The sequence below is a fragment of the Lemur catta genome, chromosome 26 (genome assembly GCF_020740605.2).
Source record: "Lemur catta isolate mLemCat1 chromosome 26, mLemCat1.pri, whole genome shotgun sequence".
Taxonomy (NCBI): Eukaryota; Metazoa; Chordata; class Mammalia; order Primates; family Lemuridae; genus Lemur; species Lemur catta.
Genome location: NC_059153.1, coordinates 6,408,196 through 6,479,456, shown reverse-complemented (window position 1 = coordinate 6,479,456; position 71,261 = coordinate 6,408,196). Strand labels below are relative to the sequence as shown.

Below are 71,261 nucleotides of genomic sequence, written 5' to 3'. Positions count from 1 at the left end.
ATAGGAGGAGTGTTAGACTTAGCTATTAACTCATCCTTTAGCCTGATGAGCTCCCTTAGCTTAGGGTATTCTTCAAATCTGTCAGCTAAACCTGAGGAGAAACAATAGTAAATTCTAAATTGCAATTCAAGTAAACTCAGTATCAGTGAATTCAAAAGTTATGAGTTTTCTCAAGGAAATGAAACAATACAAATGCCACTTTGCTCTCATGTCTTTTTGTAAAAGTTAATGTATAGCATTTTTAAATAATTCGTACCCGATGACCCTAAGCCCACATACAGGTAAAACTCAGATGTCCTAAAGCCAAGATCAAGTCAACATACCATTTAATTTCTCATATTTATTAAGTAAACAATCTGCTTATGGCATCATGTTCAACCATTCAGGAAAAGAAAAAACACTACACCTTTCTTGTATGCTATCTTCCCTTTTCTTTTAGCTAAAAAAAAAATTCCTTCTCCTAGAAAATGTAGTAACTGTTAAGATTTTTACTTAGTTTCTTGGATAGGTACCCAAAGCAGAGAAAATTACTATTTTTTTCTATCTTTGTCACCACATAGGAAGCATATTCATAATAATAATAAATTGTGTAAACTTAACATAAAAACCAAAAGTACAAATACCAATGACTTTAATATCGAAGAGTAAAAGTGAAAGATTCTGTAAAGCTTTCTGAACCAGTGGTTGTAGATCACTCTTCCAATAAAACAAGTTTGAAGGTTTTATTACAGTGAGGTTTTAACAGGGTAGAGTCAGCTCTCAATCATATACAGAACAGAAGGTACAACTCTTCCTCAGTTTATTATAATAGTTTTCTAAGTACATTTTCTTTGCATTGGGAAAGTAAGTATCTTAAGAGCAGAAAGGTTTATATACAAATTTGGTTATAAAATTTATCATAATTTTTTACGTTACACCTAAATTTTGCTTATAAAAGCATTAAAATTAGTTTCTACTTCAAGAGTAATGTTGCTTATAAGAGATAAAAAAATAAATAAATTGGATTACATCAAAATTAAATTGTTTGTGCTGCAAAACACACTATGAAAAAAGTGACAGAACAACTTCCAGAATGGAAGAAAACTGCAAATCATCTATCTAATAAGAGATTTGTACCAAAAATATATAAAGACTATATACACACAAAAAAAATAAAGAACTCTTGCAATTTGATAATAAAAAGACAAAGAAAAATTTAAAGATAAACAAAGTATCAGGACATTTCTCCATAGAAGATATTCAAAAGGCCAATAAGCATATGAAAAGATGCTCAATATCACTAATCACTAGGAAAATGCAAATCAAAACCACAATGAAATACCACTTTACACACACTAGGATGTCTACAATAAAAAATACAGACAATAAGTGTCCAAGATGTGAAGAAATCAGAATGTAAAATAGTATAGTCACTTTGGAAACAGATGGGTAAGAAGCTAACAGAGGATTACCACAGAACCCAGCAATTCCACTCCTAGGTATATACCAAAGAGAAAAAAAAACATATCACATAAAAACTTTTACATGAATATTCATAACAGCACTGTTTGTAACAGCCAAAAAGTACAAACAATCCAGATGAATAGGTAAACAAAGTGCGAAACATATACACATTTATATACACACAATGGAGTATTATTTGGCAATAAAAAGAAACAAAGTACTGACACATGCTATAACATCAATGACCCTTAAAAATACTCGGCTAAATGAAAGAAGACCGTTGCCAGTCACCGAACACCACATGTTACATGATTTCATTTACATGAAATGTCTCAAATACGCAAGTTTATTGAAACAGAAAGTAGATTAGTGGTTACTTAATGCTGGGGGGCAAACGAGGGAGGGAACGGGGACCGACTGCTAATGGGTATGGGGCTTCCTTAGAGGAGATGCAGAAGTTAGAAAATAGATTGTGGCAATGGCTGCACAACTTCTGTGGATACACTTAAAAAACAATGAATTATATTCTTTAAGTGGATGAACTGCATGCTCTCAATAAAGCTATCTAAAATGCAGAACCAATGTGGAATTCGCCCCAAAAATGAAAAAACTAAGAAATAAAAAATAAATTGCTTATGGAAAAGGAAGGTGTACTAGAAGGAAGCACTGAGAACAGAAAGAGGAAGTCAAGCTAGGAAGAATAATTTTGTTAGAAATAACCCACAAATGGATAAATTACATGCATGTCATTGAGAGTCAGCCATAGCCTATTCCAAACAAATCTGACATACCTACATCCCTGATGAAATTCTGAGGCCTGTGTCCAGTGTCTACAAAATGTTGGCAGTAATCATTGTGAGGATTTAAACTCTGTGTTCCCTAAGGAAAAAGTCAAAATTAAATTAATAGCATGCACTCTGATGGCAGATACACCAAATTTGTACTTTGTTTTTTATCATGGGGTCAGACAAAATATAATCAATTGATAGATTAAAAAGTGATATTTGAAAACACGAGTAAAATGATAGCATTACTCTTCAGTAGCTACTGACATTAATATACTATTATTTCATACTAAATAGCCAAATATCAGAAAAAATTTCATGAATAATTTTAATTGATCTTTATTTTATAATAATAATCCCTGAACAATTGAAAAAAATCTTAAAGACAAACAGGTATTTAAAATCTTTTCAGGCACAGAGCTTAAATGTGGAAAGTTACAAGATTTGAAAATTCTCTATTTTACCTTAAGAAAAGTACTAGAATCTTTATAAATCTCTTCTTCATATGGCAAATTTTCTTCCTCCTGTTGCATTTCTAGTTCATCCTTGAAAAAGGAAGATTAAGTAAACATTTTATGCACCAAGACTATTTCTCTAATTATCACATCTTAACACTCAACATATTTTATGTCCTTGAGATATAATAAATGTTTCTAATTAGCATTAAAGTAAAACATTAAAGTTTTTGCTTTCTCGTCATTAGATCTAACTAGTTATCTTCAAAATAAAAAAAATAATTTCCTCATGATTATTATGAATACCAATTACCTACAATTACTAATGTTTTGTTGACTAAATATAGTATTATCTCATATATACTATAATATGAGAATTTAGCTTAAGTCCTGAAAGATATGACCACCAATGGGGCAATTTTATTTCTATCAGATTGAATCATATGAAAATGTTGTACTTATAGGTCAAAACCATTGTATATGGTTACACCCAAAATAATCACAAATATTTAAGTTACATATTAGCATACGTCAAAATGCAACACACAAAGACAGTATTCATGAGATTAGGTTATCACATCATTGAAATTCCTAGAGATTTACTGAAACTATGCATTCTCTTCACTATTAAATATAGTTATACAACAATTTACTTAAAAAAAGGAAAAAAGGTTTTTCATCCACAATACTTTTTTTCAACTAAATATTGCAATATAAGTTTAGATATTGGGTTTTCCTTGGGCCTCTTTCAAAAATGGTTCTATACTGCTGTCTAGCCCATGAGTTCTTAAGATATTTTAACTGTACCACCCCATGTTGTTAATACAGAATAATATAATTCAAAAAAGACTATTGTGGCTTCTTGAAATCTGATCCAATAATCTAAAGTTTCTGACACACACAATCTCCTCACACTTCTTTAAGAATATTATCGCCTAGTGCTTGCCAGGCTAAGTACTTTACATACATAACCTAATTTAATCCATACAACTCTCGCATTAAAACCAGGAAACTAATAAGAAAGGTCTTTATTTAACTGATGACAACATATGCCACTGACAATTATTTTAGCACATCTTAAAATTCAGTTTTCCATCAGATTTGTTTTCCTGGATATGAAACTATTATTATAAGGATTTATTTTTTCTTGACAGTAGAATTCTCTACTTGCCTTATATTCTTCCATTTTGTCTTCATCTGTCTCTCCTTCATCCAAATATTTACGCTTTGCATTTGGAGCAGAGGTATCATAGGAAGCCCTGAAAATTAAAAAGGAAATATCACACACATATATATAAGATGTATAAATGAATCTATGAACAATATTAAAAACACAAGTGATTAAAAACAGAACCAGGCAAATTTTTCCTGATTAAACATTATGTATTTACTCAGTTTATATGTCATCCAAATATTCCCACAATATGATTGATAATTCTTTAGTTTATTTTCAAGAGAAAGCAAGCAAATTAGAAAATAAAGTGTTATAAAGGAGGTATTGCAAAAAGAAACTTCTATATTATGCATCATTTTGATGTGTCTTGAGCAAGACTGATGTCAAAATTGATCAGATATTATGAAATGCTTTCTGAACTATCAAATAAATACCCCTTTTAATGTATATTTTCCTTTATAAAAATTTTAAAAATATAATTACTTATAGTATATATGTTAGTCTAAAAGTCCATTTCCTACTTTATAAATGAGAACTTACCATATTCAGAAAACATTTCATAATTCATGAACTGACAATAAAAACCAATGTTTCTAAAATCTTTATTTTGATGCTTTTCATAAAAACAGTCTGCATACCTAGAGTTGATTATTAAACGACGATCCTTTCACAATAATAACACGTCACTAAAAAAAAATTACTTGACTGACCTGCAGGTTTCTCGTGTTTCAGCGATTTCTCTCTGTTCATCTTTGCTATTTAACACGGCACCAATGCTGTCAGCACTTTCAGCTCCCAACTGGGAAAAGGCAAAAGCCAAAAATTAGATCACAATACATTGGACAGCCTTTCTAGGCATTTGTAGAAGCATTTGATATATCAAGTATTTAAAAAAAAAAACCCAAAATCATACAACAAACAAATGGGTTAATAGCTTATACGACAAACTGGAAAAAAACGTGAAACAAAATCATGTTAGTTAAGAATGATTCTGACAGCAGAAAAAGCGTTTTATACTTTCAGTCATATAGATACTCCTTGATTTATGACGGGGTTACGTGCCAATAAATCCATCATAAGTTGAAAATAAATGCATTTAAAATAAATGTTGAAAGTGTGGCTTCAACTTAAAATATTTTCAACTTATGATAGATTTATCGGGACATAACCCCATAGTAAGTTGAGGAGTGTACTGAATGCATGTGGTTTTTGCACCATTAGAAAGTCAAAAAATCATTAAGTTGAACCATTGTGAGTCCGGGGCCATCTGTATTTGAAAATAAAACACAACTTTAGCCAATTTCCTACTTTTCAAGTAAATAATAAAACACAACTTTACACAACTTTAGGTTGAGCATCCTAAATCTGAAAATCCAAAATTATCTGAGCACTGACATGACGCTCAAAGGAAATGCTCATTGGAGCATCTCAAATGTCAGACTCTTGGATTTGAATGCTCAACTAGTAAGCACAATGCAAACATTTCCAAACCTGAAAAAAACTGAAACCCGAAACCCCCAAGCATTCTGGAACAGAGATACTCAACCTGTAGTAGCAATAACCAAAAAAAGCAGCCAACACAGTTTTTATACAGGGTTCTAGGTACGACATTAAACACTTCATATGCACTGGCTCTTATACTGTACCTTATTTATTGCATGCTCTAATAAAAATCTATCCAGTTTTAGGCAAGCTAAGTGTTTACAATTATAGGCACAACACTGAACTTTATACCTTAAAAATGGCAATGTAAATTCTTTGAGCTTAATTTCTTCATCTGTAAAAATGCAGGCAGATAGCATCTGACTGTAGAACAAAGATAACTTATGTAAAAAGCTTAGCAAAGTCTGACACCTAATTATAAGGGACTTCCTAAGTGGCAGCTACTATTAAATTTTATGCACTTTGTAAGCTCTCTGAGGGTACGGACTACCTATTATCCCTTGTTCACCTGCCAACACCTACTGGAGCCTCTGGCATTTGTTGAGTGTAAAACCTTCAACAATTAACAGTATGCCACAAATCTGTTCATCAGATCATAAAGGAAGAGGGGCTTCAGAGTTCCATTCACTAAAACCAATTATTTATTACTGAAAAATAACATCAGAATGCCTCATTACAGCCTACCAGTACTTCCCCTATCACTTGTACTGATTTGAACAGGAGGATGGAAAACACAGCCTCTGATTTTTAAGAAGACCATGTGCAGTGTGTATTCTCTGCGTAGACTCTACTAATCGGCAAGTGTTAACTTACTCATACACAAAAAACAGTGAAGGAGGACGGTTTAGAAGACAAGCTTTGGGCGGGGCGCGGTGGCTCACGCCTGTAATCCCAGCACTCTGGGAGGCCGAGGCAGGAGGATTGCTAGAGGTCAGGAGTTCGAGACCAGCCTGAGCAAGAGCGAGACCCCGTCTCTACTAAAAATAGAAAGAAATTATCTGGACAGCTAAAAATATATAGAAAAAATTAGGCCTGGTGGTGCATGCCTGTAGTCCCAGCTACTTGGGAGGCTGAGGCAGGAGGATCGCTTGAGCCCAGGAGTTGGAGGTTGCAGCGAGCGAGGCTGACGTCACGGCACTCTGGCCCGGGTGACAGAGCGGGACTCTGCCTCCAAAAAATAAAAATAAAATAAAAACAGCGAAGGCAAACGCAGGGGCTAACGAGCCACTCATCGCAGCGGGACCGGCGGGGTTACCCACACAGACCGAGGCTCGGCCTCCCCGCCGGCCAGCACCGCGCCAGCCGGGCATCCCCGCCCGAGTCGCCGAAGACCAGTCGTGGGATTCGCTTCAGCATCGCAGCGAACCAGGCAGGGACCGGGGAACACTCGGGGACCGCAGGACGTGAGGCCGAGACGCAGAGACCCGAGGGCCGGGGTCGCGGGACCCGGAAGCGCCGGACCCGGCGGCCGCAGGCGACAGAGCGGAGAGGGAGGGGGAGGGGGAGGGGGGAGGGGGGAGGGGAGGGGGCCGCGCACGCGCATGCTCAGTCCCGCCCCGCAGGGGCCGCCGCCGACCTGCTGCGCCAGGAGCTGCCGCCGTAACTTCTGCCGCTCCCGGATCTCCTGCAGGCGGCTGTCCATGGCCCAGCTCCTCCTCCTCCTCCTCACGACCTCAAATACGTGTCAATCGCGAGTGACCCCCCGGCCCAACCTTCCTTCGGGGTCTGTGACACACACGCTGCCCCAGCAAATTCTGGAGGCGAGCGCGCCCCGCGCTTCCCTCGGCAGGGACTTCCGGCGCGGCCGGAAGGGGCTCGGCCCGGACCGGAAGTCCCGCCTCGTCCGGGGCGCCGCCATGTGGCACCGCTAGGAACGGCCGGAAGCAGGACGCTGCGGCGACGGTGGGTCGTCGGCCGCCCCCGGCCTTGTCACCCCTGCTTTTCGGGATGTCGGGCTCCCTTGGTGCCTCCCGGTGTCTCCAGAGTGTTGCTTCCCTTTTCCATCAATTCCGCGGTCGCCAGCCCTGACCTCTACCGAGACCCCAGACTGGGCTCGAACCCGGGCTCCCGCTCGCCGGCCGAGTGGCCTTGTCCGGTTAACCACGGAAGGGAGCCCCAGTTTCCGCATCTGTAAAATGGGTACAATAAGAGTGTCTGCCTCAGAGTTGTAAAAATTGAAAGAATAGGCAGCGCTGGCACATAGCGCCAAGCAAGTGTTTATTATTAAGATTTTTTATTACTAGTTTTTTTTTCCACCGGGGAACCACCACTGCACCTGCCCGGATCTTCTCCACGCCCCACGGGCCCTTCAGATGGCTCCTGTTTTAGCATAATGCATTTTGTGGATTCTTCCCTTCCCATTTCCCTAATGGGTGATAGTTAAGCGTGTCTTTACTGGGTTTGTGTCCTAGAGGGTAGAAGCCAGTGGACCCTTTTTTTTTTTCTGCTTGTACATTTGTCCCAGCTGAAACAAACAGCCTACTAAAATGGCCTGGGTTTGGAGAGTCGGGAGAATGGGGCGGCGGGGGTTCTTCATTTACTTTATGCTTTGCTTCTGGCTTCCAGGGGAACCGCTACCCTACAAAGTCCAGAGCTGGAGCAGCCTCTCCTCTCTCCTGCCTTGATGTCTCGCCCCCAACAGTGAGTTTGCTCCTGGGCTCTGATGATGCCACTTCCACCCCCTGCCCCACCAGCTGCAGGGCTGCTCCATCTGCAGTCAAGAATTTTGCATTTAATCTTACCCTACCCTTTCGCTCTTCTAACCTTGCACACCCGTGTAACCATTTCTCCTAGCAAATGGGGTCTGTTTAAAATACTTATTATTTCCGTTTTCCTGCTCAGAAGCTGGGCTGATAAAGATGCGGGTGTCTACTGCCTTGCAGTATGTACAAAGCCCCTGGAATCCAGCAGAGGGTTGTTGCAGTTTTTACAAAGAAGGGGATATCATTCTGAATTCTGTCTCCCTAAACTAATGAATTTTAAAGCACCAGACCACATCAGCACACCTGTAGGGTACTGTACCTACCCATCAGTAACATCTGTTCATCCTGGCAACATAAGGGCCACGAGGGAGTGTGTGTGGTAGCAAGAGAAGGAAAAACATATGGAAAGTCCTCCCATATATTTCATACTCTTTGAAGAAGCAATTTCACTTCTAGGCACTTTTTATAAGGAAGTAATTGAGAGATCAACATCATAAACTGCTTCTCAAGAGGAACGACTCCAAACCTATGCAGATGCTCTTCAAATTACGATACGTTACATCCTGAGAACCCATTGTAAGTCAAAAACGTCATAAGTTAAAAAATGAATATAATAACCTAATAAACCCATCTTAAGTTCAGAAAATTGTAGATGGAACCATTGTAAGTTGGGGACCATCTGTATATCCAACTGCCTATTGAACATCTTACTGGAATGTCCCCCACCATCTTGCCTGCAGTTTGAATGGTTTTTGTCTCCTCCAAAAGTTCATGTTGAAACTTAACTCCCAAGGCAACAGTATTGGGAGGTGATTGAGCTTAAGGGCTTTGCTCTTACGAATGGGATCAGGTGCTCTTATAAAAGGAATTGTAAGTTTGTGAAAAATGTTTATTACATTTTTAAAGCACTTAAACCATCAAAAAGAGAGAAAAGGGGCTGGGTGTGGCATTTCAAGCCTATAATCTGAGCACTTTTGGAGGCTGAAGTGGGAGTATCATTTGAAGCCAAGCGTTCAAGACCAGTCTGGGCAACATAGTGAGGCCCCATCTCTACAATAAATAAGAAAAGAAATTAGCTAGGCGTGGTGGCGTGCACCTGTAGTCCTCATTACTCAGGAGAAAGAGGTGGGAGGATCACTTGAGCCCAGGAGTTCAAGGCTGCAGTGAGCTATGAAGCTATGATTGTGCCACTGAACTCCAGCCTGGACAAAAGAGCAAGACTGACAAAAAATAAAAAAGAAAAAAAAGAGAGAAAAGTAACAGTCTTTAAGTATACTTATAACTAGGAGGACATGCATATAAATACTACTTTCTATAAAATTTTTTATTATATACAATTCCTGAAATTTTCCCTGTAAATTTATTCCTATTTTAAAAACACTAATAATGCAACAATCTTAAAGAATTGGGGGATAAAGGATTTAGTAAAATGAAATATACCTTTAAAATGAAAGTAATTTATCCCTAATTTGTTGGATTTATAATTTGTTTTCTTTAACTGGTCACTGTATCTCTATGCATTACAGAAAATGATGAGTTACTCTAGAGATTTGGATCAGAAAAATACTAAAAATTATTTTTGTTACTTTATACCAAACCACCATAAAAATGGATTTAGTTATATATATTCTTTACAATATATGGCACATTACTGTAGTCACCGCAAACACTATATTTTTTACCCCAAACAATAAAGTTACAACTGAATATAGAAGCCAATCTGTGTATATATGCTCAAAAGAAAGATAACAAAAGCAAACTGTGGCTATCGTACTAAATATGTTTCAGATTATGAACAAGTACATCCAAAAGAAATCTCTGGAGCTGTTGCTCACTTTGGGTTCCCAACATTCTCCTCTGGGGATTTATATCAGGTAACTTAGGAGTGATGCAAAATTAGGGTTCATTTGCCAGCCATGGGTTGTTCAGAATTCCCTCCGATCTGAATTTACATCTACTGTTTTTTCTCCCATCCATTTATGGATCAAATGTATAATAAACAAAAGCTTGTTGTTGATTCTGGTGAAATTTAGCTGAGGAAAACAGCTTTGGCTGGTGGGCACAGGAGCTTGGAAAGCTCAACTGAAAGGGAAAAACTGGACATCTCATCCTGGATAGGAACTGGATTCCAACTTAAATTCCAACTGTACTAGTTTTATTGTTTCTCTCATGTCTGTACGTTGCATATGGCAAGACTTATCTCAAGCCAAAGCTCAAGCCATGGTTTCACGTTTGTCGTGCTGTATTCAGGAAAACTGGAACTCGTATTATGAAGGAGCAATACCACATCCATTTCTAAGTCTAGATTGGGAGTTGTTGTATTAATACCAGTGGGAAAAAGCACATAGTGTACGTGTATGTACACGTGTGCACACACACATATATGTTAATGTATCACACAGAAAATTTGTGTTAAGCTGTATAGGAAGGTGACCTTTGTATTTAGAATACTGAACAAGCAGGACTCGTAGTAAAATCATAAAGCAAATTAATTTTTTTTCTTCTGCTACCCTTTCTGTGGGTCTGTCTCTTCCCCTGTCTCTGGATGAAAACTTGAGCAGTGTTCCATGCCTTTTCTGGCCGTTATTAAATTATTAAATTAGAAACAGTTATTTGGCTATTTAAGCTTTAGTCTCAGTTTGAGAATCAAAATATGAGGTCAAAATTTAGTTCTAGCTTTGGAGTTAAGGCTTCTCTCCCTGTCCCATTTCCAGATAGAGCAAAATACACCTCAGGCATATCTCCATTCTAACTGCAGGAGACGATGCCCGGCCTGCGTTGTCACAAACTCCAAAAACTGTGTCAGCTTCCACCCTCAGCTTCACCAGTAATTCTAAGACTTGCTCTAGGCAAGTCCGAACAGGTCTGGACAGCTTAGCTTCTTGTTCTGTTAAAAGGACATAATACAAGCTGACCTCACCCAGATGCTATGTAAAATGGTTTCTATTTATTACAAGTACTGTTTGATTGTTGTGTCTATATTGGTGTGGAACACCACCCTCATCACACGATGGCATCAGAAGATTTCATGCCACGCAGGATACCACATTCTTGGAGATACTAGGAGGATTATATCACACATGTCCAATTAATTTTTGGAATTGTGTGGCAGTGAAATCTAAAGATAAATTTGGAATTTAGTGAGGCTGAAGAATTGTCTCAAATTGTTTTTAATTATGTCTGCAGACTATGACTTTTAGATATCTCAGGATAGCCTCAAAATTTTAGTAAAAAATATAACTAATAAGCTTATAAATAGAGCATTACAGACACATTTCTTATTTTGAAATGAAAAAAGTTTCTGATATTATTGGTATTCATTTACTTAAGACCCCATGGAACTCAACAAAATAGTAGAACTGGAAAACGGATTGCTAATTTATCCAGGATATAGTAATAACTCTAATTCTGAAAGAATCCTATCTATCTTTCTCAAAGAAATTGGAACTTGCACTGCGTATAGTTTGATAAGATTAATTATGTAGCGTTTTTTAAGGGATTAAAAAATGTCAAAAGAGCCTTGTACTTACTTTATAACTAGCAGTAATACTTTATTTATTTTATTTTATTTATTTTATTTTTTTTGAGACAGAGTGTCACTCTGTTGCCCGGGCTAGAGTGCCATGGCGTCAGCCCAGCTCACAGCAACCTCAAACTCCTGGGCTCAAGCGATCCTCCTGCCTCAGCCTCCCGAGTGGCTGGGACTACAGGCATGCACCACTATGCCCGGCTACTTTTTTCTATATATATTTTTAGTTGTCCAGCTAATTTCTTTCTATTTTTTTAGTAGAGACGGGGTCTCGGTCTTGCTCAGGCTGGTGCTGAACTCCTGAGCTCAAACAGTCCGCCCGCCTCGGCCTCCCAGAGTGCTAGGATCACAGGCGTGAGCCACCACACCCGGCCTGAGATTAAATCTTGTTTTTGTACCATTTTGTCCTGTCAGCCATCACCCTTGACACTGGGCCGTGATTTTTGAACCTTGAACCATTTATACTCAAATTTTTTGCAATTGTTTTTACAATTGGCTCTCCTGTTTTTCAAAATACTGAGTTCTCCAAATAAATTTTGGGATCTTGAATATAACAACTGTGATATATTAGAAGAAATAGATCTTGGCAGGTAACATATCTTTACGTTCTCAACGTTGGACTTGTCGCACCCCTCTTGAGACACACACATGCACACACAGAAGTAAGAATATTTTTGCAAATTTAGAGTAAAAATTTTAGGAAGTCTATTAGGAAAATTGTTCTTGGGCTATCAAGAAAAAAACATTTCATGTCTTCAGAGATTGAAAGTAGGAAAACACTCACTACAAAAACCCAACAGGCAGCTCTGCTCGTTGAGAAAATGTGGGTTGTGACTACATAAGGTAAAAAATTTTGATTTCCACTTACGTTGCCATTTAGGAACACTTGCGTGACTGTAAAATGCCTTCTGTGGATGGGATGCATTTGATTTGTCACCATTTCTTTATAGGAATAGAGATAACGTAAAGGGAGTCTCTGAAGAGCTATTCAAGACTTTCATGCTGGCCAACCATTTGGCATCTAATTACCTTCTTTTCTCTGTGCTTAAGACCATTTAATTCATTTAGAAACTCCAGCGCATCCTCCACTGTGAGCCATTTGTGGGAAGACTTGCTCTATACGATGCATTTTGCATGAGGTAATGAGAGGCCTGAGCAGAAGGGATTTGTTAGGCATAATTTATATCTACCCCACAGTCAGACCGAAGCTGTTCAGTGGCTTGCTGTCCCGTCTGGGGCGTATGCCAGCGTTTTGCCTCTACGCTGTCTCACTGTGGCTGTTTAGCTGTTTCACTAATTACTAACACATCTGCCAAGAGTAGTTTGGAGATAGAATAAAGCAGGGAATCATCATTGTTCATCATTTTGCTATTTCTTAGATGATTTCTTGTCCTCCTAAACTTTCTTTAAAGCATCAATGGTTTCACCAGTCTTCCACCCCTGAATTCGATGTTTGTTCTTGCTTCTCTTTTAGCAGAATCCACGTTGCTCTGAGAGTGGCTTTTTTCCAACTGATGTCTTGTCCTTCCTAGTGCCTCAAACTGGATCCTGTTCAGACATGTTATCACAAGTTAGGATGAGTTTATTTTGGTGCAAAAAAATTGAAATCCATGTATAGTTTTTTCATTATATGCATTTTCCACGAACTTTTTGAAGTTCCCTTATATAACATATTAACTGCAGTCACACATTGTACAGTAGATTTCATGAACCTACTATATTACTGTCTACCCAAAATTTTGTGTCCTTTGACCAACATCTTCCCCAAGCCCTCATTCCCGACTCTGGTCACCACTATTCTACACTCTTCTCCTATGAGTCCAATTTTTATATTTCACATATGACAGCATATGATATTTGTCTGTCTGTGCCTGACTTATTTCACCTATCATCATGTTCTCCAGACTCATACATGTTGGCACAAATGACATATATGCTTATTTTCTAATATAAGTATTAAAAATTTTATAATTTCTTCCAACTATCATCATAGTTATACTCCACAAATTTGGAATTTTTAAAATTCCAAAAAGTAAATTCATTTTCATTTGGTCCTAAATATCAACTTCCATTGTGGTTGTTTTTTTTTAATTATAAAATACATGGTTATGTGTTTTGACATTTCAAATAAAATTTTCCCCTCTGCCTTTTTTTTTTTTTTTTTTTTGAGACAGAGTCTCACTTTGTTGCCCGGACTAGAGTGAGTGCCATGGCGTCAGCCTAGCTCATAGCAACCTCAAACTCCTGGGCTTAAGGGATCCTACTGCCTCAGCCTCCCGAGTAGCTGGGACTACAGGCATGCGCCACCATGCCCGGCTAATTTTTTCTATATGTATTTTTAGTTGTCCAGATAATTTATTTCTATTTTTAGTAGAGACGGGGTCTCACTCAGGCTGGTCTCAAACTCCTGAGCTCGAGCGATCCACCCGCCTCGGCCTCCCAGAGTGCTAGGATTACAGGCGTGAGCCACCACGCCCGGCCACTTTTACTGTTTTTAAACTTAGCATTTTGGAATAATTGTAGTCATTGGAAATTTGCTTAAAAGTTTCCAAAATATACACAAAACTCTTATATACCCACCTCCCAGATTCTGTGTTAACATTTCTGAACCACTTGAGAATAAGTTGCAGACACGATAACATATTACCCCTTAATATTTCAGTGTGTGTTTTCTTTATTCAATGATACCCTTCTACAAAGTTCTACTGCAACCATCAAAATCACGAAATTAGCCTTGTTTCAATATCATCATCTAATCCACAGGACCCATTAAAATTTTTCCAAACATCCCGATAATGTCCGTTATGGATCCAGGATCATGTGCTATGTTTAGTTGACATGTTTTTAGACCCCTTCCATGTAAAACATTTCCCCAGTCTTACTCTCTCTTTCATGCTCTTGTTACTTTGAATACTTGCTTTGTAGAAAGTCCCTCCATTGGTTTTATATGATACTTTCTGTTGGTTTGTGCATTTTGACGGAAATACCACATAAAAGATGTTGTGATCTCCTCAGTGCATCCCAGCAAGATCCACAAGATGTCAATTTGTGTCTTTTATCTGATGATATTCACTTTGAAAACTTGGTTAAGATGGTGTCTCCCAGTTTTCTCTAATTAATAAGTAATTAACTAAATACTCTGAGACTCTGTAAATATCTTATTCCCCATCATACTCTCACGCATCCGTTTTAGCGTCTTTTGATTAAGATGGCTGAGTCAGTGGTTGCCAATTGGCAATGCTTTACAGATGGTGGCATTCTACAATAGAGATTACCCTTTTTGCCCATTAATTAACTAATTAATTAATATCATTATAGACTCATGAATTTCTACTTTATCCAAAGGGTTTTTATCTATTACCATCGTTATTTGTCGGTTTGGTTTCTGACCTCACTTCCTGGTGCCATGTCTGCTAGTTCACGCTGTCTCCAGTGTATCCGCAGCTCTTCGGGCTGTTGGGGAGCGACATGCACCCACTTCATGCTGAGGACGCGAAGCTCTGCTGGGGCCACTTGAGAAGGACGTGTGTGGTCAGGTCCTCTTGGAGTTCTCCACCCTCCACTACTGTGCACCGGCTTCTCAGGGAACCTCAAGACCTCGCCTTGATTATTTACCTGGTTAGATTGTCTCACCTGGCCAGGGAAGCCCCTTCAAACTCGTTCTTGTGTTCTTTTGATATGTCACCAGTTGCCCAACAAGACAGCGTTCCTGCCCCAGCCCTGGCATCAGCCATTTCTCCAAAGACTCTTTGGCTCCATTTAGTGGAGAACAATTTCTAGAAAATTTCTGGGCGCTAGGTGTGCTCATTGCTAAAGGGGTTTCTTTACTTCTCAGACCTCTCGGGGGATCAAGCCATGAATATATGTGTACGGATAGGATATGGATATTCAGCTACACATACAACCACACGCGCATTTGCTTCTGCTTCTAGCATGTCTATGTCATATCCAAACATACATGTTAAACTGTCCATTTATTTAAAACAATGAGTTTACACAGATATCTCCATTTCCAATCCAACACCACGGGATTTATTCCAGCATGTCCTCTTTCCATATTGTACTCCTTTTCCCATTATTTTCAATTTTCTCTGTGTGTAACCAAATTCCCGGGCCTTCCCATGTGAAATTCAGCCTGATGAAGGATAAGGGGGAAGCAAAAAAGGAGGACAATGGAGCAAAGGAGAAAAGTCCAGTAAGAAAGCCTGGCTTTGGCCACACTACGATCCCCACTGCCTGGGATGCGGAAAGAAATCTCCCACGAGAAAGGAGAAGAGAAGAAAGAATCCGTCCAGTTATTGTTGATGTGAATTTTTATCACTTGGTTAAGGTGTGTCCGCCAGATTTCTTTAATTGTAAAAGATACGCTTTTTTCTGGATAATTTATATAATAAATGTGTGGTTGATTCTTTGAAGGTGAATATCCTGTTCCCCAACAATATTTTCACTACCCAGTGGTTTGAGCGTCCACTGATAGTCCTGTCCTGAACACGGCTGTGCTCGTGGTTGGAAGACGGAGATTTACTGATTCTATCAGCCCTTCTACGTTCGTTGTCTGACATCCTTTTCTGAAGAGTTGTTTCTCTTTCTCCCTTTTTTTCCTTTTTTTTTTTTTTTTTTAGTATCCTTATAAACTCATGGATCGTTTTTACACCTTGGGTGCGCAAGGAGGGATCACACACAAAGCCCCACTGGCCACCGGTCCACAGTGGAGCAAGGGAGAGAGGCCAACAAATAATTGCAGGAACGAGACACATTGTAGAACAGAGCAGAGAGGGTGTTAAGAAAAAAACCAAAGTATCTGTAAACATTAACTAGAAAGAACATCAATTTCCAAAGTTATTTCCCACCAAATCTTCTAGGTGGAGAAAACAGCACTTTATTCGAAGGCTGTAATGCCCCTGTGTACCGATATTGTCAATAAAGGAGAGATCTTAGGGGAATCTTTAATTTGGCCGTAACAACTGTGACTCTATTTCTGCCCCGAGTAACACATTTTGTAGCTTTATTTGCACTCCATGATGTCTTTTAAAAAGAATGTGTAGGTCGAGACGAGTGTTGTGGCTGTCTGCGAGGGATGGCTATATTTTATAAGAACAGTCCAAAGGATTATCACGTTTGACATATTTTCCCCTACAAATGTCTCTGTCTTGCTGAGAGGCTCAGAAGTTCATCATCACCGACCAAGAAACCAACAAAGCTCAGACTCCGAAATCCACTGGCTTTGTTTCGGTGTTTTTAAACCTCTGTGCTATTGTAGTTTTGTGTTCATTTAGCTTTTCACTAGTAAGCTCACAGATGAAGGGAAATCTTGCGACCTTCTCACTGCCTGAAACCTCCCTGCAGTCAGGGTGGCCACAGAGGACCGAGGTGAAGACAAGCACTTTGGTCCCGTGTCACCCCGTAAAGGACAGTCACCTTCACTAAAGCTCAGTGTCCTCATGGGAAAACGTCTGTCTTGCAAAGGTTGCTGGGTTGATTAATTGAGGTAACACATGTTAAGTTGATTTATCTTTACCAGCAATTAATTAAACGGTGGGCCCTGTTATTTCCAAATGGCACAAAACAAAAGGCAGACTTTCAAGCCACGGGTCGGAACAGTGCTTGATGATTTTTCCATTAGAATTATTTATTCATTAATTTATAGTCAGTGTTTTTCTAAAATATAACTGATTCCCTATCGTACTATTTGAAACCTCTCTTAATGAAATAGAGAGATTTGTGTACTGTTTTGGCACCGAGGTTGAATTATTTCACATTTATGTTTGTTTGTTTCCTACTCCCTTTCTCCCCGGTGCTGTGAGGACACAGCACTAGCTCTTGTCTTTTGATATTTGTGGTCTATGTCTCTTCTTAGCTAAATTCACATTATCTAATTAAAACCCAACTGTTTTTTGAAAATTTCCCTTGTGCCCTCATTATTATACTAACTAAACCTCACTCGCCGGTAACCTAAATCTCTTAGGCAACAAGCTGGTCCCCAACAGCTCGAAGAAACACACTGAGGTTCTACAGTTGTTTATAGACGGAGACAAAGGCTGCCTCTTGGTTGTACTTTCAGCAGACCAAGAGACCAAATGTTAACTACGGTGAAAATGCAGTGAAAATCTCATCATCACACCACACATATTTTGCAATTTTAATCTCAAAGTGTTTGTTTCACACCGACAGCTGATATTGTAAATATCATTATAAATTTGTGGCAAAAGTTATCTTGTCATAAATAATTTTCATAGCAACTCTCTATTCTCTCTAGTACATTAAACTATCAACCGGAGGCCTAACTAAAAGACGTAATAGTTTTATTAATCTTTTAGTAAGTTGACATTTTATACCACCCTTTGTTAATGATATCAAAAATGATATGGCCAGATTAGAGAAGATTAAATAAAAAAGAACATATTTAATGTCATTGTTTCTTTTTATTATGATCAATAATAGGAAGGATGATATTAACAGAGTCCTGCATGAATAAAAGACAAAGTATTTCTTTTAGAGTCTAATGACCATGGACAGATAATTAAGGCTTTATCCTCAAGGGAGCTGAGGAAACCTCCCGGTTGGTGGGTTTTTCCTGTCGAGGGAGAGCCTGGTTTCTGTCTTTCCCTGAGCCCAGCAGAGGAAGATGAGAAACAGATCCAATGATTCTTTCTTTCATCTCCCTTTCTCATGTTTTTCCCTTTATTCCATTCCCGGGGGGTGGAAATTTCAGAGCTGGCACGTTCAGTATACAAGTAACAGATTTCAAAAGAGGGGTTTGCAAAAATGATAGACCATGAATGTGGAAGAGGAAAATAGAAACGAGGGAAGGGGAAGAACAGTTTCAGGCTGAGTGTGCTGTGTAGAAAAAATACCACTGAAGCGGGTGTGGGAAGGGAAGAGGGCATTTGGGAAAAAGGACTGTAAAAATGAGGATAAACAACAGGGAATGCAGATGTTTCGAAGTCACTGTAGGAAATCAAAAGCATCGAGTGGGCAACTTAATTTTTCCCCCCAAAAGACTTTCTTGAGCTGATTCTTTATCAAACTCTTTGGCCACACACCCAGAAGATTCTGAACTGCTCAACAAGCAGCTCATCAAAGGATCCATCCCAGCTTGCTGTTCCCCTCACCTCTCACCTGCTCTGGAATCTTAACCGCTTCCCTCACCCCCTGGGGGGGCACAGCCCAGTGGACAGTTCTAGAAAGCCACAGTTTAGACTCTTTGCTTTTTGAGATAGGGAAGAGGCCCCGAGGGTTTAGACTAGCACAAAGGAATTGGTCGGATTAACTGGTACCACCAGGGAGCGCCAAGAGCCTCACAGGTGTTTGTGGTGAGGGGGTTGCGGGGAGAGGGAGGTGAGGGGGTTGCGGGGAGAGGGAGGTGAGGGGTTGCGGGGAGAGGGAGGTGAGGGGTTGCGGGGAGAGGGAGGTGAGGGGTTGCGGGGAGAGGGAGGAGAGGGGTTGCGGGGAGAGGGAGGAGAGGGGTTGCGGGGAGAGGAAGGCATCTGCAGCTCACGAGTGTCCTCCTAAGACCACGTCTGGGTGGGAAGCCCTGGGTCTAATTCCGGAGTCACGCTCCTAGGGAGGGCAGCCGTGTACCCAAAATGAAGAATAGGAAAGGGCAAGAAGTAAAGATTTTATTTTATTTTATTATTTTTTTAATTATTATTTTTTTTGAGACAGAGTCTTGCTCTGTTGCCCAGGCTAGAGTGCCCTGGTGCCAGCCTCACTCATAGCAACCTCAGACTCCTGGGCTCAAGCGATCCTCCTGCCTCAGCCTCCCGAGTAGCTGGGACTACAGGCATGTGCCACCATGCCCGGCTAATTTTTTCTGTATATTTTTAGTTGTCCACCTAATTTCTTTCTATTTTTAGTAGAGACGGGGTCTTGCTCTTGCTCAGGCTAGTCTCGAACTCCTGACCTCAAGCGATCCGCCCGCCTTGGCCTCCCAGAGTGCTGGGATTACAGGTGTGAGCCACCGCGCCCAGCCGAAAGCAATTGTTTTAATCAACATTGTGGGCTGGAATCCTCTAGCAGCACATCTATAGGGAAGAAAAAAGGACCGTGATTAATTGATAAGATATAGACATGGTGGAGAAGAGGGTGAAGACGATCATTCATTCATTCATTAATTCCTTCAAGTAATATCTAGGAAACTCCATAACGTAAAATTGAATGGCCTAAGTGTTTTGTATTTTTAATACAGTAAAAAAATGTTAAAATTCCTGTGTGGGAATACAAAAAAAGTATCAGCACATAATTTAGTCTTTAGCAGTATTATTTCTTTTGTGTTTCAAAAGTTTAATAACACTTTAATTTGGTCTAAATTCCTTTGCCTACCAATTTGAAAGACAGAGAAAATCCACTTCCTTCCCAAAGCAGCTGAGATTTTAATTAAGTGTACGTTATTTACTGGACTTCAGGGTCCCAAATAAACAGTGGGTGAGATTTTTTTGCTTAGAGGTTAGCAGGTCCTCAAGGGTTTATAACAACTTTTCCTGGCCAGATCCATTTCCGTCTGGATTGTGAAACTGCTTCTTGACACACGCTTTGGAAGGGAATAAACTTTTGGTCCTCTAAATAATATTGAGCAAACATTAAGCTTCTAGAAAAAAAAAAAGAACAAAAACATACCATCTGTCGAGTGCCTATGAAGTAGCTAACGTGGCATTTTTCTTTACGACATCTCTGCACAGCATCACTATGGGGCTCATTGTCATCCACAGATGTGACTCAGAGAGGAACTAGCAGAAATCCGAGCTAGTGAACAATATTGGGAGTAGAATTTGACATAATGTCCGATGTTGTTCATCTACGTGCTACCCACCAGACAACCTAGTAACCCTTAATTCAGATATAACAGTGACAATACAGAGAATAATTTTACTTACTAATGTTAAAAAAAATTAGTCAATTCAGCTTATGAATGGCCACACCTAAATTGTCATACCCCCTTTTTCCGATGGAAAAGTTAACTGTCGGAAACCTGCCAGGGATAAAGGGAACAAAACCGTTTGCAGCCAACTCTAACCTGCACAGAAGCCCCGGAGGCACGATCCATCTGAGGTTGAGGAGAAGGAATTTTCTGAATTTTTTTTTTTTGCCTGTTAATTCAGGAATTCATAAAGAAGCCTAGATCTTCTTTAAAGGTCTTTATCAAACATATTCTGAAAACAAAAACATATAGAAAATCACAAAGCACAAAATCATAGCCTCCAAAGACAGCTATATATCACGATCAAAACTGAAAATCATATTACTATTTATCTTCTTAAAACTCATGTCATTTTTCAGGTTTTTGTGTTTTCATAATTACGATTTCTTATTTCAAATTCAATGGAACTCAACATCTTCTATAAAGTTGTCCGTCCGCTCAGCCTCGGCTGTGGTCTCCAACAGATTAATAACTCATGCTTTGTGCCAAGGACTGTCTTTCTTGTTGACTGACCACATTGCATCTTTCTAATGACTATTCGATAGCAACGAACATTAAGTCATATGCAAAGGCTTCTTACACTGGACAGAGGTTTCTAAACCTTCTAAAAATAAAGGCTAAGTCTGGGGTAGCGTCATAGTTTTAACTCCCTGAGTTTGTTTTATTACACAACTCTGCTATTAATACTGCCAATGAGTCTCTGTTTCAAAACGGTATCAATCTTTCAGCACCAAAAGGAGGGCAAGTAGCCTTCACAATGTAACTGTTTTATGCAAGAAGGGGGAAAAAAGAAATTCTTTCTGATTTTAGCTCTACCAGCAAATTTTGCTTCCAGTTGTCACAGCTGTAGGATGCATACATATAAGCCTTTTGATGCTTCGGGTTTTTCTGTTTGGTTGAGGGTCCATAGGGAAACAATGGAAATATATGTAGCTTGATATCTTGGACAGGAAATTCTACTGCATTACAAAATACTCAGAGTTGTTTGTCTTGCAGATAGCAAATATTATTTAACCCAAAAAGTTTGGTAATCTTCTCATCAAATGAAACCATGACGGTTTTTTGTTTTGTTTTATGTTTCTTTGTCTTTAGCAACATTCTAATACAGACAGCTTTACAAGTGATATCTTTTCAGGAATTATCTTCCTTATCCGATTTCCTGCTCCCCTGGGACTCAGTTTCAGGGGGTGCCTGAAATCCTTTGCCGGTTCCATGCATTCTTCTCTCCCCATTCAAATGTTAGTATCTCCAGACTGGCTGACACATTAAGTCTTGTCAGGCAGCCGGTACACTCTGGAGTCATCTAATAGGAATCTGGATACCTGAATTCATGGATAAAAATCTTTTGTTTTCTTGCAGCCAGACAAGTAATAGACCAAGAATGCGTCTGCTCATAAAGCAGAGTAGGGAGATTTAATTGTGGGGAAATTAAATCACTTTTGCTTGGAGCTGACCCTGTGTTTTCTGTAAAGTGACTGTTTAATTGACAATGCATTTGCAAGACACTTAGCATTTGGAAAATACAAAAGGCCACATTACAAATACTTCATGACCTTGAGGCAGACCCCTGCAGATTAGCCACTCCCAGATTCCTGAGCCCCAGAATCTCTGTGAGATAACCAATGCCTGTTCTTTTAAGCCACGAAATTGTGGAATCATTTGTTACAATGCGTAGATAACTAACACAATTACTCATTCATCGTTAGCATCCAGAATCCGTAGGCTGAAATACCCATGAAACCTCATAACTTAGCATGAAGTTGCCAGCTAACGCATGACCTAGGTGTGGTAAACTCAAATGCTTACGAAGGCCAGGTGGGGATGCCACCATAGCGAATTGGGGACTATTCTGTAGGTCTAAGGTCTCAAACAGCTATGGACATTTGTTGCCATGTGGGTATTTGGGTTGCAATGTTGCCAGATCTTTTGAATTTTCAAGGTGTAGTACCCATAGGTCGATCTCTTCCCAAGCATTTATTATACCCCAGATAATCAGTCCAAGCTAATCATAGGACGTTGACCCTTCCTGCCAGGGAATGTTCCATGAACAGGCATGTGACCCAATTCTGGCCAACAAAATTTGAGGAGAAATCTCCTAAGAGGCTTCTGAGAAAGATTTCTTTAAGCCCAAAAAAGAGGCACAGAAAGAACAAATCTCTTTTTCCTCTGAGCAGCTCTGTCTAAAGGTGATGTCTTGCCGTGTGCTGGCAGTCTGAACGGAACAGAAAGTCACAAGGAGCCTGAGACCTCAACAGCCCAGTCAGATACTGGAGTGATCAAACCTGGCGAACGTGGCACTTCCTATCTTATGAGACCCATGTGGTCCTTTAAAATACCTGACGTTAAGGCAGTGGGAGTTAAGGTTTATTTTACTTGCAGCCAAAGGCATTCTAACAGTAATGCCAGGGAAGCTAACCATCCATCATCTATAATCTCGTGTGTAGGCTACTGAGTTGTAAACGATGTATGAAGCTGAAATTTTAAAACGAGTCTCTAGCAAGCAAAATACATCTGGATGGCGTATGCATCTTGCTGGCTGTTAGTCTGTGATCTCTTGTGTAGACTCTGTACTACCGCATTATAAAAAAGTGAAAAAGGCTCATCTGCATTTTCCTTGCAGACTTCATTTGTTCAAAGGCTGTTGATTGGCTGCCAGCGAAAGGCCAGTCCCTGTGAAGTAGATAATTCTTTCCATTAAGGAGCTTCTAATGGCAACTCCGGGACCCTGTTACCGCGATTGGGAGACCCTGTGTGTACACAGTGTCCGGGGAATGCGTACTTTGAGAGCAGCATTTGGTCAGGGAAGATTTCACAGTCCGAACAGGGCTTCACAGAATGTGGATAACTTTGTCCGGCTGACGAAATTTTAGGTAACTTCGTGCTTAGTGTATAAGAGCCAAGTGTCACGTGGCTATGAAAAAGTTAATGAAATCCTAGTGCGGGTATTTAGGGCAACAATTTTATTCCATTGAAATCTGCAGAGGTCAAATAAAATCTGAGGTATTGTTTCTAACCCTGTGAACTGCAGTTTAATGGGGATATTGCTACACTGGCATTTAACCAGAGAAGGGATTCCAGCGCGAGGCGTGGAAGTAAGCCGTGGTGGAAGGAACGATGGCATATTTAGTCTAGAAAAAGCAGAGAAAGCCCTGATCACTGTCTTCACAGACGAAAATGAAAGTCATTAGCTTAGTGTTCACCATTAACGTAGTATTTTTAATTCTTACAACTCTGTAAAGTAGAATTGCTATCTCCATGGAAGAGATGGGCAAACTATATTTCGAGAGGTTAGCAGTGACTGATGGATCATCAAGGATCCCTAAATCATTATCTTTCTTTTTTTTTTTTGAGACAGTCTCACTCTGTTGCCAGGCTAGAGTGAGTGCCGTGGCGTCAGCCTAGCTCACAGCAACCTCAAACTCCTGCGCTTAAGCGATCCTCCTGCCTCAGCCTCCCGAGTAGCTGGGACTACAGGCATGCACCACCACACCTGGCTAATTTTTTTCTATATATTTTTAGCTGTCCAGCCAATTTCTTTCTTTTTTTAGTAGAGACGGGGATCTCACTCTTGCTCAGGCTGATCTCGAACTCCTGACCTCGAGTGATCCTCCCGCCTCGGCCTCCCAGAGTGATAGGATTACAGGCATGAGCCACCGCGCCCGGCCTAAATCGTATCTTTCTGCCTCCCCCTCTCCCAGCCAGTTACCCAGCAGACACTTACATGTTAGAGGACAAGCCCAAACCTGAGCTTTTACGATTAGCAGGGCTTTTGCCCCCAGATCCTGTAGTAGTTGCCTTGTAGCTATGCTAAATGGCTAAGCAGTGTCGTTCCCTCCCTTTCCCTTCAACCCATACCCAAATCTCAGCTTCATGGCTCTTTAAGTAAAGAAAAACACACTAAGCAAAAGGAGAGAAAATATGTAATCGATCGTTTATGCTGACAAAGACTTGTTCATGCCCTGCGTGATAATACCACTACTAAGGGACTTGAGTAACCTGAACCGATTGGTCTTCTTGGATCTGCCCCTCCAAATCAGCACATCTCCGCTTTCTTGAGGATAGAGAGAGGTTGGGGAGAAAGGAGACTTCAACACCTCCTGGAGGCCAAGACGCTAACTAATTTAACAGGGATTTGAACCCAGGTGGGTTGGATTCCAAAGCTGTTACTTCCCCCTTAACCCTGACCCCCGCCTGGGAGCCGTAGGAGGACAGAGCCAGAACCACAGCTGGATAAAATGGATTTCTACCTGGAGGTAACGTCCGAGTCTGTAGAAGACAACAGTGTTCCAACAATTCGGACTTCCTAGAAACGGAGTGCGCTGCCTCCCAAGTAGGAATTTCCGCCATGCTCAGTTTTCAAGAACTAGCTGGAGGTCCACTGGCCGGGAAGTTCTGGAAGGATGCCTGCACTTGACAGCAAGTTGGAGCTCGAAGTCCTTTTCGGCACTAAGACTCGGTGATTCCAGGTCACCGGGGAGCAGGTCTGGTGCGGCTTTTCCTTCCTGTGCGACCGCAGCCCACTTGGAAGGAGAGGGCTGAGGGATTTGGAAACCACTCGGTAGACCTGGGCAAACTTCTCAGGACGGGTCTGGACCTGCAGTGTGGATCTCTGGCTTGCAGGAGCGGGCTTGCTGGGAGGAAGAGGGGGAGACGCTGCAGGAGAGAGGCCGAGAGCTGGCAGGAGCTTGGGGGCAGCCCGGGGTCACCGGTCTCAGAGGGGAAGTCACCCAGGGGCGGTGAGAGGCAGGCACAGCCGGAGGGAAATCTGGACAAACTTCTAGGTTTTCACACGGTGACTTAGTTTGTGGGGTTAAGAATTGCAAGGCAGTTACCAATACTAGTCAGCATACCGTAGTTGACATTTATGGAATGTTCTGTTCCCTCCCCAGATTTATCATGCAAGTACTACTACTGCCCCCTTCTCATGGATCGGGGGCCTTCGGCTTGGGGGGGGGGCCAAGGGAACTTGTCTAAGGTACCCCTGGGATTAAAGGCTAGAGTCAGAATGAGCACCATTTATTCTGAAAGCAACATGTTTTTAGAACTATTTATTCACATATATATATATATATATATTCCTCACCTGTTAGTATATATAATTTGGGCAACCCTGAATATGAGTCTGTAGAACTAATTTCCATATATTAACTATATCAAGTTTAGATGAATTTAAAAAAATAAATTCAAACTAAAAAAGCATTTTGTTCCGATCTCATACGTTTCAACCTTAAACAATAAGGAAAATAGAGTTCAAGTGATGCTGAAGGGCATTATGGACACAATGAGTCACTAGAACTTTCCTTTTCCTCTTGGACGCCAGGTAGAAGGGACAGCCTAACAGGATTGCTGTTGGAATCGCTGGTCCCCAGAGCTCTCCCGGCTCGGGGCGGGCAGAGGAGAGTGTTACTAACACAAGGCAGAGGTATAAACTTCACCTGCTAACAGAGGACTTCTGACTCTGAATCACTCTGCCATTAATGTAGCCACTCATCACTTATTGCCTGGATGTTTCTCTTATTTTCTTGAATTTCAAATTAAATATCATATCGTCATTTACTTGTCATTCAGCCCTCTAAAGGCCTGACAATGTCTTATAATTTAGGATCTCCTAGAAGCCCTAGATGGGCCCTCCTATTATTTGATTTTTTTCCCCTTTGATGTGCAACAGCCATGTTCAGTGTTCCTTGAACAAATTTTTTTGCAATCGGAGTTGTAAAAGTAAATACTGCTTTTATGCCATCTGTTTAAAAGCTCTGAGCTTTTCCAAACACAGGCAGCATCTAAATTGCAAATGGGCCTTTTCCAAAAGTTATTTCATAGATTGGTTTTTGGAATTCTGTAAAACCAAGATACATATTGGTTATGTTTCCAAATCAAACTACACAAGAGCTATTCGGCCCATCACTTACGGGAAGTAAAATGATCCTCTGAGGCACCGCAGAGGCAAATGCTCATTTGTGACAGTGGCCGTGGGAACGTGCACGCCTGCAGGTGTGTGTAGCCCCCCAAGACTGCCTGCCCTGCCTGCTGCCTGCGGGCAGGGGGACCCCTCCCCGCCCCACCCCCAGCCTCCCAGCGAGGTCTGGACCTGGCTGCACCCGCGGGGGTGGGAGGCCAGAGGGAATCGAACTCTTCCCCAAGTCAGTGAGTTTGGCTTTTGCTTGAAGGAATCAGAGGCGACTCGGGTGACAAGGGGGGATCTGGGGGCCTCCTGGGGACTCCCCAGTGTTGTGATGGGGATGCCTGCAAGGTGTCGATTCCTCCTGTTCCCTTTCCTTGCTGCTGAGGGGAAGGGACGGCAGAGGATCGGCTGTGGGTTCCGGCAGGGTGACAAGCTGGAGGTGCCTCCTCCTTTGGCTTTGGCATCTCGACAGAGCTGACGAGAGTCAGAGGAGGGAGCTGTGACTAGGTGGTGGCCTCACAGAGGAGGAGGACAGGGTTTCTTCCTGCAAACCTCCCTCCCGGGTCCCTTCACGCTGTGGTGGGATGGTGGCAGGGAGGATGCATTCAGGGCTTGAACTGGGAACTGCGATTCTAGACATCTGCACGGTGGCAGCAGCGAGGACTGAAAAGAGGGAGGAAGGGGAATTATGAGCAGAGAAGGGATCATATATGAAGAACAGATCCACTGAAATCACACTTTGCCTTCCAAATAGAAGGCAAGACCCTAGTTTCATTCTCTTCCACAAGTACAGCTTTTTTTTTGTTGTTCTTTTTTGGGCTTTTTTTTTTTTTTTTTTTTTTCTTTTTGAGACAGAGTCTGGCTCTGCTGCCCTGGCTAGGGAGCAGTGTCATCGTCATAGTTCACAGCAACCTCAAACTCCTGGGCTCAAGCGATCCTCCTGCCTCAGCCTCCTGAGTAGCTGGGACTACAGGCATGCGCCACCATGCCCGGCTAATTTGTCTATTTTTTACGGAGGTAGGGTGGGTCTCAGTCTGGCTTAGACTGCTCTTGAACTCCTGACCTCAAGCGGTCCTCCCACCTTAGCCTCCCAGAGTACTCACAAGTACAGTTTCAACTATGTTTTTGGAACCAGGAAAGTATTAGTAAAAACCAAAATAACGGGTAAAAGCATCTGGCATAAAAACATCTTTTTTTTTTTTTTTTTTTTGAGACAGAGTCTGGCTCTGTTGCCCGGGCTAGAGTGAGTGCCGTGGCGTCAGCCTAGCTCACAGCAACCTCAAACTCCTGGGCTCAAGCGATCCTCCTGCCTCAGCCTCCTGAGTAGCTGGGACTACAGGCATGTGCCACCATGCCCAGCTAATTTTTTCTCTATATATTTTTAGCTGTCCATATAATTTCTTTCTATTTTTAGTAGAGATGGGGTCTCGCTCTTGCTCAGGCTGGTCTCGAACTCCTGAGCTCAAACAATCTGCCCACCTCGGCCTCCCAGAGTGCTGAGATTACAGGCGTGAGCCACCTCGCCCGGCCCATAAAAACATCTTGAATAAAGATCTGACAAATATCATTCCTTTTACCCAATCTCTCTGCAGTAAAATCCAACCAATATTTCATTAAAAGGAGTGAAAAATAAAAGCCAGTAAGATGATTCACAAAAATTAAAGATGAGTATGCAAAGCTAGGTGTAGGGAATTCATTCAGTTTGCAATTGAAACCCAGGTCTGAAGACGAAACATTTAGATTTTGTTCAAGTTTGAAATTCCTCAGAGGACATTCTGCTATGGGACAGTATTCCTCCCTCACAGTGAAACATGATCATGCCAGAAAGTAAATATTACCTCCTCTGTGGGCTTTCTTTTGCTTGTTTACCTTCAGTGGCCCAGTCAGGAACAATGGAAAGGGGAAATTCTGAAACATGCAGCTCCAGGGATTTTTTAAAAATATTCTAAGCCAACTGTTTTTTGGGGGGCGGGCAAAGAGTGGGGTGTGCGCAGGGGGTAGAGTGTTAAAATAAGCTAAGGGGACATGAACAGGCTTCACTCGGGTCCTCTTGCCCTGCTGAAAACGAGGCAGGTGTTGGAGGGATGGACTTTTGGCTGGGATGGAGATGGGGACAGATGAAGTCTCCTCTGGTCAGGGAGGAAATGTGGCATTAAGGGGACCTCACTGAGTCCCAGTAATAACCAGACAACTGGCGTCCAGGGCACCGGGTGGACAGTGGGCGGCAGGAAGTAGCAAGGCTCGAGCTCCTTGCCCCGCACCAGTCCAGGGATGTAATTTCAGCAATTGTTTATGGGGGCAGGGGCTCACCCCGGGGATGTCACTGTGCTCAGCCCGGGGTGTCACGGTGCTCAGCCAGGGATGTCACGGTGCTCAGCCAGGGATGCCACTGTGCTCAGCCCTGGATGTCACGGTGCTCAGCCCGGGGATGTCACTGTGCTCAGCCCGGGGTGTCACCGTGCTCAGCCCTGGATGTCACGGTGCTCAGCCCAGGGTGTCACGCTGCATCCAGTGTGGTCTTGTCCTTGAAGGGCTCAGAGGTCAGGGCAAGGGCTTTGACAGCCCTCGTGTAACTTTCTCTGGGAGCTGTTAGCGGGGAGTCGCATCGCAATCCACCCACACTTTTTGCAAAGGTTGCAAAACAGAGAGAACAAGAGGCGGGACGGGGTGGCGGGGCGACGGGCTGGGGACCGGGCGCTGCCTGGGGGCGGGGGCGGCCGGAGCTCCGGGCTGGCGGGCGGGACGCGGCGGGGGCGGCACTTGGGGCACTTGGTGGCCCCGCCCCCTCGGAGCCGGGCGCGGGCGGCATGGACCGCAGGGACCGCACGGACCGCACGGACCGCAGCCCGCACCATGGCGCTCGCCCGCGTGGCGCTGGCTCTGGTCCTCGGGGCGCTGCCCGGCTCCGGCCCGGCGCTCGGGGACCCCCTCCTGCCCCGCCACCGCCGCGCGCCCCCCGCGGGCCCCCGGGCCCCGTCTCACCTCCCCGCCCCGCAGCGGCCGCCGAGGACGCCGCCGCCGCCCGACCCGCACCCCGGGGGCCGCCCCGCCGCCCGGCCGGGGACCCACGCGCCCTGGGGCTTCCACGACGGGACCCGCCGCGGCGGTGAGCTCCGGGCGGCCCGGCGGGGTCGCGGGTCGCGGGGTCGCGGGGTCGCGGGTGATGGGGGGGCTGCCGCGGGGTTGCCAGGGAGGCACCTTGGGGCCAGGTGTGCTGTGCGTGACGGTTGTCAGGGGTGACAGCGTCCACGCAGGGTGCTGCGCTCTGGGTTTCTGGAGGTGCTCTGTGGTCCGGGCACTCTGCGTGCGTGTGTGTGTGCGTGTGTGTGCGCGTGTGTGCGTGTTTGTGCGTGTGTGTGTGCGTGTGTGCGCGTGTGTACACGCGTGTGTGCATGCGTGTGTGCGTGTGCATGCGTGTGTATATGTGTGCATGTGTGTACATATGTGTGTGCGTGTGTGCATGTGTGTGTGCATGCATGCGTGCGTGTGTGTGTGTTTGTGCGCGCTCACTGGGTGGACCTGTGTGCATTGGGTGTCTTCTGTGGTCTGGCCATTCTCTGTGTGTGCATGTGTGTGTGTGTGCATGTGTGTGTGTGCATATGTGTGTGCATGTGTGTGCATGTGTGTGCATGTGTGCGCGTGTGTGCATATGTGTGTGCATGGGTGTGCATGTGTGTGCGTGTGTATGCGTGTGTGTGCATGTGTGTGTGCATGTGTGTGCATGTGTGTGCGTGCGTGTGTGCGTGCGTGTGTGCGTGCTCACCGGCTGGACCTGTGTGCACTGGCGTCTGTCTTCTAGGTCACCTTGCCTTGGAGGGTGTGACCGTGTTTACAGAAAGGGGCAGAGCAGAAGAGGAGATCAAGTTGTACTACTTGTTTTGGAAAGGGAAATATTACACGTCAAGTGACAGTCAATAACCTTCCCTCCTTTCTTTAGACCCTGATTTGGCAAAATGGGGTAACCTTTTTGCCTTAATCCCACCGTGGATCCCTGTTTGAAAACACAGGGCAAAATTCTGCGGTGAAAATGCAAGGCTATTTACATTCTTGGGGGCCGTATGGTAAATATCATTAGTGAGTGAGAAAAAAGAGCAGGAAAATAGATGAGAAGGATGACTCTCTTAGTGAAGAAGCAAAGAAGCAACTTGAGGTAGGTACGCGGTTTTCTAGAATGCCAACACTTAGTTTTATTTGTGGGAAACTGGGATTAGTTGGCAACCTCAGGAGATAAAGTTGGGAAGATATTTTATGTTTAATAAATATTTTAGGTAGTAATAAAAGCATCACATTAGTAAATTTAATATAAATGAATAACCGCCTTTGGACAGTGCTTCATTTTGAATTGTTGGGATTTTGTTTAATGTTAGTTTTTTTCTTTTTTTCTTTAACAACTGAGGAAGAAAAACTTTATGTACTTCAAAGCTTGAATTTCCCTTCAAAAAAATTTTTGGCAGCTTTCCATCCAAGCTGTGGGGTAAAGGATTCATGAGTTGAGATCCTGAAACATGTACTTTGTACCTTTTGGGGGTAACTTGGAGGCTAGCTTTCTCAATGCCATTCTTTTCCTGCAGAAATTCCATCTGTCTGTGCCTTCAATTGCATTAGTGCTTTGAGTTAAGGGAAAGCTGTAGGAAGGAAGGTTAAGATCAATTATCCTTCATCCTACAGAATGAAGTCATCGTTGTACTCATGTTTCATGGACAGAATGCCAATGTGTCTAAGAAGAATTTGAGGTGATATCAAGCAAAGAGCCCTGACATTGTCTCAGTATTTACTGTAAGAGATTATTTGTATAAAATCTCATGTTTAGCCAACACTGACATTTTTTTGTCTTCGTTCTTAAATAAAAATCCCAACAATTCACAATGAAACACTGTTCAAAGGCAGATTATTCATTTACATTAAATTTGTAAATGTGATGCTTTTATTACTACAAACCTAAAATATCTTCCCAACTTTTTATCTCCTGATGTTGCCAGCTAATCCTAATTTTCCACAAGTAACATATAAAACTAAGTGATGGCATTCTTAGTTTTAGAACTAGATATGCGTGGGAAATTATTGGGAAATAATTGTGTAGGAAAGAATATACAACTCCTCCTAAAATGTATAGAAGCACATACTCAAAAAAAGGGAATTTGAAGTTAGAAAAAATCATAGTGATGTAGAGGGGTAGACATTTGGACAGGATGAAGACTGTTCTTTCTGACACACAACTCAGCTTCACGTTCCAAATGAGGACAGGAGCTTGTCTCTGGAGTCCCAACCACCCCAGCCTCTTAAGTGAACAGAAATTGAAATCCTTTCAATGCCTTTATGTCGTTGACTCCTCTCGGTCTAGCTGGGCACAGCCCATACCTTTGAGGTGACTGGCATTTTCTGAACCTGGTGGCTTTCGTGGCCCTACATTTCAGTTCGGGGTGGGAAAGACAGCATCCTGGAATGGTGGAAAGAATATTGGATTGTGCTCTAAAAATGGTGTCTGCTTTGGCTGTGCCAGTAGCTATTGGGTAAGACTCTTAACTCCTAGAGCTTTGGGTTCTTCACCTAGAGAAAAGCAGATTTTGAACAGATTAATTTAAAATATTTTTTCCAGCTCTGAGCATGTCCACAAAAGCTGGCCTGGTAACAGCAGCAAAGACCTTCTGGCCTTTCACTCCGTGCCGGGCGCTGGACTGAGCATTTTACGTGCATGTTCTCTCTTACTTCTCAGAGCCACCTCCTAAGGGGGTTGCTGCGTTTTCCTGATGAAAATACCAGAAGGCATGTTTCAGGCATGCAGGAGAAAACAGGGCTGGATATGCACATTTTCACTTCACAGCTCATTTTGCTCTAGTTCTTTACTTGTAAACACGTGTGGAAATAGCTGTGCTGTCTAGCAATGCTCATTGTGCGGTTTATGGACTAGTCTAAAAGGAAGAGAGGAAGGGAATTATGTTTGGTCCAATGCACAGGATTTCCAGTCTTTTATGTTTTAAAAATACCCAGTTTTTTTTTTCTTTATCAAAAACCAGGGCAAAACAAAAGAGCAATTTATAGTACTTGTTTAAAAAATAAACTGGTGGCCAGAGTCATGTATCTAGTTGCGTCGAGAGAAATGAGGAAGTTGGTGCTTTCGCGGTGAGAGTTGATTGAAGCCAAGTTGAAGGACAGGGCAGGGATCTCAGGTGAGCCTGGGCAGGGCATGGACGTCCCAGTGGCTCCAATGGCAGAGCAGGAAAGGTGATGATGCCTGGGCCTGATTTTATGAAGCTTGCAAATTATAATTATCATAAATATTCATTATGGGGACTGGAATACTCTGAATCAGCCCAGGGAATTGGTTTTCATAATGAGTGTTAGAATCCCCTAGGGACTTGTTAAAATGCAGATTCCTAGACTGTAGCCCCACAGGCCCTGAATAATTCTCAGATCTGGACCAGAAATGGAATGTGCACGTCTATGTAGACTTACCATTGCACCCAGCCATCCCACTACTGGGTATCTACCCAAAGGAAAAGAAGTCATTTTATCAAAAAGACACCTGCACTTGAATGTTTATTGCAGCACAATTCACAATTGCAACGGTGTGGAATCAACCCAAGTGCCCATCAATTCATGAGTGGGTTAAGAAAATGTGGTGTATATATATACTCCATGGAGTACAACTCAGCCATAAAAAGGAATGAAATAATGTCATTTGCAGCAACTGGGATGGAACCAGAGACCATTATCCTAAGTGAAGTATCTCAGGAATGGAAAGACAAACACCACATGTACTGTCTAATAATTGGAAACTGATCAATTGGTACGCGTGGGCATAAAGTGATATAAAAGTCATTGGAAATCTAGAAGGGGGAGGAAGGAGAACAGGAAGGGTAAAATCCTACCTGTTGGGTATGATGAACACTATTCGGATGATGGGCACACTAAAAGCCCTGACTTAAGCATTATAATTGGTATCCATGTAACAAAAACATTTGTACTTCCTTAATATTTTGAAATAAAAAAAAGGAATGTGCATTTCTAATGAGCAGTCAAGGTGGTTTGGATGCTAAAACCCTCTGTCACAGCCAGGAAAAACCCCTGGGAGGGCATCAGGACTCACCTAGAATGCACCATGTTGAGTGATGATGTAGACTGAGTCCACCATTCTCCATTCTGGTCTTTTTTTTTTTTTTTTTTTTTTTTTGTAGAGCTGGTGTCTTGCTCTCACTCAGGCTGGTCTCGAACTCCTGAGCTTAAGTGAGCCTCCCGTCTTGGCCTCCCAGAGTGCCAGGATTACAGGCGTGAACCACCGCACCTGACCCCTGAGCCCACCATTCTGTGATTCAACCCTGCTAGGCTTAGGAGCAGGCATGAGGCTGCTGATGGTATCTGTTTGTGTGATCTCAGAAAATGGTGCCCCTGGTTTTTATTTGACCAGTGTGGGATATTAACAACCAAATTTTCTAAAATATGGTTATTTACAGAATGTGAACTAGGTTGTTTTCACATTTCTACAGGAAGAATTACTAGGCAACTGATTTCCCCAGTGATAGCTTGCAGCAGTGCTTCTTGACGAGGGAGGCCATCGCTTTCCCAGTGTCTGGGTGGCAGGGCAGAGGGACAACTCGGTTGGCAGTGTGCTGGGAACTGCCCTTTTTCACGAGCAGCCAAGTGGAACTCCACCACAGGTGGCTGATGACTGATGGGTAACACAGGCAGAATAATGATAAAGCTCTAATAATTGAGATTTTACAAGAGAGAATGATTCATAGATCTTTTTGTCACATCATCTTAATCTGCTCATGTGCGTGTACCCACCCCAATTCTCGAATCAAAAGGGATGGCGGATATGTGGCCGAATACTATTGTTTACAGGCTGTACTCTTTGAAGTCCATCTGTTCTTTCAAGTGAATGTTAATTAAAAAGTTAGCTGAGAGCTGTCCTCCCCCCTTTTAATCTTGCATCCTGAGTCTATGTAGCAGGTGCTGAAAAACATTTATTAGCAAGACCAGATTTGATACATTCCTTGGCTGAATTTTAAATATTGAGCTCAATCTGCTTTTCAGGCTGAGGCAGATGTAAAATACTTAGATTTGGGGTCCTTATATGACTCTTAACTAATTTGAAGAGCTTTTTTTTTTTAAAGAAGAAAACATATCCATTTACTATTGCCTTTTAAGAGCTATTGTTGGGATGTATATACTTACGTGATTACCATCATGTGTGTGTAAGGGAAGCTTTGTAAAAGTCACTTGACTTATAACGGTGGGGAGAAACTGAAATAGCCAGGTACCTTCATTTGATGGACATTATGCAGATACTCAAGTCATAAATGTAAAGATTATACATAAAATAGAAAAAGGATTATGATAGTGTCAAGGGGAAAAGATGGACACAAAATTTATGTGCAGTATGATTGTGAGAATAAAGATGCTTGTGGATAACTTGGAAGAGAAAACAAGTGATGATTCCAAGTTTGGGTACGGATGTGGCTTGGATCCATTAGGATGATTTTGATGGCAAAGAATAGAAAAGCCAACTCAAAATGACTGGAACCATAAGGAGGTTTATTGTTCATATTAAAAGAAGTCCCAATGGCAGGTTCCAACATGGCGCAGCTCTGTTCCTCTGCTTTCTGGCTCCTCTGTCCTCTGAGTGTGGCCTTTATCCTCAGGCTGGTGGTGATTCTGTTCATATTAAAAGAAGTCCCAATGGCAGGTTCCAACATGGCGCAGCTCTGTTCCTCTGCTTTCTGGCTCCTCTGTCCTCTGAGTGTGGCCTTTATCCTCAGGCTGGTGGTGATTCTGGGCTTCCCCAGCCAACAGCCTGCAGGGGAAAAGACAGGAACCCTCTTTAGATATGTCCCTTTGAAAGAGCAAGGAAAGCTCCTGGGAATTGCCCTGCAGACTCCCTCCTGCGTTTCATTGGCCCAGCCGGGATCACATGCTCCTTCCCGATGCACTCTGGGAAGGAATTTACAGTCATGTGATCACCTCCATTGATTAACACTAACTTCCCAATCACCCGGGGATGCGGCAGGCAGGAGGAAAGGAGCAGGCAGGTAGTTGTTGAGGAGAACCACGAGGGTCTGCTAAGGAGTATGGTTGGGGCTTGTTCTTGTATTTGAGAAAGTTAATGCAATTAAGAAATAGCAATAAGTAATTTAAGGCCGGGCGCAGTGGCTCACGCCTGCAATCCTAGCACTCTCAGAGGCCGAGGTGGGAGGATCGCTCAAGGTCAAGAGTTCGAGACCAGCCTGAGCAAGAGCCAGACCCCGTCTCTACTAAAAATAGAAAGAAATTATATGGACAGCTAAAAATATATATAGAAAAAAAATTATCTGAGCATGGTGGCGCATGCCTGTAATCCTAGCACTCTGGGAGGCTGAGGTGGGAGGATTGCTGGAGGTCAGGAGTTTGAGACCAGCCTGAGCAAGAGTGAGACCCCGTCTCTACTAAAAATAGAAAGAAATTATCTGGACAACTAAAAACATATATATAGAGAAAAAATTAGCCGAGCATGGTGGTGCACACCTGTAGTCCTAGCTACTCGGGAGGCTGAGGCAGGAGGATCACTTGAGCCCCGGAGTTTGAGGTTGCTGTGAGCTATGATGATGCCGTGGCACTCTAGCAGGGATGACAGAGTAAGAGCCTGTCTCAAAAAAAAAAAGAAAGAAAGAAAGAAAGAAATGGATTTCCAATAAAATTATACTGTTAAAAAAATTAAGTAATTTAAAAAGCTGTGCTGTGAAATGCTAAATTCATTTTTAATTCGTATCTACAAGTTATTACATTTAGATCGATTCTGGTTTGGTTGACAAAACGTATTTTCTTGGTTTTAGATGCTATTTGCAGGCGTAACATTACTGGCATGTTTATTTCTGAAACAAATAATTCTATAAGTGATGAGAATACTGAAGTTTGTTCAGTTGGTAGGTCAACATGATTTAATTCTAATTTTTACGCTTTTTTTTCTGAATTAACTTGTAAAGAAATCAGTGCTCTGAAACGTCTCTCGTTAGTCTGCGTGGCAAGTAGGCATTCGGTTGTGTACTGTATGGACAATTGGTTTAGAGTGTCTTCTACATGGTTGACACACTGTTGTTGGAAAATCAGGAAATGTTTATTGTTGCCTCTTGACTGTTTTTCCCTCTTCTTCTTCTTCCTGCACATCAACACAACAATATTTTAAAAAAAAATTGTTGTTTGCAAAGCACTAAAGCAATGATATTCCACCCCCCCCTACAAACCACACATGCACATTTAGCCTCAATACTTTTTATTAGAATCGCCAGAGGGGACACAAAGAGTGGAATGCTGATTCTTCTAACAGGGCAAGGGTAGATTTCATTCATTCATTAAACATTGGCTGTGTTTGCACTAGATGCAGCATTGACAAAGATGAATAAGAAATCACTTATGTCCTCTGGTTGAGGACACCCACTCTCTGGTCTAAGTGTGAGAAGAACAATAAGCATTTTCATTACTTCTCTGTGTATGTGCTCTGTGAGACAGAGAAGAGGATTATTATTTGCTTTTAATTTCCTCATTCAGTGCTGTACAGTAAAATGGTAATACCTATAGCATTTGCTTATGTTTGGATGGTTCAGGTACACACAATTTGTGGAATTTTCTATAGGGTTATATGCATATATTGTTAGTATACCATAACTTAACCATGGATAGAGTCTTCTTTTTTTGTGTGCTATTGTATAATGTTTTAAACAAAGGAATAACGTATAAGATTTATAAATGTCTAATAAGCACAATATAAATGGGTAGCATTGCTTATTCAGAGAATACGCTCTCATTTTGAACTTGACCAACTCAGGTTTTTTTCCTCAGCATTAAAGGTATTTACATGAATAATAGATGAACAATTAATATGAATTATAGATGTGAACTAATGGAGGCAAATATAGCTCCGTTGGATCTTGGTTCAGGGAAATGCCCTGTCTGTTGAAAGATGATTTGATTTCATTTTGACCTGGGATGATTTGAATAAAATCTTCTTCTATTTAGCAATGATATAACAGGTTTAATTAACAGGTAAATATAATTATAGGTAAAAATAGTATACCTTAGTACTGTCAAATAGGGTGTAGAAAGCAAATAATGTCAAAATTAACCTAGGATCTCCTGCTTTACTTGAAAAATTCAACTAAAAGCCCCTCCTGAATCAGTTGTTTTCAGATACTGTGATTTCTTTTGTATATTTTATCATCTAAAAGGTGAAAGATTTATTCATTTTTGAAAAGAAACCAGAGTATATATATTTTATAATTTAAATAGAAAATGATCCTTTAGTATATTTTCTACTGTTGCCTTTGGTGTAAGACATAGTATTTATATTTAATTTAATGTCAAATGTGTATGCTAAATTGTCCAGTATTTAATGGTTTTTTTTTCATAAATTGAAACTGATGTATCACTCACAGCTTTAAGGATACTTTTTATCAAGGATCGGAACAATAGCTTGATGTTCCCAGGATACATTCTTTCTATTCCACCAGAACAATAGAAATGACTATCATTAATTATTTCATGCATCCATGAAGTTCAATAATAGATGAGAAAGGATTTCTGTGATAACATGAAACTTTGTTACTCTTTTATCAAACTACCATTTTCAAAGTTTTAAAAAATATTTATTACTAATTTTATCCAGAAAACACTACTGAGACGGGTCTTTGTTTTTACTGTATTTTTTTCAAATGAGTGAATGTTATTCTATAAGCACATTTTGATTAGTGAACTAAATAGGCATTTCTTTTTATTTGCATTTATTTTGGAATGAGCTGGATTTATGTTAGTGGAATGAAGGTAGCTGACTCGTTGGTTCCTTTCCTTTTATTTCTTTTAGGTTTCCTTCAAGTGTGGAGAAGGGAAGGGAGGTTTTTCTGGCTGGCCGAGGGGCAATACCATAAAGGCTCTATTATTTTGCAAGGTCTGCGGTAGCGAGTACACCAAACTCAGTGACTTCAGCAACAGAAACGTATTGTCCCACAGTGCTGGGGGCTAGAAGTCCACTATGGATCCAGGAGTCAGCGGGCCAAGCTCCTTTTGAAGGCACTAGGGAGGGATCTGTCTCCGGGCTTTCTCCTAGCTTCTGGCAGTTTGTGAGACTGTGGCTTCAGCATTCACGTGCAGTTCTCTCTGTGCTCTGCGTGTCTTTTTTTTTTTTTGAGACAAAGTCTCACTCTGTCACCCGGGCTAGAGTGCTGTGGCGTCAGCCTCGCTCACAGCAACCTCCAACTCCTGGGCTCAAGGGATCCTCCTGCCTCAGCCTCCCGGGTAGCTGGGACCACAGGCATGCGCCACCATGCCCGGCTAATTTTCTCTGTATATATTTTTAGTTGTCCAGCTAATTTCTTTCTATTTTTAGTAGAGACGGGGTCTCGCTCTTGCTCAGGCTGGTCTCAAACTCCTGACCTTGAGCGATCCTCCCGCCTGGGCCTCCCAGAGTGCTGGGATTACAGGCGTGAGCCACCGCGCCCGGCCAATCTGCAGCTTTTGAGCGTGTCTTTGCTGGTTCCTGAGGTTGCTGGGGAGAACCGACTTTAGTCTGTTTGCTCTGAAGGGCTATTTGCACGCATGCGATTCATTCTGGAGTATGTTAATGGGCCAAGATTACTATATTAGTTATGCATGTGCATGTCCGTATCGCTGGTGCGCCTTCATAAATATTACCTAATTATTGAGAATGGTCAAAGAATCAGATGTTCGCAATGCCATCAATCAGTGTAAACGCACAGGTCTAACTCGTTTTCACTTCCCCCGCACAGGCCCTGCGTCGTTCCCTGCGTTCCCCGCGGTCCGCCTGGCCGGCGGGCGCAGTGCCTGGGAGGGGCGCGTGGAGCTGTACCTCGCCGGGCAGTGGGGCACCGTCTGCGATGACCAGTGGGACGACGCGGACGCCGAGGTCGTCTGCAGGCAGCTGGGCCTCAGGTTTGCTTGTCCCGCCCCTGCTCTGTTCTGTTGCCTTTGGATTTTTGCATCTGTCATTTCCATCCCCCAAGGCAGGTGCTGTTGGTTTCAATGTCAGGGTTCCTTGCACGGTAGGAAAAGCCACATTTGGGTCTTTGTGCTCCCTGACTTACCTGTGCTGTGTGGGTCTCGCCCGCCTGTGTCGGAATGAGGGTGATTTTATGTCCCTAAGAATGCAAACTTCTGCTTTTCATCAGTAGCTCTCAGCAGCGACAGGTAGTGGCCAGCGCTCTCGTCTGTAGCAACTTAATCAAAGTCCTGCACTAAAACACGAGATGTCAGCTCAGAATTGACGGAAGCTCCTGGCCCCCAGATACTTCCTCAGCCTTTGAACTTCGCTTCCTTGTTTGTTGGGTGTGTGCTCAGCTCATAGGATGTTTATGCACGTGCAAAGGAAATAATCCCGTGCAGAGTGTGGGAAGGAAGCCCCTGCGGCCAAGACAGCAGCCTGGAAACCCGCCTTCCGTTCTGCCTGGGTTGTGCTTACTCTGGAAGGTTCCGTTAGAATTTCAGATCTTCAACCCCTTTTTTTAATGATTCTCAATGTTGGTACAGTAAGCTTCAAAGTTTGTCTAGAATTGGATCAGGGGATCTTTTAAAAGTGAACGTTTTACTTCAAATTTTAAAAATATTTCATTTAGCACTCAGGAGGGAGTGAAAGGGAGGCCTTTTGGGATTAAATCTTTTTTTTTTTTGGAGACAGAGTCTTGCTCTGTTGCCCGGGCTAGAGTGCCGTGGCTTCAGCCTCGCTCACAGCAACCTCAAACTCCTGGGCTCAAGCCATCCTCCTGCCTCAGCCTCCCGAGTAGCTGGGACGACAGGCGTGTGCCACCATGCCCGGCTAATTTTTTCTACATATTTTTAGTTGTCCATATAATTTCTTTCTATTTTTAGTAGAGACGGGGTCTCGCTCTTGCTCAGGCTGGTCTCGAACTCCTGACCTCGAGCGATCCTCCCGCCTTGGCCTCCCAGAGTGCTAGGATTACAGGCGTGAGCCACCGTGCCCAGCCTGGGATTAAATCTTGTTTGTGTATCATTTTGTCCGGTTAGCCATCACCCTTGACACTGGGCCATGATTTTTGAACCTTGAACCATTTATACTCAAATTTTTTCCAGTTGTTTTTATAATTGGCTCTCCTGTTTTTCAAAACTCTGTTTATATTGAACTTGATACTTTAAAATATAGACATTTTAACATTTTATCTCTAAGTACTTCAGCATGCATCTCTTAAAAATAAGAACACCGTCCTACATAACCAAATCATTATCATAATTAATATGATTGGTAATCATTCTTAACATTGTCTAATATTCTGTCATATTCAAATTTTAACAGCTGCCCCCACAACGTCCTTGGAAGATGGTTTGTCTGAAGCAGAGTTTGGTCCAAGACATGCAGTGTGTCTGGGTGCTGTGTCCTGAGTCTCTTTGGTTCCAGAGCGACCTCTTTTCTCCATGGCCCTGACTTGTCGGAGAGACCAGGCCGGTTGTTCCGGAGAATGTTCCGTCTTTGGAATTCTCATCATTTCTTCTTCCTATTGTCATTCAGTTTATTCCTCTGGTTCTTGCAATTCTTGAAATAGAGTTTAGGTCCAAAGGCTTGAAGATCAAAGCAAACACTTGGCTAGAAATCATCACAGGTGACATGTTCTCATCTTGCATCTCCTCAGTGGTCACGGAATAGCTGGTTTTCCCTACACCTGAGGCCGATATTGAGCACCAGGTTCTGATTCTTCACTGCAAAGTTACATTTTTCCCTCTGTAACTGAGTCTAGGGTCTAACTACTAATTTGTAGCTCATGCAGGGGGCAGGAAGAAGCATGATAAATCCTCTGCCAACAGGTGTTACCATAATTACTGGCGTTGTTTACTGGTGTGATCATTTTCTTTGGACTAGTCGGGAGTAGGGCCACTCGGTTCCTTTTCAGGAAACTGTAATTAATCATTAAATTCCTGAGACTAGATTTTTTTTTAAGTGTTCTGACTATCAATTTCAAGACCAGTTTTCTTAAATTTCTTGGATGTTGGTGTTGGAGTTAGCATAGCATAAGATTTTGAGAACAGAGATTGAGTCCTTTTGGACTCAACAGAACCTCTTAGTCCCAGTTTTCTCATCTCTAACATACTTCCTAATTTATGGAGTTTTGTGTCTGCAGGGCAGTTAGCTCACATAATAAGTCTACCATATACATTGGTTATCAAGGGCAGTCCAATTAGGTACTATTATATTTAAAAATATTATTATATGTTTAAAGTAAACTGAGCATTTGATGGTGAGATCATCAAACACTATCTATCTAGAACTTTTACTTAGTTAGCTATATCTATGAATTTTTATCTTTTAAAAACACTCCAAGTATATATGTGTATTTACTGAGTTATTAATTATGTGTGAAGGAGTGTGCTAATTGATTTTCATATGAGTTACTAGGAAACCTATGTCTTTGCCAAAAGTATTAAGAACTTTAAGAGTATAGTAATAACATTTAATATTACCAGTGGCAATATGGATTATTCTAAGTTTAAGCTGTAAGGCATTTTTATTATTAATATGTTTCTGTGGCAAAAAGCCAAGCTTTTGGCTGGGCACGGTGGCTCATGCCTGTAATCCTAGCACTCTGGGAGGCCCAGGTGGGTGGATTGTTTGAGCTCAGGAGTTCGAGACCAGCCTGAGCAAGAGCAAGACTCTGTCTCTACTAAAAATAGGAAGACATTAGCTGGACAACTTAAAATATATAGAAAAAATTAGCCGGGCATGGTGGCGCATGCCTGTAGTCCCAGCTACTCGGGAGGCTGAGGCAGGAGGATCCTTGAGCCCAGGAGTTTGAGGTTGCTGTGAGCTAGGCTGACGCCACGGCACTCACTCTAGCCCAGGCAACAGAGTGAGACTCTGTCTAAAAAAAAAAAAAAAGCCAAGCTTTTGTTGCTTAGAAGGATGCATAGAAACTTTAAATGACACTGAATATTAGTTGCATTTATAGTTATTGAAGTCATCCTAAAAATGCATGTTGTAATGCAGAGTTCTTTCTTTAGTGACAGAGATTTTTTTTCACTTATCTAAGTAGTTCTCGAACCAAAGCCATGTTGACAACAACAGTCAGTTGTTACACAGAACATAGAGATGGAGTCACAAGGAGGCCATATGTTCGTGTTGAGCACACGCATGAGTTAAGCAAAGTGCTAACATCTTTTTCAAGCACTAGCTCACTGCTCTTTTTGTATGAGGGGATTCATGTTTGGAAAAGTGGCTAAAAGGAAAAATATCTCTGCGTATACAAGGCAGCAAAGATCCTCCACAAAGCCCTCGTAACAACTAGCAACCCAGCTTTGTAGAGATTTGTTTTTAGCACAAGTTCTCTGATGCCCTGAGCTGACACTGTTGGTTTGCCTTTCTTGCACTGGATTTTATAGCTCTCTCGTAAATTTGCATTAAAGGGTAATCTGCAACTCTTCCTCCTCTCTAATCTGTCTTGCTCATTGATTTAAAGGCTAAGTACTTTCAGATGAGATAGTTTTTTAATGACACATGGTTGACATCAGAGCGTAATTGTGGCTTGTCTCAATGTATGCTTTGTTCTTAAGCAAATTTCATCTCCCGTCTTATTTGCTCTGTTGAATTCCCAGGGGGCAGCTACGTCATGCCTCCCTGGAATAGTGCTTGCAATTTCCCTGTGCGATGCTGTCTGTGTTGACCCTCATCTTTTAATGTTGTCTGTGTATTTTGCTAGCTGGCAAGCTTCCTAGATACAAAACGAATTATTATGCTTAAGACGCTTAAATTGGATTAACTCAGAACTTGGAGAAAGGTAAGGTGCAGGAAAGGAGGCAGCCAGATGTTAGAAAATTAGATAACTTGAGACTACATATATACCCAGTGAAGTTTCAGGTGGAGACATTTTAATTAGAATTCCTTTCTGTTTGCTTAACATTAAAAGCATTTCGCCATGTCTTTCAAAACACTTAAAAGCATGGCTGAGTCCTGTGACATCATATTTTATTGTGTGGACGTGCCATAATTTACACAGGAATTTTAAAATTTTGGACATTTCTTTCCCCTGAGGTTTTTTTTTTTTTTTGGCCATAAAATGATCATGTACAACCATATTATTGAGTAGTTAGAATAAATTTTTTTCTGGTATAAATTGCTCTTTAAAAAAATTTTTTTTGCTCATGTATTTTACTGTTCATGAAAATTAAAAAAGTATTTTATAAACTTTACAATAAAGATAGCCTGGTATATGGAATTCTTGAGCAGGAAAGAGACCTTGTTTGATAGGTAAGGAAGTTCGGCCCCCTGAGGTCACCCAGTGGCCCCGAAGTCACAGGTAGTGGGAGGCAGAGTGACACTGTTAGTAGGAAAATGAATAATTTCTTTGCTCAAAAAGTTTTGTTTTGGCCACTACAACCTTGTGTGGTTTTTTTTTTTTTTTTTTTTGGTAAAATACTTTGCAGGCATTAAAATACTTGCAAAGGTTTGCCTCTGATTATGTATGTGTTCACCGAGAATCTGAAGTTGAGTAATGCAAGTCTCAGCTTAACTTTTGGGCCATCACCGTATAATCTGTAACAAAAATAATGTGTATGTTTGTCCAGTGTTTTATAGGCTACAAATTACCTCCATAAATATTCTTCCTAAAATTACGTTAAAATGAAGAAATAAATAAAACAGATTTACAGCACTAAAACCAGAAAAGGTTAAGATGCTGACTGATTCTTCCTCCCTCCCCACTCCCCAGCTCTGCCTTCTGGGGAGCAGGGAAGGTAAAAACTCTGGTGTCTGTTTAAACTAAATACCAGGCAGTATTTAGGTAAATTGCATCCCGTGAAGGATGTGTTGTTCATCAGCTGTTGGGGGCCAGGGCAGAGGGGGAGCTGCTTGGCGGTGCCGGGAGAGGAACGGGAACCGGTGTTTACTGAGCTCGTGCATCATGTCACCTTAGTTCCTACCGCCCTGCGGGTCAGCCCTGATCATCCCTGTGTCCAGCTGTGGCGTCCACGCCTGGGAGGTTTCGGTCAGTTCCCCAGAGTAGCCCAGATTTATACCTCAGAGTCTGGCCGGGCGCTGTGGCTCACGCTGCAATCCCAGCACTCTGGGAGGCCGAGGCAGGAGGATCGCTTGAGGTCAGGAGTTCGAGACCAGCCTGAGCAAGAGCAAGACCCCATCTCTACTAAAAATAGAAAGAAATCGTATGGACAACTAAAAATATATAGAAAAAAATCAGCTGGGCATGGTGGCACATGCCTGTAGTCCCAGCTACTCGGGAGGCTGAGGCAGGAGGATCGCTTGAGGTCAGGAGTTTGAGACCAGCCTGAGCAAGAGACCCTATCTCTGTTAAAAATAGAAAATAATTAGCTGGGTGTGGTGACGCTGGCCTGTAGTCCCAGCTACTGGGGTGGTGCCGAGGCAGGAGGATCGCTTGAGCCCAGGAGTTTGAGGTAAAATATATGTAACACAAAATTTACCGTTGTGACAATTTTTAAGTTTACAGTACATGAGGTATATTCACATTGCTGTACAACTATTACCACTGTCCCTCTCCAGAATTTTTCATCATCCCCAAATCAAACTTTGCACCCATGTTAGATGACTGAGTTTGGGCCAGTGATGTTTAGGTAGGAGTGTCACGTATCACTGTAGGAAGTGTCCTGTCCTTGTCCCACTGCCGCCTCCTCGCTGACTGCGGGACAGAGGAGGTGGCTGGAGCTTGAGGAGCTACACTGGGCCAGAAGGTGCCACCCTAAGGATGACAGTAGAGAAAGCAAGAACGAGCTTGGGGCCCTAATTACTGCCCTCAAGCCAGCAGCTACCTCTGGTCTCTCGAGAGAGAAATAAATTCTAGTCTAAACTTGTTTAAGTCGCTGTGATTTTCAGTTCTGTTGCAGCCACCTCTATTTCTAACAAAAATGTCTCTTCTCTCAAGTTTATCCATAGTAAATTTACTTCTTCCACAGTTGGAAGTGACACCACTAGAACCTCAGATTCCAGTGATCGTAACTGCCTGTCAAAAGATGAATGACTGCAGAAATTGCATTTTCAGCCCTTGTCAGCCTTGTCATTTTTAGACTACAGCATCTATATTTTTAGTTTGTTTTTTCACTGATCCTATATCTCTTCCCCATTATTTTAGTTGCCCTTTTCCTGTAACATTACAACTATCTTGACAATTTACAACAAAAAATACATTGAAGAAAAAAAAGAAGGAGGGGAGGGAGGCTGGGAGAAATGGTCTTTATTCTGGATAGCCATTGTCCTCCTGAATATCTGAGGTTCCATTATTTTATTATTATTATTTTTTTTTTTTTTTTGAGACAGAGTCTTGCTCTGTTGCCCGGGCTAGAGTGAGTGCCGTGGCGTCAGCCTCGCTCACAGCAACCTCAAACTCCTGGGCTCAAGCGATCCTCCAGCCTCAGCCTCCCGAGTAGCTGGGACTACAGGCATGCACCACCATGGCTAATTTTTTCTCTATATATTTTTAGCTGTCCAGATCATTTCTTTCTATTTTTAGTAGAGACCAGGTCTCGCTCTTGCTCAGGCTGATCTCAAACTCCCGACCTCGAGCGATCCTCCCGCCTCGGCCTCCCAGAGTGCCAGGATGACAGGCGTGAGCCACCGCGCCCGGCCAAGGTTCCATTATTAATGGAGAAAAGGAGGGTACACATTGGAGCATCCCTAATGATCTCTGAAACGTGTGTAAGGGCTGAAAATGAGAAGAACAACAACAAACAAACAAAAAAGAGACACAGAAAGTCGTGCATGAGCTTTGAAGAGAGTTGGCAAGTAGGATTAATAACTGTGCTTTTACCAGGGGCCACAGTAACGCGCCAGACCGACTTCCGATGTCTAATCCGGAATCCTGTGTTCCGCAGTGGCATCGCCAAAGCGTGGAGCGGGGCGTATTTTGGAGAAGGTTCCGGCCCCGTGGTGCTGGACGAAGTGCGCTGCACGGGGAACGAGCTCTCCATCGAGCAGTGTGCGAGGAGCTCCTGGGGACAGCACGACTGTGGCCACAGAGAGGACGCGGGAGTGTCCTGCACCCCCGTCACAGGCAAGGACTTGGCCCCATTCGTGCGCGGACCCCTGCCCCGGCACCGCTGGGGCTTGCCCGGCGCCCCTCACCCTCGGTTTAGATGGTATCACCACGTGGGCACACACATCAATCCCCCAAATCAAACTAAAAAAAAAAAAAGAACACAAATCGTATATCAAAATACTATCTCCTTATTCACAGATATTTCGGAATTGTGCAATTTAAGGCTCTACAGTCCTGTAAAACTTGATCAGGACACGAGACTTTGTTGCAACGTAGGGTTCAGTAGTGAAATCAGTGTGCAGTGATAAATTTCAGGCAGTAGATGTAAAGATTACGTCTTTAGTCCATTCGTCTATTAACTTGGCTTGACTCTCAGAAGGTGTTTAACGTGTTTATAGCTGGTAAAACCGTAGTGATGCGATTGCTGACGAAAGCACACTATTAAAGAAACCAAGTGAGCTTTGCTCAGTTTTTAGACTATTCCAGATTGTAGCACGACTGTGGAAACATGTCAGGGGGTAGGAGAAGGGCGTGTCTGAGTCCAGACTGGTGTGTGTGTGTGTGTGATTACATGTTGGGGGTGAGAAGAAGGAAATGAACAGTCGAGAGAAGTTGAGTTATCACAAATCCATTGTTTTTATGGCAAAAAGAACTTGAATAAAATTTTCTTTGTTTAAATCTTTCTTTAATAAAAATTAAAAAAATAACTTCTTGGAGCCTACGTAATACTAAATTTATATTTTTATTGACAATTCCCTACATGCCTTTGTTTTTATTAGCAGATTAACACATTGGTAGTCAATAAAAATAGATAATTTATGCCAGATTTTAAACCAGAGCACATCATCTTCTTGAGTCGCAATTTCCCCCTCTTTCAAATGAAGATAGCCTTGTAGCGTTGCTGTGATGGTCCGATGAGGTAATACTCGTCGCGTGCCTTGCAGACAGTGCAGTGTTATGTTCATAAATGGTTCTGTTGCTAAGAGACCTTTATTTGCTTTAAATGATCCCAGAGATTCATGAGAAGTCTGACTTTTACCCAAGATTATTTATTTGTTTGATAGGAGGAGTATTTGGATTATTTGGGATGGAAAATGGCTTTTAAATCTACATTTTTAGAATTTAAATTTATTGTCCTGTGTATCTGCTTCGAAGCTCTTTTAATTATTCAGTTAATAAGATTCCAATTCAGATCTGTGTCATCAATAAAAGAACAAAGGCAAGATGTGCGTTCCAGTTTTTATAACTCATGGACGCCTAAGGAATAATAAGTGCATTAACCCGACAGACTGTCCTTTATCCAGAATAGTTTCTTCTGTCGTCTTATTTTAATATTTTTTATTTGCAGTTGAAATTTTGAACCATCTCCAAGTTAATATGTGTTCTTACTTTTTACATTTAACTGGCCCATGCTGCTTAGATTTCAAAGACTGATGTTATGGAAATGTCACAAATATTACTTAGTCCAGAAAAATTTAAATAGATACTTCGGAATTATATCAGGATATATTTTTCTACTCAGAGGACAGGAGTACACATAGAAAGGAACACTGTCACACTTCAGCATCAATACAGTAACCCCAGGTCACCGAGCACAGATGTGATAACAAGTTTAACAAGAGGCCTGAAGCTGCAATAGTTCTCGTGAAATGACAGTGTTGTTTTGCCTGTTTTTGAGCGTTGATTTGCTTAGTCTCTGTGTCTCCTTCTCATCCCAGATGGGGCCATCAGACTCGCAGGGGGCAAAGGCAGCCACGAGGGCCGCTTGGAGGTGTATCACCAGGGACAGTGGGGTACTGTCTGTGACGACGGCTGGACGGAGCTGAACACATATGTGGTTTGTCGGCAGCTGGGATTTAAGTAAGGCTCACTGGGATGAGGCAGCTGAATGCCAGATTCTGTCTTTAAAAATATTATTGTGTAATCTCTATTGGAATTTCTTTCTTTTTTTAATTTTATTTATTTTTATTTTTTTGAGACAGAGTCTCGCTCTGCTGCCCGGGCTAGAGTGAGTGCCGTGGCGTCAGCCTCGCTCACAGCAACCTCAAACTCCTGGGCTCAAGTGATCCTCCTGCCTCAGCCTCCCGAGTAGCTGGGACTACAGGCATGCACCACCATGCCCAGCTAATTTTTTCTATAAATATTTTTAGCTGTCCAAATCATTTCTTTCTATTTTTAGTAGAGACAGGGTTTCGTTCTTGCTCTGGCTGGTCTCGAACTCCTGACCTCGAGCGATCCTCTCGCCTCGGCCTCCCAGAGTGCTGGGATTACAGGCGTGAGCCACCGCGCCCGGCCTGGAATTTCTATAATACTAAAAATCCATATTCGCTATCATCTCTCTACCTATCTAGGGAAGCACAACAATAAAAGCCATGACAGTTTCTAAGGTGATGGGTGACCATCTCTTGCTGTTTGTCTCATTCACCTTTCCCGCCACCACCCCTCGTCTTGAACAATTGGTTGAAGCCAGGGTGACTTCTAGGTCTCTCTGTGTCTCTTCCAGCAAGACTTTGCTCGATTTCATTCTCACGCTCCAATACTGTAGCATGTCGTTAGTTGCAGAGACATCCGGTGTCAAATGCTTTCGTGTTTCATTATTCCCTTTCTCAGAATGTGATGGTGATTCTCACTTTTATTTGAGAAAAACAGCCCTCTTGTTATGAGACGCCCTCTAGAACTCGCCTTTGCCCTCACTCACGTAAAAGCCAAGTGTCACCCTGGGGACGTTCGTCCCCTGCCACACACAGCGCATTCCAGAGCAGACCCAAGTATGTCCCCGTAACCGCAAATGATGCCTTTCCGTTAAATATTGAATGAATGCCCATTCTTTCTTGTTTTTCGTGTTTCTGTGTCATGCTTGAAGGAATTGTCTGAAGCTTGAAGAAAATTGGCAACATTGTTTCATTGCAGCTTCAGATAGAGCTATTTGCAAATATTCATTCCATCTTAAAAATATGCCTTCATTCAAGCTAGGCAAAGCTGTGTTTAAATGTATATTTTAAAATTTATAAAAGTAATATAAAACAGAGAAAGTTTGGAAAAGAAAGAAAATTTAAAAACCATCCACAATGTTTTATTCTTACATCATCATTATTATAATTTGTGTGTATGATTTTATATCAGCGCTAGTAGTGGACATGTAATTTTTATATCCATATTTTTTACCTTTATGTTGCTATGTAGTCATAATTTTTAATAACAATATCCATAGAATGTTCATACCATAACTTGTTGAATATTTAGTTTAATTTTGCCTGTTACAATAATGCTATCATGAAGATATAAATGCATGTAATTGTCCCATGTCTTGAATCTTCTTGGGCAGAGCGGTTATAATTATTGGGTAAAGGGTTATGACATAACAGCCAAATAAATGCAGTGTATCGACATTTAATTAATGAGAATTTCTTAATACGTGTCATTTTGTTTAAGTAAATCTCTATTAGACTGTTAACTATACCCCAATTTCTTAGATTTATAGTCATAAATCCTGTTGTTTACTATTTATATCCACATTTTTTCCTTATTAATGAAAACAAATGAATGACATTGATTTTTTTCTCCGTATTTTATTTAGTTTCACAAATCCATTCGGTTTTTCTTGCATACACAGTAGTATACAAACTTACTGGTTCTAAAACTGTTCTCAATAATGTGTGTTAGAAGTTTTAAGTGATTGTTTTATAGGGTAGTAAAAGCATGTGCTACATTTACTTGTAGTTTAGGGAGGAATTTTTGAAAAATAATTTTGGGGGGCATGAGAACAAGGATAAACTTTTTAGGTTTCTTTGTACAAATGCAATCCCAAAGTAAAACGACTTCCTGTTGTTTGTTATATGGTTGATAAGGACAGATGATAATCAGATTGGGGCATTTCATGTAAAAATGGTGAAAAATGATAGCAATGTGGGATTTAGGTGAATTACTTTTCTAGTTAAGGCTTAATTAGTCAGCAAATAGGAAAAAAGCCTTAGAACGATCAATTAAATGTTTCACTGTTTTAATTTAGTAAAATGTTCATCTTGCTAAATAAATTTAATAAATACTTGTATAGAAAGAAATTAAGAAAACTCATGCCAGGTGGAAAGATCTCTTTGTATTCTTAGCACAGAAATAATAAGAACATGAATTGAGGGAGATGATGGACATAAAACTTATGAGTAAGAGTTGGATTTCATAGACTGTTTGAACTGAAAGATACCTAAAATATCCTTAAGCTCAGTGATTTCTGGAGGTTTGGATTTTATGGAACAAAAGAAAACAAAATTGGGGGAGAATGAAAGGGTGTAGACTAACTTAATTACCAACTTTATTTTGTAAATCTTTCCTATTCTGCAACGTATATATTTGTTATAACATATTTAGTTTTTTGGTAGTGCAATGTTACAAATAAAGTCAGCTGGAACACAAATATAATTTATAAAAATTTGGGTTTATATAATCTTATGAAAAGCTAAGAACATTGTCATTCTGATTTTCATGGGCCGAAATCCAAATTTCATCACGGATTAGGAACAGTACCTGAGTCATCCCTGAACTAATCCGCACTTTTCCTACTAGAGAAGAGGTCAGTTAGCAGAGAGGCCTGGAGAAGCGGATGGAATCAGTGAGCTCAGGTGGCCAACACGAGCTCCGTGTTCTCACCGTCTGGTCCACACTGTGACTTCTATGGTCAGGAATTTGAGGGTTTTCCTCTTTGTCTGCATTCTCTTTGATGGGCGGGTTACATTGTAGACAAAACACAAGAATGAATGGGGAAAGAGGATTAGTTATTCATTAGTTACCCAGTGAAATAATAGAAAATTGTTAAGATGACCAACGTGTGTGATGGAGCAATCACAGCTCTTAGAGCTTTGACCCCAAGGTAGGAAAAGCACTAATTCTTACCCTCTGAAGTCATGACACTTCATTAGGTTGTTTTATGTGTGGTGGTTCCTTGAAGCCAGCAGTCTACCATGTTTGTTTTATTGTCGCAGATATGGCAAACAAGCCTCCGCAAACCACTTCCCAGAAAGCACTGGTCCCATATGGCTGGACGACGTCACCTGCTCTGGAAAGGAAACCAGTTTCCTCGACTGTTCCAGGAAGCCCTGGGGGCGGCATGACTGTGGCCATCGCGAGGACGTTGGAGTCGCCTGCTACCCTGGCAGCGAGGGACACAGACTTTCTCTGGGTGAGGACTGGCCCGGCTCTCGGTATCCCTAATTCAGTGGCCGCTGCACCTCCACCTGCTGCTCCAGAATGTGCAATGGCGCTTTTTGGGGGGGTCTATTTCCCATAACTGTCTAATTTTCAGTCAATTTTATGCAGAGAAAAAACAATCTTTTGAGTCTCTCCACCAACTATGAAATGTCTACCCCTAAATTGGGTTTCTTTACTTAGAAGCTGAAGTTTCTAAAATGTTTAGGATCACATGTATCCGAGGTATGGACTAAAGAAGCTGCAATATCCATCCCCCTACTCCTTGGTCCCCTGCTCTGGTTTTTATTTACTTTGAATTCTAATGAACTATGTGAGACAGGATTAAAAAAAAAGAAATTCCGTCCCCTCACCGCCACCCCAGCTCTGCCCTGCATCTAAGGATTCAGTTGTTGTCCCTGGCCAGCCATTGCTCTCTCGAGATTGTCAGGGGGCTTCTAAGTGGATTCCTTGCAGCTAATAGCCCACCCATCTTTCTAGGATGCTCTTGTATTCCAGAAACCCATCAGGGACCTTTGCTACTCCCAAATTATAATTTTTTTTTAGCTTTGTAGTTGGATCAAAGGCCACTAACTCCTCTAACAGTCTTGCAATAATTCTAGATACAGAACCTTTTACGGGCAAAGAGCAGTTAAACATTCTTGACAGATTCTCAATGTCTGACAAGTAGGGGAGAATAAATACCCCTGAAAAATACAGAAGGAGGCATTCGGAAGACTTTCCAGAAATGCTCTTGTAGCTCTGTTATGTACCTACACATGCATCCGTGTGTGTGTGTGTGAGAGAGAGAGAGAGAGAGAGAGAGAGAGAGAGAGAGAGAGAGAGAGAGAGAGAGTGTGTGTGTGAGTGAGAGAGAGAGAGAGAGAGAGAGAGAGAGTGTGACTGTGTGTGAGTGTGGATGTTAAAATGCCATAGGTGGTCTTTTAGCCTCAGGATTGAACCTGCCCCTTCTTGTATCCATTTGTTTTGGGACCGTGAAGCTGAGATCTTCACATTATAAAGTAACAAAACTTGTTGAATCCCACAGCATTAAGCATATTGCATACTTTAAGTTCGTCAAAGTGGATGGTTATTCCTTGTTGTACTCTGAACGGTGAGATCGTGGTGACTCACTGCACTAATCTAGCATTATATCAAGTAGAAATACACGTTTTTATTCTATCCCTTGCGGGTTAGAGTTCCAATTTTCTTTCTTTGCATTTGTTCTCCTTGTCCCTTGCCCTATTCTTCTTTTGATTCCCCCAGGATTATGTGATAAATGATTGCGTGTGGCTGGGGAGAAGGAAGCTGTTTGCTAGAAATGGACCCTCTCGACCCCAGAGAGCAAGTATTAGGGTCTTGGGGTGACAGCTCAGATGTGCTCTGTCACCACATCTGGTGACAGAATACCGTGTAATCTGAGTTCTCTGCAGGCCTGTGTTGTTAACTACATCGGATGGTTAGGACAACTGACCTTTCCAGTTCACCTGAAACTCTTTTTAATTCTAGGACTCTAAATGTATTTTTTAAAAATTTAAAAAGCGGAAGGTGATAATTATTAATAAAATATGTGATCACTATTATGAATCTCTTTGGTTCTATTCTAATCTCGATAATGTGTCTATTAACTCAAGTCATTTGTCCAAAGAACATTATGTCTGAGCCAAATATCCTTTGAGGATATGATCATATGACCATTTATTCAGTCCAACAGATCATTACTTTCCCACTTACTAAAAAATACTTTATATTGAAAGGATAAGCCTAGAGAAAGGAGATCGTGGTTTACTGATACAAATAACAGCATTTAAGAAACAATAGAGGCCGGGCGTGGTGGCTCACGCCTGTAATCCTAGCACTCTGGGAGGCTGAGGCGGGAGGATCGCTTGAGCTCAGGAGTTCGAGACCAGCCTGAGCAAGAGCGAGACCCCATCTCTACTAAAAATAGAAAGAAATTATCTGGACAGCTAAAAATATATATGGAAAAAAATTAGCCAGCCATGGTGGCCTATGCCTGTAGTCCCAGCTACTCGGGAGGCTGAGGCAGGAGGATCACTTGAGCCCAGGAGTTTGAGTCTCTCATGCTTCATGCTTGTTTCGGCTGTTCTAATGCTCTCGAATGGCGGCCTAGGTTTTCCTCTCCGACTGGTGGATGGAGAAAACAAGAAGGAGGGACGCGTGGAGGTTTTTATCCATGGCCAGTGGGGAACCATCTGCGACGATGGATGGAGTGACAAGGACGCAGCTGTGGTCTGTCGGCAGCTTGGCTTTAAGTAAGGAAAGCTTAGTTATTTGGGGTGGTTACTGATGCCCATTTCTGACTTTTTTGTGCTTGTTCTAATGAGTTACTTCTTACCTAAAATTCGTTTATATTATTCAGCTGAAAATACTGGCAGCATGTTGATTTGATTCAGAATTATAACAAAGTAACAGGTAGAGTCTATGCAAATTTTTCTATCATGAGAAACCTTATGTCACGTAAGATACAATATTTGATACAATGCAAATGCAAATTTGATCCAGTGACCATTTATTATTATTTAATATCATTAAATGAGTTTTACACAAAAAAAGATTTAATTCTAAGAGAAACTTTAGAAGTATCTTTTTGGGCACAGGAATCTTCCATCACTAAACATTTCTATTTTTTTCTTTTTTTTAAATTAAATTATTTACTTATTTTTAGTTAAAATTTTTTTTTTCAGACAGTCTCACTTTCTCGCCCTGGCTAGAGTGAGTGTCATGGCGTCAGCCTAGCTCACAGCAACCTCAGACTCCTGGGCTCAAGCGATCCTCCTGCCTCAGCCTCCCGAGTAGCTGGGACTACAGGCTCGCATTGCAAACCTGGCTAGGTTTTGTATTTTTAGTAGAGACGGGGTCTCGTTCTTGCTCAGTCTTGAACTCCTGAGCTCAAGCAATCCTCCCGCCTCGGCCTCCCAGAGTATGAGAGATTTTTTAGTGAGCATAATCAGGAATAGAACTTCTGGCCTGCAGGTTATGTGCACGGCTGATTTTAGCAAGGGATACAAGATTGCTTTTCTAAGTGGCTGCACTGATTTACACGCTCAGCCGCCATGATGATCATCTGTTTTTCAATTTGTGCCAATCTGGTGGGTAGCTAGTGTTGCCTCCTTACTCATCCTTGATCCTAATGAGATCGAGGGTGATATTTCCTTTTGTGTAAAACGTCTTTTTCTGTCTTGGTTTCTGTCTTGACTGCTTTTCTCTTGGGTTGTTGGTTTTTTAAAAAATTCTAAATAATTTCTGGGAGCTCTTTGTATACTGTATGCTATTCTCCTCGATTAGAAAATGTATTCACCAACAAATATATTTGCAAATATGTATTATAAATATCAACTTTTTAATTATCTTTTTACTTTCCTTAGGGGGGTTTTTAGTAAAGCATAATTCTTAATTTTTGTTGAATTTATCAATATTTTAATTTATGGTTTATACCTTCTATGTCTTGTTTAATTAATTTTTTGCCTAACTTGAGGTTTTAAGGATAGTTGTCCTATAATTCAAACTTTAAAGCTTTTGCCTTTTATAACTATATCATTAATTTATCAGGAATTGATTTTTTTTTTTTTTTTTTTGAGACAGAGTCTCATTCTGTTGCCCGGGCTAGAGTGAGTGCCGTGGCATCAGCCTCGCTCACAGCAACCTCAAACTCCTGGGCTCAAGCGATCCTCCTGCCTCAGCCTCCCGAGTAACTGGGACTACAGGCATGCGCCACCATGCCCTGCTAATTTTTTATGCATATCTTTAGCTGTCCAGATCATTTCTTTCTATTTTTTTAGTAGAGATGGGGTCTCACTCTTGCTCAGGCTGGTCTTGAACTCCTGACCTTGAGCGATCCTCCCGCCTCAGCCTCCCAGAGGGCTAGGATTACAGGCTAGGTTTTTTTTTTGACAGTCATGAAATAAATGGTTTTTAGCACATGCAGATGCTAATTTCAATATGCAAAAATTAGAGAAGAACGTGGAATGGGGGCACAGGTTGTGATTTGCTCAGACGCGTGATGGACTGACTCTCCGTGTGCCTAAGAAGGCTCTGTTTGCAGGGGCCCCGCCAGAGCACGAGGCGTGGCTTATTTTGGGGAAGGAGCAGGACCCATCCACGTGGACAACGTGAAGTGCACAGGACACGAGCGGTCCTTGGCTGACTGCATCAAGCAGGACATCGGAAGACACAACTGCCGCCACAGCGAGGATGCGGGCGTTATTTGCGATTATTCTGGCAAGAAAGCGTCAGGTAACAGCAAGAAAGGTGAGCCGCCTTCTGGGGCCCTAAGCAAGCCACGGGATGCTGACCCCCACCTCGTTACTCCAAGGAGGGCTTTGGTGACGTAAGTCCCGTGCAGCAAGAACGTATGCAGTCAGTGCCTGCTCCTGGTGGTAGTATTTAGAGCAGTGGTTCTTGGCAAACTTGCCCAGGTGGGGCTTGCAGAGAGAGCATGCTCAGGGCTAGGAGCGGATTTCCAGAAACTGTGATCCCTGGGATCACCCTCTTTGTACATTCTTAGCCGTTCCTATATTCCCTTCTTTGGATGAAATAGAGCTGTCCTTGAAGATCCAGAATTGATATTTCCGTCTTAAAAAGGAAAGCAATGGAAATAGAGAGATGAATCCAACAAAGGCACTTCTTCACTCTTATTTTATTCTGTTATATTTTTTATTTTATTTTATTTTTTGAGACAGGGTCTCTCTCTCTGTCGCCCAAGCCGGAGTGCAGTGCTGTGATCACAGCTCACTGCAACCTCCAACTTCTGGGCTTACACGATCCTTCCACGTGAATCTCTCAAAGTCACTGGGACTACAGGTGTGCACCACCACGCCCTGCTAATTTTTTTAAAATAATTTTTTGTAAGGATAAGGTCTTGCTACATTTGCTGAAAAGAACAGTCATCTCTTTGTCTGTATTGAAAGTTCATATTTTTGTGCCATTGGCTTTTGTTAAGATCAGGTACATCTAAGTATTTGAGTATTATTCTTTTCTAAAACCTTTTAATAACTGCCAAAGGCAATGCAATAAATGAATTCAATGTTGGGTGTTTTTTTTACATTTAAAAACATTTTTTTTTCTTTTAAGCATTTTAGAGCATTCTGGATGTTGTTAATACGATTCTTCACTATCTGAGGAGCTTTTGAGTATAGAAAGAACCTTGACAACTCCTTGTGCTTTATTTTCTTATATATACATATACATACACATATGAATTGGTAAGACAGTTTTCCCTAAATGCTGATTATTAAGTTCCCTTCAATAATTTAAACTACACTTACAAATTGAATATAACTGATTCTTTGGATTATGTCAAATCCCTGAAGTAGTTATAAAATATAAAAATTCAATAACTGTGAAATATTTTACTACACTTCTATGTAAACCTATTCTAAAATATGAGATACTGTAGGTTTGCTTCTTCATTGTTTATGTGTTTGTTTTTATGCCTTCCCGGAGTTGTGGCAATACTTATTTTGAGTCCTTTCCATGGTTATAACAATGTTGCCAGACCTCAAGTAAAAAGATTTCCTGCTACACTAGCTAGATTACAGAAACTGGCTCAGGAACCGATTGATTTGATATTCACACTCTTGACTGGTGACTTCTATAAGGTGATTCAAACTCAAGTCATTGGTCATTGGTCGTCTGATGGGGTCCTTTTATAAATGAACTTCATTTTGCTTTTTATTTATTTTTTATGACAGTTTGTGGGTTTAAATACATTTTATTCTCTTGCAATCTGGTGCTTTGTCCCAGAGTGATGTCAACTTCAGGTTTTGCTTGCTCACTGTTACATCATTCCTTTTCTTGGCATCGTATACATTGAGCCAACTTGGAGCACTATTGGAAACTTATGTTTTTTTCTAATATCCTATAATATGCAGTGTCATCTAGAGGACTCATATTCTAAGAGCTGAAGTTAAAATTTGACAGCATGCCTCTGAGATCATTTGGCAAATTAATCATCTTGGTACACATTGTTGGACCTCTTTCTCCATCAAGAAATAACGACTGCTAATTCCCCACTGGGCTCTCTTCTACCTGAGCATCATGGGGGACCATTAGTCCCCATGAGGTCTCGTGTTCTTGGCAAGATGCCCACCCTTCTGTCCTTACGCAAATGGAAAGACAGTGCGTATCTGTGCCTGATCCACACGTACTTAACCAAAGAAGCTAAGTACCTCTATATACATTCTCTTGCTTTCTAAAATTATTTTAAAAATTGGTCATATCTGTTAGATTTGCCCTTCTTTTGTACACCACCTTGCATGTCGTTTTCATTGAACTCTTTTTTATATGTTCCTGACAGAAGTCTGTTACCTGGGGAAGTTTGACTGTATTACCCATCAATACAGTTGACCGCTTAAATTGGCTTAGCAAACCCTTTTCATACGTTAATACCCCGAGTAAACGTAAACTCAGATCCGAATTCTAGCCTGGGAATGTGATTTGCTCCTCTGAGTTACATTTTCATCTATGGGTTGGAACAGTGGTGTATTTGGAAAGTGAGTCTAACTAGACCCTTACTGCCTTTGCCATTCTCTTATTTTGTTTGACATTCCTGAACTCCGGGACAGCTTCTATAGTTGGCAGCAGGACACGACCAGGACAAGGCACTAGACGGGGTCACATGACTCAGAAGCCCTAAAACCCCTTGGAGCTGAAACCTCATAAAATTTCCCATGTGTTTGCAACTTACTACCGTTTGGTCGAATGAGGACACTTTTTATTTTCATTATAGGAAAAGTTATCCTACAATTTGCAGAGAAAGGGATTTTGACACAGAGGAGGAAGCATCCGAGTGTACACCACTTATTGTGCCTTTACCCCTCCGTCAGCAGCGAGGGTCTAACTCCTGACCTTCCTCCTTCAGGGCCCCTGGCGTCTGTCTGTGGCCTGAGGTTATTGCACCGTCGGCAGAAGCGGATCATTGGTGGGAAAAATTCCTTAAGGTAAAAGTTCTTCAAAGCAGATTTTCCATATTAAAGAATTATTTATGTACATACAGCGTTACAAACTAGGCATGTTCTATTATTATAGAAGGGATTTGTTTCATTCATTTTATTTTCTAAACTAAATACAGACTGCGCTGATAATCACACTGTCTTTTGACCTGTGTTTAATTTATATAGACCCTATTCTTCTTTTTTCTTTCTTTTTTTTTTTTTGAGACAGAGTCTCACTCTGTCACTGGGCTAGAGTGCCGTGGCGTCAGCCTCGCTCACAGCAACCTCAAACTCCTGGGCTCAAGAGATACTCCTACCTCAGCCTCCCGGGTAGCTGGGACTACAGGCATGCGCCACCATGCCCAGCTAATTTTTTCTATATATTTTTAGTTGTCCGTATAATTTCTTTCTATTTTTAGTAGAGACGGGGTCTCGCTCTTGCTTAGGCTGGTCTCGAACTCCTGAGCTCAAATGATCCTCCCGCCTCGGCCTCCCAGAGTGCTGGGATGACAGGCGTGAGCCACCACGCCAGCCCGACCCTGTTCTTATATCCCTGTCCTCTGATTTACGAGATTAGATGTGTTGCTGAAAAGTTATGTGGCAGAAACAAAATCATTTAACCAGAGACCCGAAAAAAAAAGTCCAATGACAGAGACTCATGTAATTTAGAATATATTTGTGTCAGACTTGATTCATGTTAGTATCAGTCGTTTGTCTGTTGAGTTTTCCGTGGAAAACCAGCACTTTGTTTATTAGATGCTCCTTCAGACGGCTGGAGGGAGGGTGAGCGGGGAGAGCAATGACACTTCGAGTCAGGAAGTGTGACAAGACTCCACTTTGCAGCCAGTCTTCCCAGGTGCTGGTACCCGGCCAGTCTCAGAGCGGGAAGGGATCTTACATGCTCAAGTCCCTTTTGTGTTTATTCCTTTTTCAAGTCATTGCTTTAACTGGTGCTCTTCTCTCTCTCTTTCTCTTGTTTTTTTCTTTTTCATTGCCTTCCTGACATTGCCCTGTGGCTCATTTTCTTCCTAGGGGCGGTTGGCCTTGGCAGGTTTCCCTGCGGCTGAAGTCACCGCACGGAGGTGGCCGGCTCCTCTGCGGGGCCACCCTGCTGAGCAGCTGCTGGGTCCTCACGGCCGCACACTGTTTCAAGCGGTGGGTGTCCCCTCCCCGAGTTACTCAGTTTGGCTCTTTCCCCCGGTTCTTCCAGCACCTTCCGGCTCTCCAGTGCTCGGGGTGTCAGAGCCGGCCATTGGCGTCCCTGTCTGTGCTGACAGCACTGTGCGGGTGAGTGAGGTGACACAAGGGGACAAAGAGAGCCCTCAGGAAGCCACTTGCTACCCTGTGTCAAAACAAACTCTGGATTTAGGGAGAAGAGAAGAGGGGCTATGTTAGCGCTTCCCCAAGGAACACGTCTGGGGGTGAAATCATGTCCCCACGGAGGTGGAAGAGACCTCGGTTTATTTAGTTATTTTTCATAAGAATGCTAAGGAATTAGCGAGTGCAGTTTGAGTGTTCTTGATCCTTGGAATCCTGATATTTTGTGTCTTTTAGATTGCTCGATTTGTACCTTCTAGAAAATCAGGTGGCATCTACGTCATTTCTTGCGTTTATACTCCTGATTATTTTTTCATCCCAGACTTTTTATCAATCCCTTCTGAAGTCTTCCCAGCTCAGAGGGAAGGCCACACAGAGAAATCCAGCGTGCCAGTCTGGCAAAATATTTCTAACTACCGAAGCGAAGGGATGAGTACAAGGAGTCTCATGACACGATTATCCTTTAATTTTGTGCTTGAAAATTGTCACAATAGAAAGTTTTGAAAAACATGTCCCATGTTGTTGAAAAAATGTTTCCAAGCAAAAATTCATTTTATGTTTTTTTTTACATGATCTCATATAGTACATACCTTTGCCTCATTTTCTATTTGCAAACCATCCATGTAGATTTTGTTCATTCACTTGAACTGCCGTACAAATTCTCACTCCTGTTGTAAGACTCAACCACAGTTTATTTGTTTTCCTATCTTTGTTGTTATGTGTTACAAATACCTTTGCCCATTCTGGACCATGTCCTTTTTCTTGTTGATGATCTTTTTCTTACAAAAATGTTTAAAAATAATTAATTGTATCATCTTTTCTTGAAAGTTTTATAAAAGCTTTATATTTCCTATTTTAAAAATCTTTCTCTGGCCCCATGTAATGAAGATAGTTTCTTACTTTTCTTCCTAGAATATTTTACAGTTTTGCTTTTCATATTTAGATTTTTAATCTGTTTACAGTTTATTTTTGTGTATGGCATATGGTGTGAGGAAGGGACCTAATTTTATACCCTTTTTTATAGGTGGTTTTCCGAGTACTTTTTATTGTATATTCCATTCTTTAACCACTGATTTATGTTAACTTTGTATATGCCAAATTCTCATATATCCTTGTTTCTAGGATCTCTATTTTCTTCACTTACCTATTTCAATAAATACTTGTGCAGTAATCCTCCCTGTTTAAGGTGCTGCCCAAGATACAAATCGATATTTTACATAATGTTTGCCATTTCTGGGATCTATTAATAATTGAGTTTAAGAAGTCACCTGTATACCAATGGGTTTAATGTATTCCTGTGTTATATGAATGGCATTGACAATAAAGGTTACATTTGTTCATTAACTTAAAAAATAATTATTGAACCCCTGGTATTCCCAGGAATGTGCTGTGCACTAGAACAAGGCAGATAGGATTCTTGCTGTCGTAGAGTTTACGGTGTTGCTACAGGAGCCCAGAGGAGAGAGACGTCGTGTATGGTATACGGTGTGAGGAAGGGACCTAATTTTATACCTTTTTTTATAGATTGTTTTCCCATTGATATTGCTAATATGATCAAAAAAGTTTAGCGTACTATTTTTAAAGTGTGATCTTCTCACCACAATGTTAGATTGATTTAGCTCATTAATAACCCGGGTTCCTGGGCCCTCCTACACATCTACTGAATCTCTGGAGCTGAGACCCAGGAGTTGCATTTTCCTCAATCATCTCGGGTCATTCTTATGTACAATAAAGGTTAAGACCCACGTCCTTGGGGGATAGAGTAGTCTGGACATTGGAAGAATGTTGATGGGGAAGAATAGAGTTGGCAGACACTTATCCTTGTCCTGCTCAGCATATTAATTGCTAAACTGAAAAAGGACACCAATGGTAAGTAAATTACATTTTTGGATGCCAGAAGACTGGGAGAGACAAGTGACATGTTGAAAGACAGGATCAGGATAGCAAAAGACCTTGATAGGCTGATTCTAGTAAGCAATATGGAATAAGGGTGAAGCAAAATGCTGCCTTTAGTTCCAAGAAACTTGGTTGAAATACAGCCCACGTGCAAAAGACTCTCGAGTTTTGGTGTCCTGCAAGCTTAATACAAGTCAGCAGTGTAATGCGATTGTCCACAAAGTGAACTCAGTCTTAGGTGGCATCGGTTGATGGAACAGCGTCCAGATAGAGCAGCGAAGAGCATTGCTCTTCTGTCTCACACTGTCGTCAGGGACAAAAGCACTGTCTCTACCACACGGAGACTTGTGCTCAGTTCTGGGTGCCACGCCATGAGAAATGGCACAGTGCCCCAGGAAGGGCCAACCGAAAGGAGAGGTTGTATGGAATCCGGTTAGATTTGTTGCCTGTTGCTTCAAAGACCACAGATGTTAAAGGGAGATAAGATCATTTTTGTTTTCCCATGAGAAAGAGTTTATGTTTGTTTATTTCTTTAGCACCAGGACAGTTCAAAGGAGGGATGGACCGTATGGGGGAGGAAAGTGGGTTGTGTTCTGGCATCTGTTCAAGCAGAGGGAGGTGGGTCCGGGCACGGGTGGAGGCTGGTGGGGGGCAGGGGGGGTAGCATCTGGTGTTTAGCGTATGGAGCTGCGAGGGCAAAAGCCACATTTGAGGGATGGCAGCGATCACTGGGGACACTGGAGCTGGACTTAGAGGACAGAAGCCAGGAGGGCCTGGGGCTGTGAGTTTCTCTTTCATGCACTCGGCAGCCGGAAACCAACGATGGTTTTTGAGTGTTGAAATATGATCAAGGAGGAGTTTCGGGAGAGGAGTCATTCGGAGATGTGTGGATAGATCTGAGGGCGTAAGGCCAAGTTACTAATCAGGGGTCTGGGAATGGGCTTGAGGTGGGTTGGGGTTTTACATACAAGGTGTCAAAGTAGATTTCACCATGGCGACATCTGAGCTAAGGTTTAAAAGAGGCGAAAGAATCCAATGAATAAGCGTTAACGTGAGGACATAGTTTGGGTTTGCGTTCGGTTCACAGAGGGGGAGTGTCGAGTCTGTCTGTTGGGAAGAAAGTAGCTGGCACTGAGCGCTTGGAGGGGTACAAGGGTCAGACCTGGTTCCTCCCCTCCCGGAGCTTGGTGACGACCTCACACTCTCGGAAATGACAGGAAAACAAAGATAGCAAACACAGGACAGTGATTTTGCCCAGACTGTCGTTCCTGTCTTGAGTCTTTTTCATTTGAGGGGGAAATGACAGATTAATGATTAGCCTTTATTTTCCACTCATCTACCATGTGTGCTCCTTCTCGGAAAAGAGAGTGACACGGTAACCTAGGTTACGCAGGGACATGGATGAAGACAACAGGTGATGATGGTGAATTTCAGTAGGGGACTGATACTGCGGGTCAGAGAAATGGCAAGAAGGTCACGTTTACAGGAGGGGCTGACGATTTCAAGGACAGGCTCACAACATGTCCAATACCTCCTTGCTGAAAATTGCCACTTTGCGGTATGTGACACAAGTGTCTCATCAGCTGTCCCCGCCTCTTAGGTACGGGAACGGCACTAAGAACTACGCCATTCGCGTTGGGGATTATCACACTCTGGTGCCGGAGGAGTTTGAAGAGGAAATTGGAATCGAGCAGATCGTGATCCACCGGGAGTATCGGCCGGACAGCAGCGACTATGACATTGCCCTGGTGAGGTTACAGGGACCAGAAGGCCACTGCGCCCGACTCAGCAGCCACGTCCTACCAGCCTGTCTACCGCTCCGGAGAGAGAGGCCACAGAAGACGGCCTCCAACTGTTATGTAACAGGATGGGGAGACACAGGTAATGCCAACGACACAGAGGAACGAGTGAGGGAGGCCGGGTGCCCCCTGTGTCTGGTGTCACCTGCATAGGTGGGCGTGCTCTGGGCAGTAAGGTTTTTTTTTTTTTTTTTTGAGACAGGTTTCACTCTGTCGCCCGGGCTAGAGTGCCGTGGCGTCAGCCTCGCTCACAGCAACCTCAGACTCCTCGGCTTAAGCGATCCTCCTGCCTCAGCCTCCCGAGTAGCTGGGACTACAGGCATGCGCCACCCTGCCTGGCTAATTTATCTATATACATTTTTAGCTGTCCAGATCATTTCTTTCTATTTTTAGTAAAAACGGATGAGCAAGAGCAAGACCCCATCTCTACTAAAAATAGAAAGAAATTATATGGGCAGTAAGATCTTAAATGGGTTTAGGCTTAGCCGTCTGGAGACTCTGCCCAGTGTGAAATGCACATGTGTAATCTGGACTTTCATGTGGAGACCACGTTTCCACAAAGAGAAAAAAATCAGCCAAGTGTGGTGGTGCACACCTGTAGTCCCAGCTACTCGGGAGGCTGAGGCAGGAGGATCTTTGGAGCCCAGGCGTTCAAGACAGCGTTAAGGTGGGAATGCGCCACTGCACTCCAGCCTGGGTGACAGAGCGAGGATTGGTCTCGTAACAAAAGCAAGAAAATTAAAAGTCAGAACTGTAGCACCAAACTGAGAGAACTCAATTGCCTGTGGAGTTTAGGGGTAGAGAAACTTCTAGTAACTTTTAGTTCCCCAAACTAGTGAGGCGGGGATGAGGGAAGAGATTTTAAGACCCTACTCCGAGACTTGGGCTTGGCAGTCTATATTTAATTTAATTTAATTATTTTTAAGACTAAAAAATACTGCGGCCTTCTGATTGCAAGATTGTTCTTTATTAAGCACCAAAGGAGGCAAGAAAAGCTTCATCTTTCTCTCCTGCACCCCCCCCCCTTTTTTTTTTGAGGCAGAGTCTCGCTCTGTTGCCTGGGCTAGAGTGAGTGCCGTGGCGTCAGCCTAGCTCACAGCAACCTCAAACTCCTGGGCTCAAGTGATCCTCCTGCCTCAGCCTCCCGAGTAGCTGGGACTACAGGCATGCGCCACCATGCCTGGCTAATTTTTTCTCTATATATTTTTAGCTGTCCATATAATTTCTTTCTATTTTTAGTAGAGACGGGGTCTTGCTCTTGCTCAGGCTGGTCTCGAACTCCTGACCTCAAGTGATCCGCCTGCCTCGGCCTCCCAGAGTGCTAGGCTGCACCCCTTTTAATAAAATGATTTGTTCTGTAAAATCTGGATTCAGTCAAAAGCCTGCACTTAAGGACCTAGAAGGCCACATGTGGCCTTAAGGCCTCAGGTCCCCTGCCCTGCCCGGACGCTGTCTGCATTATCTTGCCGTAGAGTTAAATCAACGTGTACAGGCTGGTGCTTGCTCAGGATGGGTCTTGAGACAGACCCGAGTCTCACCTGTGTTACCTGCTCAATTCACAAATGAGTGTTGAATAAGGAGAAATAATAGGTTGGCTGCTCTCCATTGAAAATAATTACACTGAAAATTGCATTCTTGAAGAGTGTCAAACAAGTGTGTTTCTACTGGTGGATAATCTCAATAAGGTTTTATTTAGTAAACATAAATATATCTCAGTGTTTTATTCCAAACTAGAGCTGGACTTCGGGCTTAGGCTATTTCATAGCAGCAGAATGTAGACCATCTATAGCGGACAGGGGAGTACAGTCACCTTCCTTGGGACATTATACCTGAGTTCATAGGAATGACCAGGGAGTACATCTTGTACAATGTACTTCATTGTGGATTCTTTATTTCAGTTTAGTAAATAGGATCGGAGAATAATGGTGGAATGCGTTAGCCACCGAACAAGGGATGAATGGCTTTACCAGCAAATAGAGTACACTGATACCAGGTGGCAAAACTGAAGCCTGTATCAGAAAGTCTGTGCAATGTTTTATTTCCGAATCACTCTTACACAATGCCATGTTCCTATTTAGGACAGGTATTGCCACCTTAGGTGCTTATATATATAATTGCCATGTATTAATCCTCTAATGCAATGAAGTAGGTGAATCTCACATGACTAGATGTGATATGCAAAGCCAGCATGCATTCTCAGCTTCTTAATATACAGAATTCAACTAGTAAAGCCTGCACAAACGTGCTTTCTTTAGATTACCTTTATGTTACCAATGTTACTCATTATTCCTCAAAAGATTCAGTACTGAGGAGCAAATTAGTAAGGGTAAAAGTGTCAGCATGCAAAAGGGCAGCTAATGACAGATGCCATTGGTAGTTATCACCCATTTAAACTACACTAATGCCACAGCAGACATTGTGTTTAAGACCGTTAAGCGTTTGCTAAACTGTTAAATGTTGTGATCATTAGCTGGAGCCCCGTTGACTAATTCGGATATTTGGTCCGAGTAGGACGAGCCTATTCGAGGACGCTCCAGCAAGCAGCCATCCCCCTGCTGCCCAAGCGGGTTTGTGAAGAACGTTACAAGGGTCGGTTTACGGGGAGGATGCTCTGTGCCGGAAACCTCCGCGAACACACGCGCGTGGACAGCTGCCAGGGAGACAGCGGGGGCCCCCTCATGTGTGAGCGGCCTGGCGCGAGCTGGGTGGTGTACGGGGTGACCTCCTGGGGACATGGCTGTGGGGTCAAGGACTCCCCTGGTGTCTACACCAAAGTCTCAGCCTTTGTCCCTTGGATAAAAAGTGTCACCAAACTGTAATTCTTCATGGAAACCTCAAGACGGAACCGTATTTGAAGGAACTGATGGCAGTTTTAACCTCCACTGTGAGCAGTCAGCCCGAGGGGACGACTGATGCGGATTGAGACCCGTGTTTCTGCTTTACATTGTGGTTTGAAGTGTGTACCTTGTGCTGCTTTTGAGAATTTGTGATGTGAACATTTTTGGTTACAGATACCTCAGTGTAATACTGATTGTCCGTAATTAGGATTGTTGTCTACCCAGATTTCACCGGAAACTCAACTTATTCTCATCTGAGCCGTATTTATCTATTTGCCTATTTCTCAGCATTCTCCAGAGATTCTTCTTTATTGATTTTGCAATTATGGCTGTTTTTACATTTACCTGGACTGAGAATGCCATACAATTCAATCAATATGGTGTATGAATTTATAGTAAGTGCCCACATTTGACATAAAAAATACCCTTCACTACATTCAAAAGAGTGGCGTTATTTCCTTTTTATGCCGAGGTCTTTTCAAAAGACTTACAAGAAACCTTCACATATCATTATCTCTGTAGCCTTTGTCAAATAACGAAATCAAGGGCCAAAAAGATTAAAAGTTTCTAGAATAACAGGATCATTAAGCCACAAGGACATTTGTCACAGTACATTCCCAAATGAAGTGATCCAATTGGTATTTGCAAACAAGTATCCTTGCTAAGTACCAAGCACTAGAGACCATTAACTAGCCTGGGCAACATAGCAAGACCCACCCGCCCCACCCCCCCCAATTAAGTTCTAGGTACTGTATATAAGCTACTAGCAAAATCTGGAAGGATTTCTGGCAACCTGAAAACTGCTAGTTGGATATACAACCTAATTTATCCAACATGTTAACACATCTAATCGCTTTTAACCACTTTAGATTTAACTTAGTGGAGGATAAGAAATGTTAACTCTTCCTTAGCATCATGCTCCACGGACCGTGATGGAAGAGCGCCACCTGCTGAAACTTTCCTGTAATTGACTCCTACCTGTAGGTTTTCCAAAAATAACCTGATACAATTAATCACGAAATACTAGTAACTAAAAACTCATTAGTACAAAGGCTTTCTGGGCCTATATATTTGGCAGAGTTCTAAAATAACTGTTTCAATGAATTTAACGCATACACCAGTCATAGCACATGCCAGGCACCACATTAGGCGGCCATACACCTCACCGACAGTTTATAAAAGGCCAATAAGATTTTATAGTAGCAGCAGGCCTAGAGTTCAAACAGGGAAACAGGCTTAGATCAAGGTGAGGCAGCTGGAGAAGAGTTGATTCCAAATTCCAGAAGAGTCCTAACGCTGGTAACAGATTATTTTTTCCTCACGGCTCTCCCACCTAGTGGGAGGGGATGGCTGCTTACTGTTTTCCTCTGCAGGCCATTCTGGGTAGCAATGCAAAATCTTTGCTCAAAGATAAAAGGCACGCTGGGGGTGCCTTAACACTTCCAGACACGGGAATTATTGCTAATGTCATGAATCCTTCCCCAAACCCCAAGCAGTATAAAAACAGGTGAAGAGGTCAGCAGGACATTTAGGATGGTTATAAATAATCCTCTCAAATAGCTGCTGTAAGGACCTTTACCATTTTCCCTTCTGCATCAAATCATGCCTTTTTGTAAATCTCGATTTGTAAAAACTGGTGCAAAACTAAAGGTGCTTATAGTTCTGCTTTGCAGATTTGTGTCAGGCAGAACAGCGTTAAAATTTTTCTAAAAAGCTCATGATTTTTTGCTAAAACTTGCACAAGGGCTTGGGCAGAATGTGCAATATTGGTGTGAAAATTTATCTTTACTGAAACTTCCTCACAGGCTGCCCTTGTAATTTAGTCACAGTGCTGGTGCTAGCCAACCTTTAGGATTAAGAGGACTGAGGACCGGCAAACCTGAGGCAGTAAACGGGCAGCCTGCAGTTTGCTCGATCCCGAAACAGACTATACGGTTCATCTAACATGCTTTTATTATAGCCAATTTTCTTGTGTGACTTTTAAAAAACAAAATGTTCAGTGCACATCTGTGTAAATAAAGTGTATAACTTTCCACCTTGTGTAGTTGCTTTTATCTTTTGTGTGGTCTGGTGTCTGCTCCCTCCCTTGGGCTTAACCTGGTGATTATAAAAACAAGTTTTCCCCAAATGCTGCTATAACTGAAGAACAGTACCAGGAGGTATTAATATTCTGTTCGCTATTTTTAACTATCTTTCCGCCTATTAATCAGTCAAGGAACACCGAGTTTCCACATGAATTAAGCATTTTATTTAATTATCAAGGAATCCCCTCTAAAAAACTCAGGCCTTTATTTAAAGTTGGTGCCCTGGTAGTTTCCAGAACATCACCGGAAACAGCTGTTCCTCCAAGTAGGACTGAGAAATTTTGGTATAATCCACGGCAGGACATGCGATAAGGCTTCACTCACCGTCACTACGGACTTGGCATCTGAAAGAGAAAAAAAACAAAAAAAAACGGGCATCACAAACCTCGGGTCTGTACTCACCTCGCTGCTCTGTGATTTCAACAACAAAGTCGGTTGGTTTTCAAATGACAAAACGCGCCGACGTCAGCTTTCCAGTGTCTTAGCGCTAAGGGGTTTCAAGTTAACTCGGAATATGCAAAAGAAAATAAACGTACCTTGTCATCTTCCCATCACCCATCAGAACGAGCTCCGCTTCCTAGAAACGTTCAAACGACAGTTCAGAAAAGTCTGCCCAGTAACCGGCACCCCCGGGAGTTTCAACAGCCAAGAATGTCACTTGTGCAAGTCAGAATCTGATACCAATTAAATGGTGACAGCTTTGCCAATAAACAAGAATATGCTCTTCCATGGCTAGGAAGGGAGACTGCCACAGTTGACAGGTCCCAAAGACACATGGAGATTCAGAGCCCGAAACTCAACAGCCAAGCGCAGCCCCGAAAGACGTCACTCACCTTCGGGGTCCAACCGGCGGTTCTCGGGGTGCGGACGCTAATTGACGGTGACACTCAGGACGGCCACACGACACCGACGGCGGAACTAACGACCTTCGCCGCGGGCAGCAGCTGCACGGAACCGTCCCCCGGGCCACGGCCCAGGCGCGCCGGGGTTTAGGGCCCGGGGCCGCACGCGGCCGTCCCGTGACCTACGGGGCCCCTCAGGCCGGCCACGCTTGCCAGCCGGAAGGTTCTCAAAGCTGACCCTGCCCTAGCGACCCAACAAGCTTCTCGAGTCCCCTGCATCTTTGGAAAGCCAGTCCGTTCCGGCCCAATTATCATTTTGGCGCACAGCCTGCGTCCACCTCAGCACAGCGCTCCCCGGGCGGAAAAGGCCGAGTCTCTCCGCGTACGCCCCTTTATAGCAGTGATGACGCTCTTCCGGGGGAAGCGCCGCGAGGGGCGGGGCTTGCGTACACCACCCTTCGTCCCGCCCTCCGCGCAGCGCCGCGGCCCCGCCCCCAGGTGGCCACGCCTCCCTGGGCCCCGCCCCCTTCTCTCCGTCCCGTCGTGCAGGTCCGGGCTGCCGCGTGCGCACCTCCGCCGGAACGTTCCTGCGGGACCCGGCTCGCCTGACACCCGGGAGCGTCCGCTCGCCGAACCAGCGTTGTTTCCGGTTTAACCCTGGACGGTTGTTTCAGTTTAGAAGTTCCCGTGACACAGAGTTTCTGGTTCTCTGCTGCTTAACCTCTTGGTAGATTCATTTCTTATCAAAGTAGGTGAGGTTTTTGGTTTCCCTGCTAGCGAACTGTCCGTGACCTTCGTCTTCCGCCGGGCTTGCTGTCCCGGGGGCGCCGGTGCCGGCGGTCTTTCAGGCTCGGTTTCCGGCTGACCTCAGGGGCGTTTGCCCCGAATGCCGCAGCTTTCCCGGCTCGCGAGCGCGATATTGGAAAAAGGAAGGGACGTGCGGCCTGGCGGGCCTGCGGGAGCCCGGGCGTGTGTCCGTGCAGGTCCCCCGTGGCCGGGCCGCAGCCTCTGCCCGCGTCGGCCGCCGTGGGCTCCTGACGGCCGGACACCTGGGCCTCACGCACCTGCTGCGGTTAACGGATAGTGGAGCTACTGCCCTTGTAGACGTTCCAGCGTTTAGGAAGAGTTTTAGTCTTAGATGCGCGCTTGTTAAACAACACCAAATTCGTTTTCTGTTCTTTTTATTTTCTTCCGGTAAGAAACACACCTTTTACTTCGGCACCTTGCGGCCATTGCCGGCAGGGACACAGTGGAGATCCGCAGAAACTTCATGTGGTCGTTGCATACTTTTTGGGGGGAGCTAATTTAATTAGAGCAAAAATTGCTGTTAGGTTAGGATTGGGATGCACAGGCTTATAGGAGATACAGTTTCTTAAGAGGACTGGAGCTGTTTCTAAGGCTCACCGTATTTCACCCCATTGTACTACTTCTCACTTCTTCACTTATTTCATCTCAATAATGAACTGAAAGAACTACTCAATCACAAGGCTTAAATACCAAAGCACAGTAGGGAGTTTTGCCAGATTATCTTTTATTTAGAATCTCTAAATGATCATGTGTATTATTAGTTTGCTAGGGCTCTCATAACAAAATAACCACGGACTGGGTGGCTGAAACAGCAGAAACTTGCTTTGTTACAGTTCTGTAGGCTGGAAGTCTGAGATCAAGGTGTCATAGGTTGTTCTCAGTCCCCCTCCCTTGCATGCGTGTGGCTTTTCCTGTATCTTAGTGTCAGCTTCCTTTTGTACCTGTCTGTCTCAGCTGCCTCTTCTTAAAAGGACACTGATCATATTGGATTAGGGTCCACCCTTATGACCTCATTTAACCCCAATTGCCTCTTTATTTTTTGTTTTATTTATTTATTTTGAGACAGAGTCTCACTCTGTTGCCCTGGCTAGAGTGCCGTGGCATCAGCCTAGCTCACAGCAACCTCCAACTCCTGGGCTCAAGCGATCCTCCTGCCTCAGCCTCCCAAGCAGCTGGGGCTACAGGCATGTGCCACTATGCCCGGCTAATTTTT

General features: G+C 42.6%; 2 protein-coding genes, 3 long non-coding RNA genes and 1 other non-coding gene across 8 annotated transcripts in view; 2 read left to right on the top strand and 4 right to left on the bottom strand.

Annotated features, from left to right (window-relative positions):
- The window catches only part of METTL14 (methyltransferase 14, N6-adenosine-methyltransferase subunit), a 19,998-nt gene extending 12,905 nt beyond the window's left edge, over nt 1-7,093 (bottom strand). Inside the window, exons 1-6 of one of the 3 annotated variants that reach the window (XM_045537373.1) lie at nt 6,877-7,093; nt 4,568-4,656; nt 3,855-3,942; nt 2,693-2,773; nt 2,235-2,322; nt 1-91 (exon numbers count right to left, since the gene is read on the bottom strand). In XM_045537373.1, the coding sequence (XP_045393329.1) occupies nt 1-91; nt 2,235-2,322; nt 2,693-2,773; nt 3,855-3,942; nt 4,568-4,656; nt 6,877-6,942 (503 nt within the window). In that variant the 5' untranslated portion in view covers nt 6,943-7,093. Of the gene's footprint in view, nt 92-2,234; nt 2,323-2,692; nt 2,774-3,854; nt 3,943-4,567; nt 4,657-6,113; nt 6,226-6,565; nt 6,779-6,876 lie in introns of those variants that run through there. The other 2 variants (XM_045537374.1, XM_045537375.1) reach the window with 2 other exon arrangements.
- Nucleotides 7,094-7,150: 57 nt separating this feature from the next.
- On the top strand, nt 7,151-17,432 carry LOC123627697. The gene is made up of 3 exons (XR_006731433.1): nt 7,151-7,202; nt 7,866-8,578; nt 14,877-17,432. It is a non-coding gene; the product is annotated as an uncharacterized LOC123627697 (long non-coding RNA).
- A 2,810-nt stretch (nt 17,433-20,242) lies between these two features.
- On the bottom strand, nt 20,243-25,021 carry LOC123627695. Its single transcript, XR_006731432.1, has 3 exons — nt 24,696-25,021; nt 20,545-20,680; nt 20,243-20,273 (listed from the first exon to the last, which is right to left on the bottom strand). It is a non-coding gene; the product is annotated as an uncharacterized LOC123627695 (long non-coding RNA).
- Nucleotides 25,022-39,020: 13,999 nt separating this feature from the next.
- Nucleotides 39,021-66,825, top strand: PRSS12 (serine protease 12). Its single transcript, XM_045537311.1, has 10 exons — nt 39,021-39,265; nt 46,172-46,350; nt 48,054-48,195; nt 51,312-51,508; nt 53,645-53,786; nt 55,577-55,782; nt 58,394-58,472; nt 59,499-59,621; nt 63,280-63,560; nt 65,990-66,825. The coding sequence occupies exons 1-10, from the start codon at nt 39,021-39,023 to the stop codon at nt 66,295-66,297; spliced, it is 1,902 nt and encodes a 633-aa protein (XP_045393267.1). The 3' UTR covers nt 66,298-66,825.
- A 1,715-nt stretch (nt 66,826-68,540) lies between these two features.
- Nucleotides 68,541-69,618, bottom strand: LOC123627694. Its single transcript, XR_006731431.1, has 3 exons — nt 69,233-69,618; nt 68,936-68,976; nt 68,541-68,743 (listed from the first exon to the last, which is right to left on the bottom strand). It is a non-coding gene; the product is annotated as an uncharacterized LOC123627694 (long non-coding RNA).
- LOC123627797 lies at nt 69,049-69,179 on the bottom strand. Its single transcript, XR_006731503.1, has one exon. It is a non-coding gene; the product is annotated as a small nucleolar RNA SNORA24 (small nucleolar RNA).
- Nucleotides 69,619-71,261: the final 1,643 nt, after the last annotated feature.

Excerpts from the sequence above, each read along its gene's own strand:
- PRSS12 (XM_045537311.1), top strand. The coding sequence starts at position 39,021 with ATGGTCAAAGAATCAGATGTTCGCAATGCCATCAATCAGTGTAAACGC. Across the intron at positions 39,266-46,171 it reads TGCAGGCAGCTGGGCCTCAG|TGGCATCGCCAAAGCGTGGA; the intron begins GTTTGCTTGTCC and ends TGTGTTCCGCAG. Across the intron at positions 51,509-53,644 it reads GGGACACAGACTTTCTCTGG|GTTTTCCTCTCCGACTGGTG; the intron begins GTGAGGACTGGC and ends ATGGCGGCCTAG.